The sequence below is a fragment of the Onychomys torridus genome, chromosome 5 (genome assembly GCF_903995425.1).
Source record: "Onychomys torridus chromosome 5, mOncTor1.1, whole genome shotgun sequence".
In the NCBI taxonomy this organism is placed as follows: Eukaryota; Metazoa; Chordata; class Mammalia; order Rodentia; family Cricetidae; genus Onychomys; species Onychomys torridus.
This window is the reverse complement of record NC_050447.1, coordinates 47,604,139-47,667,601: the sequence shown is the minus strand read 5'-3', so window position 1 is coordinate 47,667,601 and position 63,463 is coordinate 47,604,139. Positions and strand designations below refer to the sequence as shown.

Sequence of the window (63,463 nt, the reverse complement as noted above, 5' to 3'; positions counted from 1 at the left end):
GATCCCCAAGTCAGAGCCAGCGCTCCGACTTCTCGGCTGGGCTTGCCATGGGTCAGCAGGGATGACTGGCTGGGACCCAGCTGGGGTCTGTGGACACGCAGAAAAAGCAGGCAAGGCTCTCGCCTGACATCAGAGAGGGCTCCTCCTCATAGTAAGAGAATGAGAAAGGGAGAGAGGGTGAGAGAGCCCTAAAGTTCTTAAGGCCTCCGTGCCCGACCCGTTAAGATGACAGATGGGGTATAGGAGGCAGTTTACTTAAATAGGAACCACATACAGGCCATGAGGACCCGCGCTTCCATCGGGTGGTTTGTGTGATCGGCAGGTGCTGTATAATTGCGTTCACTTGCACATGCTGCCTCGCGAGAGCGCTGGTGGGCTTCGAGCCACCTGTAAAGCCGAGTCTCTTTGGACGCTTCTGGCCACATAGTCGCATCCACGGTGGTATGCTACAACCTGTTCTTGGTGGATGTGGGCTGAAGTGTGGTATCGCGTCCTGTGTATAAGCACATGTGTGCAAAAGACATGTATTATGTGGTGTTGATTGTTAGATGTTGTGTGACGTGACCGCGAGGAGGGAGCGGACCCTCGAAAGTGATGTTTCAGGAGCTACTCGCCGTATTTCCGATGAGCACACATAGAGCCAGGTGGAGTTGATAGCATGTTGTTGAGATTCGGTGGGGATGTTAGGGACTAACAAGTGATTATGTCACCACTATGTTCGAACGGTAAACCTGGTGCTGGGTACGCAGAGGGTGGGTCTTCTACGTCAGAGTTTGACTGTAGTCGTAAGCATCGAGGCAGACAGAGGATCGCGAGACACTCTCGCGGGTGTTGCACAGGCAGAGGAGGTGCAGCCTCTCTCGAGTTTGACTACTTATGGAATGTTTATCAGTATACGCAACTCATAACCACTGGAAATCCGAGTAGCATGATAGCTCCAGCGTGAGCACACGATCACGTACATCTGTCCGTAGGTATCTTTTGGGGTGGTTGTAAGCAGGCTGAAGATTGGGGTGTCAATATTACATAGATGGTGGTAGCTGGCCTGTCTGCCCCACAAGAGTCCGCTAAGCGGACTCCGAGATCGTGAGTGAGTCGCGCTGCGATATGTGTTCAGCACCGACGATCCGAGCCTAGTATATGTGTCGAGTGCAGCCTATCGATTGTCCGGACGAGGACGGGGGCAGAGCCACTACTCTCCTTCGGCTTCAATCCACTCAGAGTCTAGTTGAAGATGCAGGCCACAATTTCCCCTGCCCGCCAAGCGTTCCATGGATTGTTCACAACCAGCCCGAGGGCAAATACCCAATCCTGGGCAGTGTGTCCACCACTGAAAAATCAGGAGAACGAGCTGCGAGCATGACTCAGGGTGAAGATCCGGCCGTTGTGAGGCTCAGGTTAAGTCTTTACCTCTCACGTGCCTCGATGCAGGCCCCGCTCCGTCTAGGCTTGCCCACAATGCGTAATTGTCACCTGGCCTCAGTCGGAGGAACGCCAGGTTCAGACATTTGGTGTATTGTGCTTGGCTGAGGAAGCATGGGCGCGAAGCCTACGCAAAGTCTGTTGGCGTAGTCTACTTATTGACTGGCTTGATGTACTGCCTGCCTCAAGCCACTCATGATCCTCAGCCCAGCCAGGCGTCGGTAGATCGTACTGCTCTCCCGGTCGAGACGGTTGGGCGTCCACGGTACAGGTCACCATCTCGTGATGATGAATTGGCCCCTGCAGGTCCGGCATTCCACGTCCCCGGCCTTGTACCAATGGGAAGCCACCTCTGGCCCGTTGTCATGGGAGCACGTGTCGCAGCAGCAGCCTCCTGGCAGCACGTGTTCTGGGCAGTGTTGACGCGCCAGGCCCAGCAAAGAACGCTGTCCCATCAGGGAACGGGGGGGCGCGGAGGTTCCACCCTCGGCCGTGCGTCGGACCGGGCGCACGGTGCGGCAGAGACCATGGGCAGTCCTGCGGATAGATATACGCGCGCGATCGCTCGCGCCTCGCCGAGGTAACAAGTCTTGTAAGCGCGCATACGGGACACCTTTGGCAGGTTTTAAATCTATTACGACTGTGTCACTACCTCGTGGTTGTGTGTTAAGGAAAGAGCAAGGGCACGATATGCACCCGGTAGCGACACAGTGCGGTAGGTCATGCGTTCTGTAGTGAGAACATCCTGACGTGAGGTTCCTGCATGTCTATCCACCAACCCACCCATCTCTCTCGGGTTGGGTCTAGGAACAGAAACTCTGCTTCTGGGTCGGGGTTCGTACGAGTCACGCGGTCTTCAGAGGGGACGCAATGCTCACCATGGCATGCGATCGTATCCGCAAAGTTTCTAACCTGCTGGAGCCACCTCTAGCTCTGAGCGCCGTACACAGGGATTCGGCTCATAGGAATCCGAGTCACATGGACTGTCCATGACAGAGTCACAAGGTGCTTCTCGAGTATGCGCCAGTTGGCCAGCCATGAATATTATCTGTCTTAAGAGTGATGCCACATATATCTCGCTGCGCTTGTCGTGAAACAGGCCAAGAAGCTAGAGAGGTCACTTGGAGTCAGGGTTCTGTAAGGAGAACAGCCAGTGCTAACACCGACACACATTATGACCATTGTGGCTTCCACCAGACTCTTCTCGCTCCCGATGAGTTCGCACCTCTGCGGCCAATTCCTAGGAGAGGCGCCAGTGACAGTCGCACGCGGGGCGTAGTGGGGGTACCTGCAGGTAATAAGGACACCGAGAACCCAGGCGTCGAGGCAGCCTTCAGGCGGGTGTTGTTGGCGCCGTCAACGGGGGAAATACCCCACCACGCACGAAAACCGGCCGTGCACGGGGACTCTCCCTCTCATTAGTTCAGCGGCTCCCTACGCCTGGCTGAGACCGGGATTCTTGCATACAGTCGGGGAAGCTCGGGCCCCCCATCCTGCCGCTCTGTTACTGTGCACCTCGCCGGTCCAGACGCGTCTATCTTCTATCTATGACCAAGCCGGGTCGGTCGGTGCCGAGTGGCCGAGAGTGCCGGCTTGAATTTGATTCTTCGCCCCTAAACATGCTAGGGCATTACAGGCCAATCCATCGAGAGAACTGGCGTGCGCTGGGGCGCATAGAATGGCGGGTAGTGAAGGGGAGTGAGGCGGAAGCTATTTATAAGCTGGTAGCTCGGGCGGTCAAGCCACTATCCAAAACTTCCCGGAAGACTTGAACATCTCAGGACCTAGCTAATCCGCTTTCGCTGGTCCGTCCGAGCTGTTCGCATTCATTGATTCTAGTGAGGGTTACCAGACGTGGCCCTGTACCGTCCCGCCGCCCTCAACACATCTCCACACCTAGCCCTCTCAGGCCACCGCCGAGGTACCACGTTCGAGGATTCCTCACGCGGAGTCCCGGAACCCGGAGGATCTAAGATGGATCGCCAGGTTCCGCTGGGGGTCATGAGGTGAGGCATAGAGGAGGATTGCAGTGGCGCTCTATGGTCGGGCCAACAACATCCGAGACGCCACGAGCAGAGGGTCGCCCAGAGCTGGGAAACACCGCCAAGTGTCACGAGTCTGTGGGTATGCCACAGATTATTCCCAGACGGGGGGGAGAGACTTCAGAGACCGAGCTTATGCAGGCTGACGTCGCCTCTGGGGGGTGGCTCTCGCTCGGGTCCGCGCTCACAGCGACTTTCTTTAGGCCCGCCGTCAGGTTTTCTATCTGTAAATGGGATTTAGGGTGGTAAAGTAGTAGTTACTGCAGGGGCAGTACCGTTCTGAAGCATCAGTGGGTATGTGCCAGCCTGCCAGCTCGTCCACAGATATAGAGGATGTATGTATATATGAGTCGGGACCTGCCACCCACCACCCCAGCATGCCCGCCGGCATGTCACCGCACCCCTCCGCACCGCCCATCTAGACACCGAGGTAGCTTGCAGCACACCTTTTGGTCGGTGAATGCACCTGTGTGTGCCTGCACTGCACATGCCGCATTGCGTGCAGTGCATGCCTCCCCTGCGCCACAGGAACTACCTCCAGCCAGTCCCAGGTGGAAGTAAATTCTTCCCAGACTTGACGCCCCCCCCCCCACACCGCCCTCAGGGCTGTCAGCTATAGAATAATTGGTAGGTAATTATATCTGAGTTTGGAGTCATCGTAAGTCCGTCATCACCTTGCCTTTAGGAGGTAAGAGCTCTCAGCGAGAGAATAAAAACAACATATGTCATGGTAAGACTAAGAAGATACAGTTAAGAACCAAGACAAGTTTTTTTAACTGCGTGTTCAGAAGAATCTCGAGACTACAAGAAAAGCTGCAGGAACGTTCATGGTGGACCCACCTCCAGGCGCCAGCACTAAATTCAAAAAACATTCTTCTCACATAGAAATGGAGCAGTAGCACTTTCTTAGGCCATTTGGGGAATTAATATGCTGGGGGCTGGATAGATGGGCTCGCAGTGCGTAAGAGAGTCCTTGCTGAGCAAGCATGAGGACCTTAAGAGAAAAAAAAAAAGCCAAGTGTGGAACACGGTGTGAAATCCCCCACTGAGGGTGGATCAGAGCAGAATCAAGATTGAGACTGCTGCGCTCAAAAGGGAATAAGGTAGAGACAATGGAATAACAAGTAAACATGAATAAAAATACCCAATCGACCCAATGTTCGTTCTTGGCTCCAAAGCACGACACAAAGGCAGTGTACCCTTGCGACAACGCGTGTGCGATGCTATACACATAACAACACACCACACACACTGTGTAGCAATGCACAGCGACACAGATGAAGATTGCAGCGCTGTGACGCAACTCTAAGAGGTATAGTCTTGCCGCTTACCCATGCCAGGTACCTTGCAACACCTCCTCAGGGCCATCCAGCAGCCAGCCGTTGCCGCCAAGCCATCGGGGTTTGGGCTGCACCAGCCAGTCTAGAACTGACAGAGAACTGGGTGAGACGGAGGCCTTCCTGGGGCAGTTCGATGTGACCAGCCTTGAGGGAGGGGCGTGTCACCCCATGGAAGAGGTGAGGATGGTTCCAGCATGCTGCCCTGTGGGGGCATGCCACAGGCCTGCAGCATCCAGGCACCGTCACCCTCCTGTCCCCCAGTCGCACAGCTGGGGCTGAGAGACCTGGGCCCGATGTCATTGCTGTCATCATCACTAACTGCTGTGACCACTCCTGCTGCCAGGGAATGAACGGATGATGCACCCGTGTTCCCCAAGTACCGTGCATGGGTCCAGAGACCACAGTACTGGGATATGGAAAACAGTGGAGCAGCCCACACTCTGCTCTGCAGGGCTGACCCCAAGTGGCGGACACTAGGTACACAGATCAGTAAACCAGACTTCTGCAGCCTCTAACAGTGGGAAGGGGCAGAGGGAGGACCTGCTGGAGGAAGGGCTGCTGGCAAGGGAGCACCCTCTCAGAGGAGGGTCTGAGGGCTGTGGAGGAATGAGCTTTGTGGGTATCCAGGGGAAATGTTAGGAGTACCAGGCATCAGATCAGGGTTCCACCTCTGCAGCAAGGACTGCCTGGGGAAATCTAGAGGCTCTGGGGCCATGGGCACTGGCCAGGGATTTTTTTGTTTTGTTTTGTTTGTTTTTCGAGACAGGGTTTCTCTATATAGCTTTGCACCTTTCCTGGATCTCGCTCTGTAGACCAGGCTGGCCTCAAACTCACAAAGATCCACCTGCCTCTGCCTCAAGGATTTTAAAGAAAAGTCTCAGTCTCGATTTGATTACTTTTAGTTTTTGAGGCAGGACCCCCTGTAGCTCAGGCAGACTTTGAACTCCTGAGAATGACCTTGAATTTCTGGTCCTCCTGCATGCTGAGATTATAAGTGTGTACCACCACATCTGCTTTACACAGCGGTGGGAACCAAACCCAGGGCTTTGTGCTAGCTAGGCAGGCACTTTACCAGCTGAGCTACATCCCCACCCTGGATATAAAGATATATGTGTATTTAGAATGTTTATTTTTGGGGTGTGTGCATATGTGGAGGCCAGATGACAGCTTGGGTGAGTGTGTTCTCTCTCCTTCCACCATATGGGTTCCAGGGATTGAACTCAGGTCCTCAGGCTTGGTTGCAGGTGCCCTGACCCCTTTATCCCATACACTCTTATAGACTGAGCCATCCCACAGACTGCACCCCTTTTAAAAGGGTGGAATCTCATGGTGTTGACACTGACCCTGGAATGTGTATATTCCATACTGGGGGCTCCATGCATGCAGATGAGGCAGCTGCACCCCACAGATGCTGCAGAGGTGCAGCTGAAGGCTGCAGGTGAGTACCCAGGCTGGGCAGCGGGTAGCTCAGTACACATAGCTCAGTTCCTTCTCTTCCTCAGGCTGGCATTGGATCCACTTGACCCCTAGTCTCCTGACCCCAGCTCAGCTTACCTGGTGGAGGTGGCACAGCCTCCAGGCAGGCGTAGGCACAGCCATTGTAGCAGCAGCGCCTGTGTCGCGGGCACTGGGAGTCGGCCTGGCAGCGTGTGGCCTGGCAGGCACCTGGGGCAGCGTCCGTGGGGGTGGTGGGCAGCGGTCTGCACGGGGTTGCTGGAGGCCTGTTGGTGTACCCTCTTCAGCCTGTGGGACATAGTAGAAGGGCATCGGCCTAGGCTCTCAGCCCAAGCTTCCTCCCTGGGCAGAACCTGCTGCCAGGGTGGGTCGGTGAATGGAGCAGTTCTGGGGTTGACTGGCTGTTTCTCTGTGAGTCCAGAGAGATGGCTATAAGAGGGAAGCAGGAGGGGAAGGAAGAATGAAGGAAGGGGGGTGGGAGGAGGGATGGGAGGAGGGGTGGTAGGAGGAAGAAGCTGTAGAAGGAAGGTATTTTTGGAATACCTTGGAGGAGATAGCTCTTCTCTGTCTACATGTGTTTGCACATACATGGGTGTACATGTAACACACATGCAGATATATACATGTATATTTCTGTATAAACATATATTTTTAGCCAGGTGGTGGCGGCACATGCCTTTAATCCCAGCACTTGGGAGGCAGAGACAAGTGGATCTCTGTGAGTTCAAGGCCAGCCTGGTCTACATAGTGAGATCCAGGACAGGCACCAAAACTAACACCAGAAACCCTGTTTCAAAAAACCAAAAAAAGAAAAAACAAAATGATATATTTTTAACTAATTATCCACATGTCTAGAGCTTTGAGTATTCATGAATCACACATAGAATATAATCACAAACATCTTGGATAAGTCTCACACACTAACACGGAGGTGGGAAGGTCACCTGAGAATATTTGTACGCCCTCTTTTGTGACACTAACCCAAAGTCAGGTAAAGTAGCTGGTATGGGGAGTCAGAGAGGTTGCCGGTGTCACTGACTGGCCAGCCAGGGCAGGTCACTCCAGACAGCCTACCTTGGGTCCCTCTGACAAGACTCCACCTATGCTGGTCACAGTGTCATGAGGGAACTTGAAATGGGATGTGAGGAGGGCAGATCATTAGACATTAACACACACACACACACACACACAACTCACATACACAGGTAGCATACCACATGTACAAATAAACAAAGTGACTTATGTCATCAGGTCTTGACTATGTGTGGATATGCATTAATTAGAACGTACGTGTTTAGTGCATATGCATGGTGTTGCGGGGGGAAGAAGGTGGGAAGGAGATGTTTTCAAAATAGCCGCATTGATCCACAGGTGATTGAATATGAATTTCTTTCACCTTTTTTTATATACAGGGTCTCATGTATCCCAGTTGGCCTCAAACTTGCTATGTAGCTAAGAACAACCTTGAACTTCTGATCCTCCTTTCTCCACCTCCCCAACGTTTCCTTTCTAGTTGAAAATGGCTGCTGGAGTTTGTAGAGGCTTGTGGTGGGCAAGAGGTCCAGGGCAAGCTGTTCAAAAGCATTCTGGCTAAGATAGTGCTTGCTGGAGCCAGAGTTGTGCTTCAGCAGCAAGCAGCTGTGGTTGTCATGCAGTGCCCTCTCTTCAGCAGCATGCAGCTGTGGTTGTGTGCAGTGCCCTCTCTTCAGCAGCATGCAGCTGTGGTTTGTGCAGTGCCCTCTCTTCAGCAGCATGCAGCTGTGGTTGTGCAGTGCCCTCTCTCAACAGCATGCAGCTGTGGTTGTGTGCAGTGCCCTCTCTTCAAGAGCATGCAGCTGTGGTTATGTGCAGTGCCCTCTCTTCAGCAGCATGCAGCTGTGGTTGTGTGCAGTGCCCTCTCTTCAACAGCATGCAGCTGTGGTTGTCATGCAGTGCCTTCTCTTCAGCAGCATGCAGCTGTGGTTGTCATGCAGTGCCTTCTCTTCAGTAGCATGCAGCTGTGGTTGTGTGCAGCGCCCTCTCTTCAGCAGCATGCAGCTGTGGTTGTGTGCAGTGCCCTCAGTTCAGCAACAAGCAGCTGTGGTTGCATGCACATTCTTCATGACATCAGTGGAGTGTTCAAAGCAGCTGGGATGCATGAGAGAAGTCCAGCACAGTGAAGGGTTTAACAACAGGAAGTCAAAAGACTCCAGGGCCAAACATCTTAGCTCATTTAAAGAAAAAAAAAAAAAAAAAAAACAAAAACAAAAAACCAAAGGTTGTTTGCATCAGAACCCATCTTTAATATTAACAGCACTTGCCCTGTGTTTACCATGTTCTGCTCCATCCAGTTCTATCCAGTTCTGCTCATGGTGGCTTCAAATCTGAAGCATTCTGCTGTGTGACCCTTCTCCATATGGGGACAACACAGCACCTCTCTCTTTGGGTTTTCTGATGATCAGACACACAGAGACAGGCACAGCAGTGCCCGGGGTGGTGTTTGTCCCTGGATGGAAGCTAGCTCAGGGTCACCTGTGGCCACTCCTACAAACTGGTCTTTTGCCTGGAAGACTGCTCCACGTCTGTCTTCTGGCTGGATGACCTCCCAGCCCTCAGCATATATATCCTCCTGAAGGTGGTCTCCCTTCACTAGCAGACACATGGATCTTCCTGGCGCAATCCTGACCCACGCACACTTTCGGTGCAGCCATCTCTGAGGCTGCAAACACCATGCAGTACTGCTGATATCCTGCAGGGGGCATCTGGTCACAGGGAATAAATTTTGCTCTGGATGCCCCCAGCTGGCATCAGAGCAGGCAGTGGCTTTCGGTTTCCTGCCCCAAAGCTGATGTGCAGGGTGGGAGCAGCTAAGATGGGGGTGCTCTGGTGACAGCTTGCTTCACCCAGAGAACCTGTTTCTTCTTGCTTGCCCAGATTGCTCATTCAATTTGTGAAAGGTAGGGGGCTCAGTAAAGAGCTTGCCTTGCAAGTTTGAGTACCTGAGCTCGATTCCCAGAACCCTTGTAAAAATCCAGGCTCACTGAAAAGTGCTTGTATCCCGGTACTTGGGAGGCAGAGACAGGCCAGCCTAATCTCTGTGAGCTCCCTGTCCCAAAAAACAAGGTGAAAGCTGGGCAGTGGTGATAGTGCACGCCTTTATTCCTAGGACTCAGGAGGCAGAGGCAGGTGGATCTCTGCATTCGAGGCCAGCCTAGTCTACAGAATGAGTTCCAGGACAGCCAGGACCATTACACAGAGAAACTCTGTCTCAAACATTAAAAAACAAACAAACAAACAAACAAACAAACAACAAACAAACAAACCAAAACCAAAACCAAGGTGAACAGAGCCTGAGGAACACTTGAAGTTGTCTTCTGGTGTCCACACATATGCATACCCCTGTACCCACACCTGCACTGCCTACACACATCCACAATCTACCCACACACGTCCACACAACTATCCTCCACCTATACAAGTCTACCCATAAACACGCATACATACATCTAACCCCCAAACACACACAAAAATAAAGAAATGAAGGAAAAAATGAACGATAAGAGAAAAGCATTGCTAAGTGACTCTTAGTGGATATGGAGAGGAAGGTCTGAGGTTAGAGGTCCCCAGAGACTCAAGGGAGACCTGTAGGGGCTTCTGAGCCCTGCAGTCTACTGTCCTCAGCATCCCGCCCCTCTCTGTCTCACATCCAGACAGCTGTCCCAGTTGCTTGGAAACTGCTGGCAGGGGACATAACCCCTCACCCTCCACTCCACATCCATCATCTACAGGATTAAGTGAACTCTATCGAGTTTAGCCCTCACCAACACTAATCCTGATCCACCCTGACAGCCATGCTGGCCCCCTTTGGAGGGTGACTGAGAGCCACTGGGTACTGGCAGGGGAGGTGGTGGGTTTTCTTCCCAGTAGGTCACATGTGCAGGCACTGTGGTGCCCGAGGTCAGCAGCCTCTTCTCTCCTGGCCCCCTGTCTCATTAGTTGGTCAGGGGCAGCCCGAGTGAGGGGTCTGCGGAGAGACTGGCTTTATACTAGCTGCCACTGTTGTCCCTTGGGAACACAGGCCTGTGTCCCCAGGATGGAGAGAAGCACCCTAGGCTGCTTCCTGACAACAGATGGGGATCAAGAGCTGAGGGGCCCTGGTTAAACAGTTTTGAAGAACATTCCGTGTCCCCTGCAAGGTGACACTTAGAAAGCTCTCACAAAGGTGCTTCCTGAGATCTGAGGAACTCAAAGAAACGCAGGGTGTGCTCTGCAGCCCTCCCGGTACAGATATACCAGGCTTGGCAGCCCAAGGGTCAGCCAGGACTGGCCTCCCCAAGCCCCTCTCCTCCCTCCCCTGTTCCCTCCCAGATGTCCTGGTTGTCCCCCTGCTAGCCATCCACCACCTGCCTGGTGTACTTGTGTACTCTGCTCATGTGGCAACACCCCATCCAGCCATTTGTCCACTCCCGGATGTACTTGTGTGCATGTGTGTGTCTGTGTGTACATCTGTGTATGTATAAGTGTGTCTGTGTCTGTGTGACTGTCTTGTGTGTCCTATCTCACTAGGACTCCACACTCCAAAGACTAGATAGGGCTAGCCCATGAGTCATATTCCAGAGGCTGGCATGGTGTCACCAATACCTAAGATTTGCATCAGTCTTACTCTTCACACGTGCTGTCCCCTCTACCTGCTGCTTTCCGATACCCTTTGCTCATTCTTTATGTTTGAACCCCAGAGCCAGGTCTACCTTTAGGCAGACTCAAGAGGCATGGGACTAAAGGTAGGGACAGGTCAAGGCTGACAGAGTTGCTCAGGTCAAGAATCAGACCAGTCTAGGGTTGAACCTTGGAGCTGTGGGATCGATTCTCCAGGAAAAACCACTAATTTACCTGAGACTCAGTTTTCCTCCTCTTCAAAATGGGCACAATAGCAGTAGTTGCTATGGTTGGGGTAAGGCCTGGCCTGTGAGGTGCCCAGCTCAGAATCCACAATGCTTCACCCCAGTTAGTACTGATCACCACTGTTTCTACCGAGTTTGACTCTGTGAGTTCAGGGGGCTCCGTTCCCATCTCTAAACATTCTGTCCAACCCATACCAATGCCTTTCAGTCGCTTCCTGCCTCCCTCCACACATCACTCACAAGGAGTGATTGGCTGGACACCCCTGACTGCCATGTACTGAGGTCGATGCTAAGACAGGTTCAAAAGAAGCCTGCAGTGCTGGAGAATGGCCCAGTGGTTAGAGCACTGGCTGCTCTTACAGAAGACCAGGGTTCAATTTCCAGAAACCACATGACAGCTTTACAGTTGTCTGTAACTCCAGTTCCAGAGGATACAACAGCTTCTTCTGGCTTCTGTGGGCACTGCATGCACGTGATGCCCAGACATGGCACAAAGGCAAAAACATCCATAGACATAAAGTATTTTTGTTTGTTTGTTTTTGTTTTTCGAGAACAGGGTTTCTCTGTGTAGCTTTTGTGCCTTTCCTAGATCTCACTCTGTAGACCAGGCTGGCCCTCAAACTCACAGAGATCCGCCTGCCTCTGCTCCTGAGTGCTGGGATTACAGGCGTGCGCCACCACCGCCTGGCAACATAAAGTCTTAAAAAAAGAAAAGAAGAAAAAAGAAAAACTTGTCCCCAGCACCAGGAGCTCTGGTCCAGCTGGGCACAGGAGGATGTTCAGAGATAGACCCCACAAACAGTGGTGTAGTGGCAATGTGATAACCTCCACTGTGGCAGAGTTCTTAGGAGCTGTGGGGGTGGGCACGTGGGACAGGGACCTCCAGCACTGAGACAGGCTTCTGCGCTCACACCACTCTCTGACAAACTGCTTGGTGTGGCCTTGTCCCTCTTGCTGGCACTGTCACACAGAGGAAGAGACTGAGGTACATGGTCCACCACCCCAGAAAGCTCCAGACTCAGAACCCTGGGCCATCTGGTTCATGGTTTGTGGCTTGAAGCAGAGCTTGTCAAGTCTTACCCCACTCAGGAGCCTGCAGCATGCCCCACTGAAGGTGTTACTAACCCATTTTACAGATGGGCAAACAGAGGCTCGGGACTAGAAAAGGCATCTTGCTCAAGCCGTGGCTCTCCATAGAGAGCAGCAGATTGGATCACCCTGACTCCTCCGGAGCCTGGCCATGAGGATCCTTCATCTCACACACCCCAGTTTCCACCATCCTGGGGAATAGTCCCAGTTCAGGGCACAGTTAGCTGTTTGTCATCTTCATCCAGGAACATTCTAGAAACAGCTCGTTCCCAACCCTGCTTGTGGCCGTAACCTACCCTTCTCTCCAGCTTATGTTGCTGCCTGGCTGGAAACGAAGCAAGAGCACGTCAAAATCCCTCCCAGAAGCCAGAGTGACAGCATCCTTCATGAGGCCTTGGCACCCCCTTCCCGTGATGTCCAGCCTTCATCTGCACTAAGGACTATCCTAGTGGAGCATCAAACACCAACTCTAGGTAGCACTTAGGTGTGTCTCAGCTCCACACACCAGACCTGAGCAGAGCGATTCCCCTAAGCTCTTCAATAACCCCGTGGCTATATTCAACCTCGAGATTCTGGTACCTGTATAGGTTGACAAAGCCCTTTTGGTCGGTGCCACCCACAGGAAGTGAATCAAGGATATGCCTTCACTGGACCTGAGAGGGAAGCATCAGCGGGTTCAAGTTCAGTGTCCTCGAACAGCCAGAGGCGGCCTGGTGAACAAGTGATGGGTCATCTGCAGGGTGGAACATCACATGGGCCTTGGGGGAAGGACAAGAACCAGCCACATTCACCAATCTGCTGCCTGTTGTCAGATGCAGATCACGTGCAGAGTGAATCTGCCACACACAAGGGGACCCAGAGCAGGGAATCCACAGAGACAGAGCCCTGGGGAGGCTGCTGGAGAATGGAAGTGAGAGCTTATTGGGTATGGGGTTCCTTTAGGGGAGGGAAACACTTTGAGAGCAGAGAGAGCTGATGAGTACACAGTGTTGTGTGTGCACACAAACACATACATATAGATAGACACATACAGATACACACACACATACACAAGACACACATGGATACACACATAGACACACATACACATAAATACACATACACACAAACACACACAGATACACATACAGATGCACACATAGTTACACACACACACACACACACACACACACACACACACACACACACACATTGATAGTTTGTCTTGGTGGATGAAGCTTATTTGGTAGTGCGCTTACCTAGCATGTTTAAAAACCAGGATTCAATCCCCAGCCCCGAATAAACTGGGTGTGGTGCACATGTTTGCAACCTCAGCACTCAGGAGGTGGAGACAGGAAGATGAGAAATGTAAGGTCATCCTCAGCTGCATAGGGAGTTCAAGTCCAGCCTGGGCTACATAGATCCTGTTTCAAAAAAAATAAAAAGTAAAAATAAAAAAGTCTTATGTCATGTGAGGTTCAACTCAACTCAAACATTTTTAAACAATATGAATATAAAGAAATGCATGTGCTGTGGACAGGGCTCACAAAAAAAGCAGAGGTCCACACAGATAAGTGATGTGTGGGGGAAGACAGAGCATGGACTGTCCTCAACCCTCCAGCTCTGGGCTGTCTGGATCTTTTGAGGGTAAGTATCAGTACTGCTGTATTAGAGGGAACTGTGGAGTGACCCCCATCTAGGGAGCTGGCACCCCACCTGCAAAGTTGCCCTCACTCCCAGGCCTCCCTTACACGTTCCACCCCTTCATTCCACAAGAGAGCTTTGCCCTTCTTTGGAATGTTCTAGAGACTTCATAGCTAGACCAATAAAAATGTCCTCCAGGTCTGGTTTGTGGTGGTGGAGGAAGAAAGCCAATTTTCCTCAGAGCCCCACTTGCCCTTCCTCGGGAATTCAGACGTCAGAGATCTAAAAATAAGCACCTTCCCTGGCCCACGGCCCTGGGGCTCAGTGTGAGGATGCACTGGGCCTCCACCGCAGGCCAGGTCCGTGGGCCCTTCCCAGAGGGGTGCTCCGAAGACTTCAGCTGGAGCAGTGTCACCCACTGTCAACTGCACATACCATGCCCTCTAGAACTTTCCATGTCTTCCTTTATGCTCTGGGTGACATGGATATCCTCTGCCTGAGCCTGTATGCATTGGGCTCTCAGTTAGATCTGAGGAGTTCTGGGCTGGACCCCAAGACACCGCCCTGTCTTCTCTTGGCTGAGTTCCAGACATGGGCGGACCCTCCCCCCTGACACTAAGTGAGTGAGACCCACCCTAGAGCAAACCCTCTGCTTCTTTTGTCTCCTACAAAAGCAGCTAGTGAAAAAGTAAACAAATCTTGCTGATAAGAACAACAGGAGCAAAGAGTGCAGCAAGACACCCTGAAAGCAAGCACAGAAGGTGGGCTCCAGGGAGAGAGGAGAGGCTGAGATGACATGAGCGCGTCTGGTGAGGGTCTCTGTGATGGCCATTGCCCACAGTCCCAGCTGCCATGGGCCCCAGGTACCTTCATAGGTTTCACACACACACACACACACACACACACACACTACATACCCCCAAACATACATATGCATATTTGCATATATATGTATACACATGAATGTAAGCACACACCCATAATATTTACACATACATCCCTGTATATACATACACTCAAACGTAATATACACATATGCAAACATGCACAGACATATGCCATGAATGTGTGTGTGTGTGTGTGTGTGTGTGCTCGGAGTGTGTGCTTGGTGCCTGCAGAGGCCAGAAGAGGACGTTGGATCCCCAGGAACTGGAGTCATTCAGTTATGAGGAGCCACCATAATGAGAGTTGCTGGGACTTGAAGCCAGATCCTCTGAAGAGCAGCCAGTGCTCTTAACCTCTGAACCACCTCTCCAGCCCCAACTCTTGTCTTTTCTTGAACCCACAAAGCACCTGCTGTTGGATTCCACACTGTAGATATGGAAACTGAAGTCAGACAGACCACAACCACTAGGCTTGCTTTTTTTTCTTTTTCGAGACAGGGTTCTCTAGAACTTGCTCTAGACCAGGATGGCTTCAAACTCAGAAATCTGCCTGCCTCTGCCTCCCGAGTGCTGGGATTAAAGATGTGCACCACCACTGCCCGGCATCCCTAGGTTTTCTTTAGGGCTTCACATGGGAAGACAGGGTTAGTGTTCCTTTCTCTCCTCCTGGGAGTCACTCAGGAAATGAACAGGCCTTGCTCTGGGGAAATCCAGTCCCCAGGTACAAGCCACTCCACTGAAGGACGTGCTCAGAAGGTGAGAAGAACCAGGGAAGGGATGTGGGCAGCCATGCCTGGCAGGGTTTACAAACCATCTCACTCTGTGGCCTGGGCTGTCCACCCTAGTGTGGCTGACCCAGGCCATGCGGAGAGGGGAAATAAACAATATCACCCCCATTACTCCCCATAAGTCCATAGAGGCAGTGAGGATGATTAAAATAGCCAAGTCCTCTGAGTGCCCCTCCCAGCTGTGACCAAGCAGGCATTCCATTTGGGCACTGTAACCAAACACCTGTACAAATCAACTGGAAGGAGAAGGCTTCCTTTGGGCTCAGGGTTTCCTGAGATCTCTCAGAATGCTGTCTCTTTGTTTGCCCTGAGAAGCAGACCATCGCAGAAAGGGTCAGGAAGTGTGGAGACAGAGGAGAGGAAAGGGCAGGGACAGATTATCCCTTCAAATTCATGACCCCAGTGAGCTACTTCCTCCACCAGACCCCACCCCCTCAAGTTCTCAGGCCATCCTTGAGCCTGACTGTCTATCCAGGTATAAGCCCATTAGGGGAATAACCCATCCAGTCCCCAGAGCGCTGACCTGTCAATCACCTCCCCCAGGCCCTTTCTCTCAATATTACTATGTTAGGGACCAGACCTTCAACACACAAGTCTTTAGAGAACATTCCAGACCAGACTATAATGAATTATCCGTCACTGATATACTGGAGTTAACATTTAACTGTGACTCACTTTCTTCCCAATAAAAATGGCTTCCCTTACGGCTAAGTCTGCTCCAGATACCTGCAGATGGGGTCCCCAGCCCTGACCAGCCCACAGCCATCAAGAGTTTCAGCACCAAGCTGCGTGAGGAGAGTGAGGCCATGGGTGCATCTTGCCTCTAAGCACATGTGGGCCACATCTCTCCTGGTGAAGGATGGCCTGAGACCCAGAGAGGGGGCAGTGCGTGACCTGAGGCTGCATAGCTCTTGAGAGGTCTATGCATGAGGACTTCTAAGCCAAGCCTCTGAGTCACAGCCTGGCCTTTCCCGGGTATATTCTCTCCCCCACTTTTTTTCACTCTGTCACCTATGCCTGTCTGAGCAGCAGGGAAGGGCCGATGTCTGCAGATAATGCAAAGCCCAGGGATTGTGTCCAAGGGCAGCACAAGATATAAAGAGCTTGGTTCTGGGAAGAGGCAGCAAAGCCCTTTTCCTCGGAGCTCGTCCCCTCCCTCTGGCCTTCCTTCCACCCTGACCCCCCTCTGAATGGCCTCTGAGCTTCAGCTCAGGCTGAGCCTTCCAGGAATGCTCCCTTTCTTCCTAATCCTTAATCCTTCCTCAGGCTCCCTTCAGGATATCCACCTCTTCCAGGAAGCCTTTGGTGGTTACATGTCTCATATGAACTTCATCTCCAACTACTTTGCTCCCTGACTCCCTTCCTGTGACTTCCTGTCTCTTGCTAAGAACATCCAGCCAGCCGAGGGTGTTGGTCTTCAGCCCAGGCCAGCCTCAGTACAGACTGACACCTCAGCTCCAGGCTTCTCCATCTGCCAAATTCACATCTACCCTTCAAAGCCAAGGGTGAAATGTCTCCAACCCCAGAACCCTCCTGTTGCTCCTGGGCAGGGCTGAACAAGCTCCCTCTTCTGTTCCCATCGCACTTGTTTGTAAGTCATGCACAAGAATATTCCAGGTGCTGATTTGAAGCTGGCAGGGAGTCCAGCAGCCCCAGCCCCAGGAGCCTGCGTTCCTCCCAGGAGCCACACATTGGTACTTCCCCATTTGATTTGAAGCCTGTGAGTGTGCCAGCATTCTGAGTCCTGAGCGCTTTCTGCACACCAAACCTTCACATATCTGCTCAGGTGTGTGAAGTGCGCTGTCCCCTCGACCCTCTGGAGGGTGCCCCCTTTGCACCCACCCCAGACCTTTCCTTATTGTCTGTCTCCTCAGTGCTCAAAAGCTAACACACCCCAGGGCTTCCTTCCCCTCATTCATGCTCTGCTGACCACACTGCTGTGTAGACACCCCGGGCAGGCAGCAGGCAGACAAGTCCCTCACCCAGGACAGTGCCTGCCAAACAGGGGCCACCAAAACACCAACACTAGAGCTGGGGAGATGTCTCAGTGGATAATGCACCTGCCATGCAAGTATGGGGCTGGAGTTGCAATATCCAGAATGCATGTAAAAGCTGGCAGGAGTGTCAGACACTTGTAGGCCCAAGGGCTCGGGAGGCAGGCGCTAGACTGGACCACCTAGAGCTCTGGCTTCAGTGAGAGACCTTACCTTAGGAAAACAAGATGGAGTAATCGTGACAAACAACTGTCGCCAATTGCCAGCCTCCACAGGCACTTGCATACACACGTATATGCACACACATACATTGCACACACCTGTAAACACACATACATGCATGTTACACACACGTGCACATACACACACACACACACACACACACACACACACACACACACACACAAACACACATCTCTACATATTTACTAAGAGGAACACATCACTCTGTCTTTTGCAGGCGAGATTGTTGGTGTCCAGAGAGGTCAAACAACTTGCCTGAAGTCACACAGTCAAAGACAAGCCCTCACTTGGACTCAGCCTCAGGGCCCCACTGTGCCTGCTTCTTCTCAGAACCTTCCTAGGTATTGCTGTCATTTGTCCCCAAGCTGTCTGCTTCACCCTCAAGGTGAGTGGGTCTCTCCTCATCTTGTACCTGCAGGTTCTCATATAGAGCTGTGCCAGCGTACTTTCCACTAAGTGGTTCCTGCCTGAGTAAGGCTCCATGGCCAGGCTTCAGGCACTGGGGGGTAGAGGGTGGGGGTCTGGGCGAGGGTGGGAGTTGAAGGGGGGAGACACCAAACGCTCAGTTTGTCCTCCAACTCTTTTACTAGAGTCTGCTTTCCAGGAAGAAGGATGCTTCAGTTAAAGCTTCAAAAGTAAAGCCTCCCTATGGGGCAGCCGTGTCTCTTGCCTCCTTGCTGGCAGGAGGGTGTCCTCGGGAGGGCACTGAGTCCCCTCTGCCTACCACTAGCTACAGCTCAGCTGGAGGAGACTCCCACGCTGCTGAGAAACCGCAGTATCTGAAGACCTGTGTCCCCTGGGCCACCTCCCACCCACAGAGGCCCCTCAACCCATCCCGGCACTTACTCGGGACTTCTCGGCCAGCCTGGCGGACAGCATTGCCTCCCAGGTGCCCTGGGCAGAGCTGGTGCCCAGTAGCAACAGGAAACTCACAGCCTGAAGGACCTTCCTGCTGCAGCGACCCATCTTGAGGCTGGTGGCAGAGTTTCCTCCAGGAGGAGTGACCTCCTCAGGCCCGGGAGAGGAGGCAAAAGGGGTAACAGGGAGGAGGGAACGATAGCCTGGGTGGGGCCTCAGGGAGGGACAGAGTGCTTTGCCTGGTCCTCCACACAGGGTCCCTGGGATCCTGTGTCCTCACCCAGCACCTGCACCCTGGATGATGGCTGCTCTTCAGGTTATTTTTCGCCCACCCTGTAGCTCCAGTGATGGGGGTGGCTGCAAGCTGGACAGCTCAGCTCAAATGGCTGGGCAGAGGGAGGGGGGGCACCGGCAGAGACGTGGCTGCCACGGGAGAGGCCTGCCACTCCTTTCTAACCAGCATGCTGTTGCTGCCTCGGGCTGGGCTGGGCTGGGCTGGGCTGGGCTGGGCTGCTGTCAGCACTGCCAGTGACTGTCTGTCCCAGGAACTGCTTTTGGGGTTCCTGCAGGGAGGGGACAGGAGACCACAGGAGCCTGTGGCCCTGGCATAGTGAGGCAAATCATGTTTTTATCTCTGGGATAAGGAGCTCTGATGTGGCTGTGGGACAGAGAGTGGAACCGCACAGGCAAGCGCCTTCATCCCTCTGCACTGAGGGTCCCGATGCACGAACCACTCACGGCACCTAACCCATCACCAACACACCTGCCTGCCTGCCTGTGCATACAGAGGTAGGCACAGTTTGGATGCCTATTTCTCAGATGAGGAACGTGGAGGTGGAAGGAGGTTCCCTGCTTGCTCTGACATCAGGCAACAGTGTGGGGTGCAGGTGTGATCCCAGGCCCAAAGGACCTTCTGAGGGGCTCCACTGAAGAAGGAGGGGTTGGCTCTCCTCGCAGCCCCAGTGGCACTTGCAGGGGGCAGGGGCCCCAGGACACCACACACAAGCCTCAGTTCTGCCACCTATGAGAGGGCTCTGTGGCACAGCCTGTGAAGCAGGGTGACATTGACAGCCTGGGGTGCCCATGAAGGTGGGTCCATCCTCCCACCCACTACCAGAAGCACCTGGGACCTGGGGCCCTTAAAGCAGCTCCCAGCCCCCATTCCCCTTCCTTCTCCACATGTGCCTACACTACATTCTTGGACAGCAGGCTCTTGGCCTAGTTCCTGGGTCTCTCTGTGGGTGGCCTGGCCTCTGCCTGAGCTGGGATGATGCTCTGTGAGGCCCTCCTGACCTCCCCCTGTCTTTGCTGTGCCTGGTCTTCTAGTTTCCCACCAGGAAGGCTTTTCCTCTCAGCAGGGCCCTGTCACAGCTCTCCCTCCGGTCCTACAAGTTCCTCTGCCAGGACCTGCTTTCCCAGCGTGGCTCCCGATAGGGCCTTGCATGCCACCACCATTGGGTGCATCTACGCAGACTGGAGTGCTGACCCTGTCTTCTGAACTAGACAGCCAGCTCCACCTGGTGGGTTTTCCCTGTTCTTCTTGGCCTCTTTGTCTACTCCGGAGTCACAGATAGGTAAGGCTGTGCCCATGAGCAGCAGGTGAATACTGCGGACCCTGCTGTGCCTGACGCAGGTGCAGCTGGGGTCCCCTACCCGTTTTCCTGCCCCTGTGCCATTCAAGACACAGTCACGGGACCACTAAGAATGTGCCATATGGCAGCTCCAAATGAGGACTGTCCTAAGTATAAAGCCGATGACATGTGCCAACAATGTGCGTGTGTGTGTGTGTGTGTGTGTGTGTGTGTGTGTGTGTGTGCGCGCGCGCGCGCGCGTGCAGGCCAGAGGACAACCTCACTCACATTCTTCAGGCACTGACCGTTTACTTCATTTTAGAGTGTTCCTCACTGATTGGGAATTCTCCAAGATGGCTAGGCTGGCCAGGCAGTGAACACTAGGGACCCTTCTGTCTTGGCTTCCTCAGCGCTGGGGTTATGAGCACATACTACCACACCCTCCTCTTTGTATGTGTCCTGGGGATCAAACTCAGGGAAGCGTTTCACCAGCCAAGACATTCACCTCAGCTCCCACAATGGCCCCAAAGCACTTTGAAAACTGGTGGGAAGTGGGTATTTCCTTGGCATTTGACTGTGATTGCACAGAAAATTGTTCCACTGGGTCCAACGGAACCATGACTGTGTCTGATGCCCCCCACCCCGCTACCCCACCCCATCCCATTTCCTTATATGGGCACACACAGCTACTAGGAAATTCAGTCACTCCTCTGTGACATCTCATCTACCTCTAACACTGGCCTTTCCTCACGTAGGCCTGATCAAGACCTTGATCTCACTGTGAGCCCGCCCCTACAACTTCCTCCTCCACATCAGGCCCCAGCTCTGAATTCTAAGAGACTGAATGCATTGGGTCATTTTTCTAATAACCAGCTCTTTGTGTCTAGCCACCAAGCATTTGGAGACTAAACGGGAAGTAAAGAGAAGATTTGGGACCCCTCTACCCACTGCCAACATCTAGAGTTGAGCCCAGCTGTGGTGAGGCAGCTGGATCAGGTTGCCACAAGCTGCTCAACCTGTGGCCATGTGTCACACTGGGGAGAGGAGGTGGGAACCCCACCTGGGCTCACCAAGACCTTGTCTGCATCTCCTCCAGCTGCTCTCAGCACCTGGCCTCTACCCAGCAAGTGCATACTGCTGTTGGGTAAACTGAATCCTCTCAGCCACAAAGATTCTTCCTGTCCCTCAGATAGTTAGTGGTGGGTATCCCCAAACTAGGCCTGCAATCTGAAGTCCCAAGGTGTGACTAAACTAACATTCTGTCCCCTAGCTAACCCCAAAGGGCCAGGCCTATATTATTAGGTGCTCAATAAATGTTCTTGGGTTGAGACACCAGTCCCACAGTGGTATTCAGAGCCTCTAAACTGTGGCTCACAGTTAAGTCTTCACAATGGTAAGTTATAAAAGGATCCTCCAGAGGCTTCAGGACAACAGGGGCCACTGCTCAGGGGACAGAGCCACGCAGACTGCTTTCTGTGGAAGGAAAAAGGCCCAAGAAGCAAACAGAGCAAACCTGCCTAGGGAGCCAGTTTCTCTTTTGATCAGGGATTTGATGTGGCCACAGGATGACAGCCACTGGGTGTTTCCAGAAGGGCCCTGCGTCCCACTGTGAGGTCAGGGCCAGCCCCCTTCCCAGCTTCCTGTCGCGACTCAGAACTTGATGTCCCAAGCTGCAGAGGCCTTTCCAGCTTATGTGACCCAGGCAACCTGAACTTTACCCCAGCCCAGTGGGATGTCCCTCTGTGAAGTCTCTGACCTTTGAGGCACCTTCCTGCAGACTTGGGGGTTAGGCTTCTTCCAGGGAACCCTGGGGGTTGTCTCTACCACAGAAAAAGGAGAAAACTTGCACCTTTAAAACACAGAGCACTGTGCTTGGGGACTCAGGGTCAGGAGGCAGAGGACACAGTGATTGCTAAGGATCAGAGTCCTCTAGGGAGACAGATCAGTTTCAAGCATGCTGATCAGACCAGGCAAAAGTGGTACTGACTCATACCTCGTACCTCAGTGTGAATGACTTCCAGTGCAGAGAACATGGTGTAGGACATGCAGGGATCATTCATTCATTCATTCATTCATTCATTCAAGCCTTTGAATATCTACTGATGTCAGGCCTAAGAACACCAGGGACAGTGAGTGGCCCAAGCCCCACCTCTGTGCCTCTGGGGCTTAAGACCAAGTGGAAGACTCAGATATCAGCCCACAGTTCTGATAAACATATCGATGTCAGGCCCACCTCTGAAGGCTTGGACAATGGCCTCCCATTTGATCAGCCCCCACTCTGCTCACAGGATCAGCATTTTAGGTTAACGCCTGGTGTGTGAAGACGAGTCATTCATTTAAAGTTAGGCAAAGTGGCATACAACTGTCGTCACAGCCTCTAGGAGGCTGAGGCAGGAGGATTGCCAGCTAGAGATCTGCCAGAGCTACAGAATGAGGCTGTGTCTCACAGTCACTGTGGTGATAGTGTCAGGTAGGTGGTCACACTGTCTCCATCCTGCAAAGGAGGTTGGGGGTCAGAAATGAAAAGGACTAGAAAGAGGATGCAGCAGAGAGGCAGAATGGGGATCAGATGGGGACCACAGCCCGTGCTTAAAACTGCTGTGCTGTGTGACCATGGGAGGTCAAGGCACTTGAGGAGATGCTGGGCTGAGGCCAGAGGCCCCAGGAGGCTGGGCTTGTGGGGAGAGACAGGCTGAGGAGACCTCAGCTCCAGATTTCAAGGGCCTGCAGTATGGGGAGGGCGAAGAGGATGCAGGCAGGGGACCACAGCCCTGGCTGGGTGTACCCAAGTGGTTGGGCGGTGCCATCAAGAGCCATTGTTTTGCCAGATCGAGGCTGGCTTGCCGCTGGGAGCCCTTCCTGTATTAAAAATACACTAGCAACATTTTTCCCCTGGTGCATTGGTAAAAGACCAGTTTTAACCAAAGCTAACATCACATTCTTTTTTTCTTTTAAAAAGTAATTCTTTTTGAGAAAGGGTCTCATGCAGCCTCAGGCTAGACTTGAACTCCCTATGTAGCTGAGGATGACCTTTGAACTTTCTTTAAAATTACACTTGTTTATTTTTGGAGAGGGGCACCATGGCATTGGTGTGGAGGTCAAAAGGCAGTCTTTCAAGAGTTCACCATGTGAGTCCCATAGAGTGGACTCAGGTTATCAGACTTGGAAGCAAGTTCTCTTATCCAGAGAGCCATCTCACCAGCCCTGGAATTTCTGATCCTCCTGCTCCCACCTCCTGAGATTATAGATATGTACCACCACGTCTAGGTTCTGTGACACATCCCTAGTCCCTTTCCTTCAGATGTGAAGAGATATTCAAACATATTAGCAGCTGTCAGTTGGGAACTCGAACCTTGGTCTAAGCAAATTTCTGTGTGACCTCTGGCTAGCCTCTAATCTCTCTGAGCTGAGAGCCGAAAGATGGAGCTTCGACACACCAGCCCCACGATGTGCCCTGGAGCAGTGCCTTACCACTGTGGCTCCCTTGCTGTATTCAGCAAAGGCAGCAGGCATGGGGTTGGGGTTGAGGTGCAGGAGGTGGAGGGACTGGGTGGGAAAAGCCTCCCCAGTTGCACAGGGTGGCCTCCCTACTGGCTCCATTCCTGGTTGGGAATGAAAACAGATGTTGCCCTGGACTGCCTTGTCCTGCAAGACCCGTTCGGCCACTGACCTCCACTTAGCATCTTCCCGGTTACAGTTCACTGTCCTCCCAGCCAGGGATCTCCCCACTTCCTCCCTAGCCTGCAGCAGCCTGCCACTCCCTCCTGCTAGCCCAGATTGACCCATCCAGGGCCAGGCTGTGGGAACTGATCCCAGGATCAGCTCTCGGTCTTTGTTTTAGGGATCATTACAGAGAGGCCCCTCTTTTCAGTCAAAGAATATCCCAAGGCCAAAGGCACTGAAGTCCCAAGGTTGGGCTGGGCTGGCTGGGCCCTTGGCCAAGGCCCCTCCACTGCAGACTCAGGCCTCAGCCATGTCCCGCCTTCCTGGACTCATCCCCAAGCTTAGTGGGTGACCTGGCCTTTCTTTGTGTACATTTCCCTCTGGAAGCAAATCTAAGCTAAACCACAAGGAAGGCTGCTCCTTTAATGCCAAGGGCCTTTTGGTGGCTGCCCTCTCTCCCTGGAAGCACTTCAGCGCCCCCTGCAGGGGAGGCTGAGACCATACCACATCTGGGTCCACAATAAACCTGTGGAACCAGAATTCCATCCAGTGAAAACAGACCTGTGTAACTGAGTATGGTTGTACACACATTTAATCCCAGCACTTGGAAGGCAGAGGTAGACAGATCTCTGTGAGTTCCAGGCCAGCCTGGTCTACAGAGGAAGTTCCAGGCCAGCCAGGGCTACACAGTGAGACTCTGTCTCACACAAGGATAAATGTGCCTTCTCCCCACCTGTAACACTGGGTCCCATGTCCTTCCACGCGCCCTCTGTGTCTCCCACCACAGTACTCTCCCCACACCTACTCACCTTTAGTCCCCACGGTTTGTTACAAGCTGGAGAACTGGTACTTAGTGTGGAGATGTCGGGAGGTGGTGGCTCCTTTAAGAGGTAGGGCCTAGGGCTGGAGAGATGGCTCAGAGGTTAAGAGCACTGACTGTTCTTCCAAAGGTCCTGAGTTCAATTCCCAGCAACCACATGTTGGCTCACAACCATCTGTAACGAGATCTGGCGCCCTCTTCTGTATACATAATAAACAATAAACAAACAAACAAACAAATAAATCTTAAAAAAAAAAAAAAGAGGTGGGGCCTAATGAGAGGTCTGGTCTCTGAAGAAAAGCTTATGGGAGGAAGTCCTTAATGTAGTTCTTGTGGGATGCTGAGTCAGTTCTCACAAGAGTTGATTGTCGGAAGCACATGCCTGATCTCTGCATCACCTCTTCCCCATCAGCATTGTGATCTCTCCCAAACACTCCCACGTGACACAGAGTTCTCTCTGTGCATCCCCAACTGACCAGGCTAGCCTTGAACCCATAGAGATTCACCTGCTTCTGTCAGTACACATCCATCACCTGGCTTTAGTGCTGTTTTTTATCCATGGAGTTCTGCCCTTGAGAAGGAGCCTGTAGGCAGCATCCGAGCTTGCTGCTGGAGCAGCGAGTGTGGGAGAGAGAACTCCCATCCAGAGGCTTTGCTTACACAGTGGGCACAAGGAGGCTGGACTGAAGCCTGGGTCACCAGCCATCAGAGCAATATTGCCAGTGAAGTTTCTGGGGTATAGTTATGTTGAATTCCTGGGTGGAAGACAGCAGGACACAGAAACCGGAACCCACAGAGTGGAATCCTTTCCCTTCCCATGTCCACTGTGTTCCTAATCCCACCTGGCAGACCCAGGGTAAGATCCAAGATCCATCCTTGTCTTCAACCAGCCTGACCTGAGGAGAGCAACCCTCCTCCGACTTCCAGAGGTATCTGCTCTCACATACATGATGCCAACCCCAACACATACACACATACAAATATAAATACAATCATTTATAAATTAGATTTAGATAAATAAAATAAACAAAAATAAAATATATTTAAACAACACCCTCACTTTCATACTCACCTGTTTCCTAGTCCTTTTTTTTTTTTTTTTCTTGAGACATATTTTTTCTGTGGGAAGGTCCTGTCTATCCTGAAACTTGCTTTGTAGACCAGATGGCCTCGAACTCACAGAGATTCACCTGCCTCTGCCTCCCATTGTTTCCTACTTTTGTCTCCTCCTTCAGTCCCCAAGTTCTTTCCTCAGCCCCAGGCCCCACTGAGCCCCACATTCAGCCTCCTCTTCAAGTGGCCTCTGGGCAGATGTGAACTTGGAGTTCAGCTGGGGAGTTACACCATCCACCCAGACCCTGTGTCCTGGAGCCAACCTGGCCTGAGGGAAGAAGGAGCTCTCTCTCTGAAGGGCTGGCAGGAGTGCCCACACCCTGGACGATGCCTACATCGTCTGGAGGCACCTGGAGCAGTTTCTTACACATGGATCTAGTTCCCAAGCAGTGCAGGCTCACTGGACACCATAACTTTGTCTACACTCCCCACCCCCAACTCTGCCCCAAACACCCTCCTTGTCCTTTACAAAATTCCACTCAGGTGATAGGGTCCGGGTCCTCTCTGTGCTGGGGAAAGGAGCAGGGGGCAGCTTGGGGGAGCTGAGTAGGCATGGCTCTCCAGCCCTGGAGTCCTGGGTGGCTCCTCCAATCAGTGCAGTCTACACTCCATCCCTGACAGTGTTACTCACTCACTAAGGTCAGGGTTGGGCAGGTGTGCTGGCTAATTTTATGTCAATTTGACACAGACTAGAGTCATCTGAGAGGAGGGAGTCTACATAAGATCTGGCTACAGGCAAGCCTGAAGGACATTTTCTTCATTAGTGATTGATGGGGGAAAGGTCCAGTCCATTGTAGGTGGTCCTATCCCTGGGCCGGTGGTCCTGGGTTCTATAAGAAAGCAGACTTATAGAACAAGCCAGTAAGCAGCACTCCTCCGTGGTTTCTGTCTCCACGTCCCTGCCCTGTTGGAGTTCCTGCCCTGAATTCCTTCAGTGATCAGCAGTGATGTGGCAGTGTAAGCCAAATACACCCTTTCCTCCCCAGGTTGCTTTGGTCCTGGTGTTTCATCGCAGCGATACAGTCACAGGGTGGGGGCAGGGCAGGATGGGCTGGCACAGCAATGTCAACACGACCCTACCTAGAACAGCAGGCACGGGGCAGCTCCCTGCAAAGTGCTTCCCTTCCCGCAGGGGCTCACTTTCTTCTTCCAGGCCTGACATGGGTGACTGGGTCCCTCACTTTCCTTGGTCTTCTTCATAATAACATGCTGCCTGCTAGTGCCTGTGCTATAAGCCACAGTGACATCGTCTTTGTCAGGGTCTCTACTGAAACACCATGAAACACCATGACCAAAGCAAGATGGGGAGAAAAGGGCTTGTTTGGCTTATACTTGTATATCACCGTTCATCGTCAAAGGAAGTCAGGACAGGAACTCAAACAGGGCAGGATCCTGGAGACAGGAGCTGATGCAGAAGCCGTGGAAGGACGCTGCTGACTGGCTTACTCTCCCATGCTTTCTTTCTTTTTTAAAATTTTTAAAAAATGTTTTTTAAAGACTTATTTATTTATTATGTATACAGCATGTATGACTGCATGCCAGAAGAGGGCGCCAGATCTCATTACAGATGGTTGTGAGCCTCCATGTGGTTGCAGGGAATTGAACTCAGGACCTCTGGAAGAGCAGTCAGTGCTCTTAACCTCTGAGCTATCTCTCCGGCCCTCCCATGCTTTCTTATAGAACCCAGGACCACCAGCGCACGGATAGCACCACTCACAACAGGCTTGCCTCCTCTCAGATAACTCTAGCTTGTGTCAAGTTGACACAAAACCATCCAGCACAGACATGAACCCAGTGTCACTGTCTTTTCAGGCTGGTCCCTCCTGTCTGACTCTGTTTCCACCTTAGAGGTGGACAGTGGGTGAAGGAATGACGTCCTCACTTTCCAAAGTTTGGTGCCACCTCTTGTCTCCCTACCTAGGCCCCTTGTGTGTATGATGGTGGTGGTTAAGGTGGGGTGTTAGGTCCCATGAAGAAGCATCACTTGGGGGCTGAGCATGAAACTACAGTGTCCCTTGCTGGCAAGATGGAGGGAGCTGCCCATCCTTTGTTACCCAGGCACACAGATTATGGGGCCCACAGAAGACTGCTGAGGGCAGCAGAACATTCTTTGCACCAAACACAACCAAATAAGCAAATAAACAAACTGCTATACTACTAGCCCAGCCCCACGTTGCTCATAGGATGGCTGTGAGCCCGGGCTGCCTTCATCTGTCACGTGATACTCTGGTGCCCTGGACCTCTGCTTTCTGGTGGTGTGCAGAGCAGAAGTTGTGGAGGGCTGAGCTGAGCTGGAGAAGAGGGTGGAAGCAGAAAGAAAAAAAGGTGTGGGACTGCCCACCTGGGTCTCTGCAGGGCTGGCTCATGACGCCACCTGCTGGACCCAGTTAGTATCTTCTGTTCCTGGGGAAAAGGATCCATTTATTAAAAAAAAAAAAAAAAAAAAATGAAGGCTGTTCACACAGCAGACCAGGAGGTAGGGAACACAACGGGTACCTTTAACCCTCTCCAGCTGGGCTCCACCTCCTAGAGGCTCCTTGGCCTCCCAAAGTAGCATCAGTAGGAGGGTCCACTCTCTAAAGCATATCTGCGAGGGGATAGTTCAGATGCAAGCCACAAGGAGGGTAGGGAAGCTTGCAGGTGTGATTAAGCCCAGACCGAGATGGAGCAGATGGTCCTGCCTGATCCAAGTGGACCCAAGAGTCCCAGGGTGAGGGCGGGATGGGGGGCATAACACAGTTATGTGGAAGCCCGAGAAGCCTACCCAAGACTGGTGGCAGAGGTCAGACACACCGAGAGGAAGACACAGCTTCTGGCTTGGACAATGGAGAGAAGGGCTGTGAATGGAGTCGAGGCAGCCTCCAGGAGCTGGGAGGACCCAGTGGGCCTCCAGTGGGAACCAGCCGATGTCAGCTGTGAGACCCATTTCACACTGAACTCTAGAACTCCAGTGTGATAGCTCCAAGCTGTTTAAGCCTCTACCTTGAGGTGAATTGTTAAAATAATGAGAGAGGAACATGTGGCTTTGGCAAGGAAGCCAGGCCTGGGAGCAGATCAGTTTGGAGATGCTGGAGGGCCACTGCTCCCCTCCAGAGGTACTCCACCTTGAGTCTCCTTGATAGACAAAGTTCCAGGCTTGGCTCACTCTGCCCTCTGACTCACTGCCTCCTCCCCTCAGCCCCGGCCCAGCCCCTCCAAAGGCCCCAGTGCCTCCCTAGACCAGGCCCTTCTAGTTGCTCTAAGACATGAACACTCCCCCGAGGGAATGCTCTCCAGAGTGACTGTTCCACCGAGAGTGACTCCCTCCGCTAGAAAGAAAGTGTCATGCCTGCCTTGCCATCACGGAGGCATTGGCACAAATGCCACCTGCCAGAGGCCTCCCCAGCCACCCAGTCAGTACAGCCCCTGTCACTGCTCAGTTTCAATTCTCTCCACAGCACTCAGGACTCCCGTGTCTGCCTGTCTGCTGCAGGAACGCAGTGACCTTGCCTACCTTGTGCACTAAGGCCCAGGGCAGGATATGGACTAGAGCAGATGTTCAAATATCAGATGATTGGGATAGACGGATTAAAACATGGCTGGATGACAAGATTCAAGGGAGGATAGAAGTATGGAGAAAGGGAGAAACAGGTAGATAGGTGGACCGAAGGATGGGTGGGTAGAAACCTGTTCCCTTAGAACAGAGGTTCTTCCTGATGCTGCGCTGTGGTGACCCCCAACCATGAAATTGTTTCATTGCTAATCCATAACTGAAATTTTGCTACTGTTATGATTCATAATGTAGATATCTGATATGAGGCCCCAAGGGGGTCACAACCTGCAGGTTGAGAACCACTGCCTTAGATAGATGGGAAAATGGAAGGCCTGGTGGAAAGCAAAAGACAGGGCTGGAAGGATAGTTAAGATAATGTGGGTAGGGCTGGAGATGGCTCAGCGGTTAAGCACACTGGCCGCTCTTCAGAGGACCCGGGTTTGATTCCCAGCACCCACATGGCAGCCCACAACTGTCCGCAACTCCAGTGCCAGGGGACCTGACACCCTCACACAGACATAGATGCAGGCAAAACACTAGTGCACATGAAATAAAAACAAATACATTAAAAAAACATAATGTGGGTAGATGTCAGGGAGACGAGAGAGTAGGGAGATAGAAGAATGGGTGGGTGGGAAGACAGTTTACTGGCAGCGTAAAAGGAAAGAGTAGTGGATGACTGGACAGAGAAGGGACAGGTGACTAATGGATGGTGGGGTGTAGACAGGCGAAGGACCAATGGGTGGAGAGTGGGCAGGTGAGAGTGGGGGCAGATGTCGGGAGGATGGGGGCTGGGTAGAGAGAGGGTGGGCAGAGAGAGGGTGGGCAGAGAGAGGGTGGGCAGAGAGAGGGTGGGCAGAGAGAGGGTGGGCAGAGGGAAGGTGGGCAGAGGGAGGGTGGGCAGAGAGTGGGTGGGTAGAGGGAGGGTGGGCAGAGAGAGGGTGGGCAGAGGGAGGGTGGGCAGAGGGAGGGTGGGCAGAGGGAGGGTGGGCAGAGAGTGGGTGGGTAGAGGGAGGGTGGGCAGAGGGAGGGTGGGCAGAGGGAGGGTGGGCAGAAGGAGGGTGGGCAGAGAGAGGGTGGGCAGAGGGAGGGTGAGCACAGGGAGGGTGGGCAGAGGGAGGGTGAGCACAGGGAGGGTGAGCACAGGGAGGGTGAGCACAAGGAGGGTGGGCAGAGGGTGGGTGGGCAGAGGGAGGGTGAACATGGGCTGAAAGAATAAAAGAGAGCAGACAGGCAGACAGCAAAGGTATTTACAAAATTCTCTGTGATTACTGAGCTGACACTGCACACTGTGCATGTGTGTGTGTGTGTGTGTGTGTGTGTGTGTGTGTGTGTGTGTGTGTGTGGCGTCTAGCTGCTCTACCTTCTGATAGACTTTACTGCCAAGTGACAGAAGGCTGTGGCAGTTTGCACCTCCAACCCTCAAAGCTGTACCATAATCGTCTTAACGACATCCATATTTACTGAGCTTCTCTCCTGGGACTGGCTCCCCATGCAGCGGTGACTCAGGCTCTTCATCGCCAGAGCCGGAGAATCCCTGTTCAAAGCGTGAGTGGTGACTTCTGGGCACAGCCCCCCTTCCCAAACACTTGTATGCATGGCTTCCCAGTTTAACACTCCGACGGTTTAACACTCCGACACCTGTGCTTCACGGGCCAGAGCAGGTTCCCAGACACCCAGAGCCCTTCCCTTCCTGGTGCCAGCCCCCCTCATCAGCTTCCTCTCCCACCCCAGTGTTTGCTCTTCATGAAACCCTTCAGAGTACATGAACAACCCCGTGTGTCCCCACTACCCAGCCTCTAAGTATCTGTACATGCTGCTCTCTCATCCTAGATCACTGTTTTTCTCTTCCTCTAGGACAGCGGTTCTCAACCTGTGGGTAGCAACCCCTTTGAGGGAGGCATATTAGATGTCCTGCATGCCAGATATTTACATTATGATTTGTAACGAGCAAAATGACAGTTATGAGGTAGCAACAAAATTATTTTATGGTTGGGGGTATACTGGCTGCTTTTGTGTGTCAACTTGACACAAGCTGGAGTCATTAGAGAGGAAGGAGTCTCAGTTGAGAAAATGTCTCCATGAGACCCAGCTGTAAGACATTTTCTCAATTAGTGATCAATTGGGGAGGGCCCAGCCCACAGTGGGTGGTGCCATCCCTGGGCTGGAGGTCCTGGGTTCTGTAAGAAAGTAAGACTGAACAAGCCATGATGAGCAAGCCGGTAAGCAGCACCCCTTCATGGGCTCTGCATCAGCTCCTGCCTCCAGGTTCCTGCCCTGTTTGGGTCCCTGTCCTGACTTCAGTGATCAGCAGTGATATGGAAGTGTGAGCCAAATAAGTCTTTTCCTCTCCAAGTTGTATTTTGGTCATGGTGTTTCATTGCAGCAATAGAAAACCTAACTAAGACAAATTGGTACCAGTGTAGTTGGGTATTGCTGTGATGGAGCTGACCTTGTTTGGGGAGGATTGTGGAAGGACTTTGGAACTTTGGGTTAGAAGAGCCACTGAGTGTTAAGAGGTCAGGGGGATGTTCTGTGGGAACTTGGAAGATAAGAATGTTAAGAGCCGTGCAGACTATGGAGGCCAGGCTTTCGAAGTTCCTTTTTTTTTTCTTTTTCTTTTTTTTGGTGGGGGGGGGGCTGAGGATCGAACCCTGGGCCTTGCACTTGCTAGGCAAGCTCTCTACCGCTGAACTAAATCCCCAACCCCCGGCTTGTGAAGTTTCAAAGGGAAGTTTAAAGACTCTTATCAGAGCCATTTGTTATTTTGAATAAAGATCCTGTAGCTCTGGTTAGCTGGGGCAGACAAATCAACTATGGTTAACAAGATACCAGAACTACTAAAGCAAAACTTTTCTTTGCTGGATTACTTGATGCTGGTCAGCTGGGGCTAAGAAATTAGTGGTGATTAAGAAGCGACCAGCATCACTGAGGTGAAATCTGGGAAGTGTTTTCTGGAGCACAAAGCAGCTGTGTTCTAGAGTCAGCCAAGGTTGGACTTCATGCTGGCAGCTGGACTTGGCTAGTCACTCACGTGGTACTGGTTTGGAAGGCATGAAGGGGTCATGGAGAGCAGCTGAGGCTTGGCACTGTGAGAGACCGGGAGGGGCCGTTGGTGAAGCTCCAGCCTCAGTGGCAGCTGAAAGCCCAGGACTGAAGGGGTCATGCAGAGAAGTTGAGGCTGGGCACCATGAGGAGAGCCCAGGAGAGGCTATTGGTGAAAGTGAAGTCAGTTGCTGCAGGAGACCCCAGCATTCTGGAGATGCCAGGACCATGGGAGGATCACCAAGGACATCAGCAGCCACAGAGTGGAGTCTGGTGGAGCTTAGAAGACAGGCTGTGTGTGCTGCAGAGGGCGGAGCTGGAGAAGTGATCCAAGCCCTTTGGAGGAGCCCAGAAGATCAGGAGTGGATCCCAGACATTGGATGGTTGGAATTTGGTTCTGCTTTGATCTGACTGTGACCGTGCCCTGATTTTTCCTCTTGAAGTAAGGAAGTATTTTGCTGGTGCCCACAGTTAAGAGACTTTGAATTTCAAAAGACTGGATTTTAATAGAAATTGGCTATTTTAAAGGGACTGAAATTTTAATGTGTTTGAATTTAGAAAGGATGGGGCTTTTAAAGTTATTTTTTTAATGTGATATTGGGTATAAGAAAGGAAGAGTTGTGGCTTAATAGTGATGTTTGTGTGTCAAGTTGACAAGAAGTCAGTTGTATTGGCTGTTTTTGAGTCAACTTGACAGAAGCCAGAGTCACCAGAGAGGAACCTCAGTCAGTCACCAGAGAGGAACCTCAGTCAGTCACCAGAGAGGAACCTCAGTCAGTCACCAGAGAGGAACCTCAGTCAGTCACCAGAGAGGAACCTCAGTCAGTCACCAGAGAGGAACCTCAGTTGAGGACATGCCTCCTTGAGACCCAGCTGTGAGGCATTCTCTCATTTAGTGATTAATGGTGGAGGGCCCAGCCCATGGTAGGTGGTGCCATCCCTGGGCTGGTGGTCCTGGGTTCTATAAGAAAGCAAGCTTTGCAAGTCACGATGAGCAAGCCTGTAAGCAGCACCCCTCCATGGCCTCTGTATCAGCTCCTGTCTCCCGGATCCTGCCCTGTTTGAATTCCTATGTGACTTCCTTCAGTGATGAACAGCAATGTGGAAGTATAAGCCAAATAAACCCTTTCCTCCACAAGTTGCTTTTTGGTCATGGTGTTGCACTGCAGCAATAGAAAACCTAACTAAGACAGGGGACACCACAACATGAGGGACTGTATTAAAGAGTCGCAGCATTAGGAAGGTGGAGAACCGCTGCTCTAGGGAATGTCTCTCACTCTTGAAGCGCAGTTCTGGCTTGTACCAGATTTCACTTCCACAGCTGGAGTCACCTTATCTCCTGCCCAAACCTTATCTCCTTCCACATCATGCATGTTCTTGAAGGGTTTACCCTGCTGCCCAGAGCAGAGACCCAGGGGGAATCCCAGGATGTCTCCATGCCTCAGCTGCACCAAACACCACAGGTCTGCAGCAGTCCTCATGCAGCCTTTGCTCCCCATCTGCCACCACAGAGGCACAGTACCTCCCCCACTGGCTGCCTGTCCCACCCCTGGCCCTTCCAGCCACACCCTGGCAATCTGCAGTAGAGCTTCATCAGGGCCCACCTCTGCGCTGAGAGACTTAGAATGAAACCTCCAGTCCTTTCCTGGTGACAGAGTCTGTCCCCTGGGCCTGGACCACCCAGTTCTATTTCCTGCCCAGGGGCTTCTCTCCAGCCCTCTAAGCAGCAGAGGCTAGAAATCCCTGCCTTAAGCAGAGCCTGGTTCTTCTGCCTGGAGATCCACAGTAATTACCACCATCACAGTGCAAAAATCACAACAGCAACTGCTGTTCTAGAATTTACTATGCTGGACTCAGCACTCAATGCTTTCCAGACAAACTCAATGGGTCCATGCAGGAAGTGAGGCTTACTGATCCATGCCATCCCTGTGTAATCAGTGAGGAGACTGAGGCAAAGAGCATCAGTGACACACACACACACACACACACACACACACACACCCTTAGCAAGTGCAGTCGACACTTGAACCCAGGCTTCCTGGTGTCATAGTCTTAACCGTTCACACACACTGGTGAACACGTGGACATGAGAGCACACACGTACCAATCCTGGCACCAAGCACTAGCCTTGTTTTGCCCCCTCATCCGGGGTTAGCCTTGTGACTTCCTTTGACCAATAGAAAGCCAGGAAGCATGAAGGCCTGGGAAAGCCTGGACATTGGAACTGAGCTGTGTTGGGGCTGAATGCCTAGGACGACCTGCACCCACAGGGCTTTGGCCAGAGAGGTTCAGCGTCTTACCTGTGCTGCTTCCTAGCATGGCAAAGCACAGCTCAGTTCCAGTGTCCAGACTTTCCCACTGAGCCCCAGCAACCCACACATTTGGAAGAACATAGGAAGCCATGGCCAGCCCCAGCCTCTGGCTTGGTTCATCTTTGTTTGGGGATTTTTGTTTAGACAGGGTCTTGTGTAGCCCAGGCTGGTCTGGAAGTCGATACATAGTGGAGGATGGCCTTGAACTTCTAATTCTCCATCTCCACCTACCAAGTGCTGGGATTAAAGGCGGCACCACTACGCCAGGTCCTATTCTGTGCTGAGGATGGAACCCAGGACTTCCCAGTACCAGGTTAGCACAGCCATTGGCTCATCTTTTAACCTCAGTTTTCCCCATTTGAAAAGCAGGAACAGTGCCTCTTGCCTTTCAGGTTTGCTGTGAGGACGAAGTATAGGTGACCTCCCTAGACAAGATGGTCACCAGTGAGTGGGACCAGCATACAACCTTATGCATTGTGACTTAGGTCCAGGCCACCCTCCCATCCCCAGGTGACCCAGGAGCACAGTTTTCTACTACTTCCTAGTATTATCCTCTGTGTCTGTGGCCCATGTGGTGCTGGGCACATGGCACCAGGCAGGATGATGCCTTCCATGCCCTAGAGCAGTAGGCTCTGAGACCCTGAGGTCTCAAGGATTTACCCTATCCAGATGTGAACAAGTTTTCCAGGGCAGCTGTATCATGGGCACAAAGAAGCCTGGTCTGCTCCTATCTGGCTATAAAGCACATCCACATTTGAATTCTCACTGTGCCACGGCTTGGCTCAGGCCTGCTTGAAGCAGGAAACTAAGCAGTGCTGCTATGCTGAAAACATTACAAGGTCACTGTTTTCCAAACCAACAGTGTGTACAAGGTGGGTGAATTCAAGACAGTGGCCTGTGAGCTCAGCCTAAGCTTCTCCCTTGCCATAACTACTCCCTCCCCCCCATACACCATTACACTGTGGATATTTCAATAATGTCTTTTGTTTGGATACAACCACTATTTGTGCATTGTTGTCTAGGGTTAGGGACCAGGGACTATCATTACAAAGTTATTGCAAACAGGTGTAGCAGTAATCTTAACAGGTCTTATTAATAAAATCAAACCTGAGGCCAGTTATTGGGGTGAATGCTGGAAGATCAGAGAAGCAGAACAAGCCACAGCTACCTTGCCAGTTCCTCAGCTGATCCTGTTTCCTCAGACTGGATGCCTCTCAGTCCTCATCCAAATGAATCTCAGTTGAACTGTGCTGCTCCAAAGCCTAAAAGCTTAACCAGCCAAAAGCTTCTAGTTTCTGGTCTTCACACCTTATATATCTTTCTCTTTCTGCCATCACTCCCTGGGATTAAAGGCATGAGTCACCATGCTTGGCTGTATCCTTGAACAGATGGATTTCTGCCTCTGGAATGCTAGGATTAAAGGTGTATGCTACCACTGTCTATCCTCTATGTCTATCTAGTGGCTGTCCCGTCTCTGACGCCAGATAAGTTTATTAGGATGCACAATATTTTGGGGAACACAATACCACCACAAACAGGAGCTTTTTTTGTTTGTTTTTTGAGACAAGGTTTCTCTGTGTAGCTTTGGAGACTATCCTGGAACTCACTCTGTAGCCCAGGCTGTCCTCAAACTCACAGAGATCCGCCTACCTCTGCCTCCCAAGTGCTGGGATTAAAGGCCTGCACTACCACCACCCGGCTCCTGTTTTCTTTTTAACAAGATGGAAATGTCCCCAAATTAGACAGTGGTATTGGCTGCACAACTCAGAATATACTGATGATAAACCACTGAGTCACAGGCTCGCACAGAGTGGATTTGTAGCACATCAACTGTCTAAAGCTGTTCAAACTGTGCTCTTCCAAAGGACCCAGGTTCAGTTCCCAGCATCTACATGGCCGCTTACAACCACCTGTAACTCAGTTCCAGGGAATCTGATGCTGCCTTCTGATCTTTATAGGCTGGTGCACACACTTACAACATATACACATAAAATAATGTGGGTCTGGGGATGTGGCTTTCCTAGCATGCATGAAGCCCTGGGTTCCCAGCGCCGCATCAACGGAATGCAATGGAGCCAGTCCATAATCTCAGCTCTCAGGAGGGAGAGGCAGAAGGATCAGAATGGCAAGGCTATCCTTGGCTCCATAGTGAATTGAGGCCAGCCTGGGCTACAAGAGACCCCAAAGACAAACAAAGCAAATTGGTGGGAATAAGGGGGGAAAGAAAGGTAACAAAGCTTGGGGGATTTTACAATCAAAGGTAAACATGATCCAGGTTAGTTGTGGAGCGATATAGCTTCTGTGGAGCCCTGCTCCAGGCTCCATCTCCATCCCCATTCCTGTCCCCGCCATTGAGAGGTGACTGTGGCCAGGACTTCTGGGGCAGAAGCTAGTTAGAGTCAGCTGGGTACTCACTCTTCCACAGCTGGCTCCTCTCAGCCAGGTTGTGAGATCCACCCAGGCCAGCCATCTTCAGGGCTCTAGCAGACGCGCTGCCACTGATCAGCCCGCTAGTCACAGTGACATGTGCTCAGTTTAGCAGACACCGTTCCAATGTGCTTGTTGCAAACCCACAGTACTCCCACCATATTTCCATCATTTCCAGACCAAATCCAGTCACAGCCACAGGCTGCTTTCTGCCGGGAAGTTGCCAGTATCAAAAATCTAATCTCCATATTTATTTTTCTGCTCTGTCTGAAATTCACCTCCATCCCTCCATTACAGATGGTTGCTATAGCAAGCTGAGAGCCTCAAGCTCTGGAACAAATTCTTGGAGTTGCAGAACTACATCCTCAGCTGAGAAATGGGACGATGCAAGAGATTATTGGCCACTGCTTGCAGGATCCAGAGAAATGGTCCAGGAAATTGTGGTGTCCAGGGTCCATTTAGTGACTGCAGCTTACCCCTCCCCAAAACTCATTCCCTGCTTAAGAAATGAGATCAGCCCTAAGAGGAGCTTCCTCCTTCTTGCCCCCCCTCCCTCCCTCCCTCTCTCTTCCCTCCTTCTTTTGAGAGAACATTTCATGTAGCCAGGCTGGCTCAATCACCATCCTCTTTGCTGGATCACAGCTATGCCCCGTGATCCCCAACGTGTACCAACAGTTTCTTATCCCACCACCCATGTGTCTAAGCAGAAATATCAGTCCTCAAAGGCCAAGCCCTGCCATGTCCCCGCAAAGCCTGAGATCTGACCCTAGATGAGTATGCATTCTGAGATGCGCTCTGGCCCTAATGTCGTGCTGGTCACACACTTCCCGCTTTCCATTCCTGACTGTTTTTGAACCCTATCGTAGTTGAGCTGGTTTAACTTCTGGTTATCTAAGTTTCTCAAGGTCAAGTTTATGTTAAAAGTAAATATGTACTCACATAATTGTGATTTCAACTACCATTAAAATAAGAGCTATTTTAGCTGGGTGGTGGTGGCCATGCCTTTAATCCCAGCACTTAGGAGGCAGACGCAGGTGAATCTATGAGTTTGAGGCCAGCCTGGTCTACAGAGTGGGTTCCAGGACAGCCAGGGCTGCCACACAGAGAAACTCTATCTCCAAAAAAACCAAACAAATAAATATAAGAGCTATCAATGTTATCAAGTCATCGTCAAGCATTTGCTGTCTGGGCTTCAGAAACTTGAATAGCCTAGAAAGGGCTCAGAAGCTGACATTCAAAATCTTATAGCCCTCAGTGTGTTTTGAGATGTCTCAAGCTGCTTCAGTGATCTCATGGAAGCATGGACTTCCTAAGGTACCATTCACCCCATTCTCTAGATGAGGAAACTGAGGCCTGGAGAGTACCATTGGTACATGGTACTCTTTGCAGCTGGTAAGTAAACCAGGTGCTTGCTTCCATCAGAAAGCAAGGAGTGGGGTCTGGGGTTTGGCATCCATCCCAGCTTTGTATAGTTGGAGAACCCGTAAAGTTGGGGGAGGGTGGGAACAGGAAGGCATTGCCTGCTAAGGCTGGGGAGTAAGAGGTCACCATAGAACTTGGGTTTAAGACCCCTGGGAAGACTAGGCTTTAGGGAGGACACCTTTCCACAGCAGGCGACAGCTGAGGCTGGGGGATATTATGCAGCTGTGTTGCAGGTGGTCCGTGGGAACCCCACGAGCTTGCCTTTTATCTCCTGTAATTCTCTTGATGAGGATTTAGCATAATTGAAGTGGTGGCACCTGAGAGATAAATCAGCCAGCGGGAGCTTCTCCTGCACTGTGGGATCAATCAAATCCCCAGCTGAGATATTAGGTCATTAGTGCCTCCCTAATCCAGAGGCACTTAACCCAGCCTGTCTCAATCAGGAGCAGGTGGGGCAAGGCACCAGGAAACCAAGGCTGACACAGGACGCCAGTGGTGGGGATGGACAGAAATGGCAGGTGGGGTTCCGGAGCCAAAGAAGCAACTTGGCAGACAAGCTGCACTCAGCAGCCAATGCTTCTTGCTCCTCAACACACCCCCCCACACACATCTGTCCTGGATTTAAGGGCTGCCTAGCTGTACTGAGAAATGTAGGCCCTCATCCCCTGTTCCCAGTTCTGATGAGGTTGCTGCATAAGTGTCCGAGCTCACTGACCAGCTGCAAACACTAACAGTGGTATCCAGTCTCCCTGGACCTCAGTGTCCTCATCTGGAGAATGGGGTAAATGATAACCTGGCTCCCATAGAATAGGAGGAGTTAAGGAACATTCCAGAAAGCTGCAGGCAGGCCTGATAGCCAGGTGCTGGCCAGCACCTCCTCCCGGGAACAAGTCACTAAGACAGGGTAAAGTGCTAGCCAGGAAATACTTGAAGGGCACATAGGAGAGAAACATATGGGCATTCGTCTCTACAGATAAGTCCTGGTGCTTTGGAGGGATGGTGCAGCGGGTTTGAAAGAGATGGCCCTGGGTTTGAAAGCAGGAGAACTTGAATTTGAGTCCCAGCACCTGGGTAAAGAGCTGGACATAGTTGCAGGTGCCTGTAACCCCAGCACTGGAGGGAGGGTCTGGAGAGCTCTCTGGCTGGCCAACCTAGTGAGAGAACCTGTCCTAAGGCAACAGGGCAGAGAGCAACAGAGGAAGACACCCGACATCCTGCTTTGGCCTCTGCATGGGTATGTAAGGGCATGTGCACAGGTACATTCATATGCATGCTACACACAAACACCATACATACATGTACACCATACACACATATACCATAACATACATTCCACATACACAGACAGCATACACATCATAGACACATACACGCATAACACACCATACACATGCCACCACCTCCTGGTACAGGCTAAGCCTTCAGTGATTTTATAGTGTATTATTAACTCATCTGTGAGGTCCAGCAAAAGTTTCAGGCTCTTAGCTGGATGTGGTGGTACACACACTTTCAATCCCAGTGCTCTGGAGGCAGAGGCAGGCAGATCTCTTTGAGTTTGAAGCCAGACTGGTCTACAGAGTGACATATTCGACACCCAGGGTTACATGGAGAGAGATCATCTAAAAAGAAAAAGTTGCAGGCTTTTAGGATGTAAGAGGTATTTCATAAAAATGTAGCACCATGCCACATTCCACTCAAGGCTATTTGCTGTTGGAAGGAACCTTGAAGACTCAAAGATGTTTGGTGACGTAAGCCCACAGAGAGTGGAACGGGGGTCCTCCCAGGGGACAGATGCGATCAGTCACCACTCATGACAAGCAGCTTCAGTTTCACAATCGAGGAAAGTCCTAGAGTTGAGCAGTGGCTATCTATGGCTTGCAGTGGCTATGGTTTGCACATGAAATGAACCCCACAGACTCATTTTTGAATACTACACTTCGGTGGTGACGCTGTTGTGGGGAGGTTGTAGCACCTTTAGGACCGGAGGATGTGGGCTGCTGGTGATGGGCCTTGAGGTCTTGCAGCCTCATCCCATTTCCTGTCTTCTCTGTGCTTCCTGTTCTACCAAGATCAGAGGAGATGAGGAGGCTAAGTGGCGCACTTCCATGCCATGGCTCTATGTCTTCCCTCCATGATGGACCATATTCCTTCAAACTATGAACCCAAACAAGCCCTGTTGTAAAACATTATTTCAAGGTGGGTTACTTTTGTTTATGCTCTGGAATATTTGTTTAATGATGCAAAGATGTGTTTGATTAAATAAAATTCACCTGTGGTCAGGAGGCTGAGCCAGCAACTAGCTGACAGGAAGTGGTAGGAGCCAGGGAAGAAAGGGTTTATAAGGAGGGCGAGGAGAAGCATGAGGGATTTTTGGAAGACATGAGCAAGGAGAGGAGGTGAGCTACTTGCTATTCAGCCTCCCTGAAGAGCAGAATTCCACCTTAACCTTTGAATCTTGAGCTCTTTAGAGGGACAGAGATCTAGTTAAGTTCCCTTCCTAGCTTTGCAAGAGTTGGAGCCTGAGGGAACAGAATTTCCCCGGCTATGGCCCTTGTGGCCTAACCACTGCTGGTGGAGGCAGAGTTGCAGTTGCTGCTTCCGACAGCTGTGGCTTAAAAGGCAGAAACAATGTAAGAAAGAACAATTGGTGCCCAACACGGGGCACCAAAATGTTCTTATTCTTAGTTTTGGGCTCTTTTTGGGGGGCCCACCAACCAGCTCCCAAATCAATCAATCTCTCTCTCTCTCTCTCTCTCTCTCTCTCTCTCTCTCTCTCTCACACACACACACACACACACACACACACACACACACACACACACACACACACAGAACTCACCTGAATGTGAGATGTTGCACAAACCCAAACACAATGCCAGCCTGCACAGTGGGTGTTTGGGGTGCTGGCCACTCTGGAAGAATACTCAACCACAGGGTTTCTGTATTATTCAACCCCCTGCTAAGCCTTTGGCCTGGAAGAGTTGACCTCAGCTAGTATGACAGCTGGCTGGAGCCTGGGGAGCTTGGGGTGGGCAAGCAGTGCCCCCAGGGGGGATCCCTGATTCTCTCTTTTAAGGCATCATGACATCATCAAGGGTCTGAAAAAGAAATGAAAGGACTATTATAGGAAGGATGACCCCCAAACTCAGAAGACCTGGTCTGAGGTGGTGCTGGATATGTGTGGAGGGGGGGTCTTCTGGGGCCATGCCTGTGGCCAGGCCTGAATTTGATGTTACAAATATTTTGTCTGGGCAGTCAGGTAAATGGGCACTGTCATGCATGCTATAGCACATGTGTGGAGGCCAGGAGACAGTTTTTGCTACAGCAAGGCACAAACCTCCACTGAGTTGAAGGTTATCATGTTATATGTAGTATTCTACCACAAGCAGCTAATTTCTTTTGGCAACTTGATTGGACCACTAGGTACCCAGAGGGTTGGTCAAATGTCGTTTGAGGTATTTTCTGGAAGAGATGAACACACTAAGGTTCTAGGTGAGTGCATTATTTGGGGACTGCCTTTCAACCCACTGCCCTCGGTGACAATTCTAATACTACATACAAGCTTACTGGATGTCTGCCGCTGCCCTGGGAGGTGTCAACAAGCTGTTCTCTCCACAGTGACAGACAGGAAGTACCATGAAAGTCTTGGATAAGAAGAGGGGCTCCATAGAGAAGCTCCTTGCCACTAGGAAGCAGAAGAGCTGGGCTGCGCAGCGCATGGGTTTGTGCAGTCACTCAATGCTTAAATGTGCTTGCAGATGCTCACCATTAAGCCACAGTTACTGTTTTGTCCTCAAAAAAAAAAAAAAAAAAAAAAGAATCGCATCAACACTGAGTGTTTAATAACATTGAGAGGATAATGAGACTTGGTGATGCTGTGTCCAGATGGAAATACATGCTCCACTGAGTGAAGCCCAGCATGATGCTGGAAGGAGAGGCATCAAATTGGCTCCTCCTGGCACCTTCCCCACCAATTGATTCCATGACTAATGTACTAGAGCTATAGTGAGCCGTTCCTGTGATATCTGATAGCTTAAGTGTCCTCACTGATACCACGAAACCTGTGTTTCTTTCTCATCATATCTACCAATAGTTATTTCTCAGCCCCAAATAGATGCAGCAGGCATAGGAACATTGATCCATAGACAGCCCTGGGGACTGATTTATCTAGGAATGAAATACATCTTTCTACCCCAATAGTCCCCTAAGGAAAAGGACAGAGATACAGGTTCAAATCTCTGTTCTTGCCTTTTGAAACTGTGTTACCCTAGGGGAGGTGCCCAACCTCTCTGTGCCTAGGTTTCCTTATGCACAGGACTGGAATGACACTCCCAAGTCAAGGCCTGTCAGAATGTCTGAAGTAGACATCAGTCCCTGCTCATTTGCCACATAAGAAGAGCTTGCTACTGGTAATTGGCAATTTAGACCTCCTGTTTTTAAATCTAAGTTCAGTTTGCCCCACTTCAAATGTGTGTCTTTAAATAATTAACTTCTTTCCATAGTTTAATCTTCAAAGCCCTCAGTGCCTGCAGACTTAGCAAGCGGCTGACTATGAAAGCAATTAAATTCTCCCCCAGAGCTGATGGTGGTGGATGGCTGGGGGGGGGGGTGCAGCCTGGAGGTCAGAATCATGGAGAACTGTGCCGACTAGTTTTATGTCAGCTTGACACAAGCCTGAGTCATTTTGGAAGAGCAAACCTCAACTGAGAAAATGCCCCCACCAGACTGGCTAGTAGGTAAGCCTGTGGTGCATTTTTCTTGATTGATCGTTGATGTGGAAAGGCCCAGCTCACTGTGAGCAGTGGCCCAGCCTGGGCTGGTAATCCTGGGTGCTGTAAGAAAGCAGGTCTGCCGGGCATGGTTGCCCACGCCTTTTAATCCCAGCACTCAGGAGGCAGAGGCAGGAGGATCTCTGTGGGTTTGAGGCCAGCCTGGTCTACAGAGTGAGTTCCAGGACAGGCTCCAAAGCTACACAGAGAAACCCTGTCTTGCGGGGTGGTGGGGGGGGGGGGGGGGGGGGGGGGGGGGGGGGGGGGTAGGAAGAAAGCAGGCTGACTAAGCCAGTGAGCAGCACTCCTCCATGGCCTCTGCTTCAGTCCCCTGTTTCCCGACTTCCCTGGATAATGGACTACAAGCTACAAGATGTAATAAACCCTTCCCTGAAGATGCTTTTGGTCATGGTGGTTTACCACAGCAGCAGAAAGCAAACATGGCCAGGTGCCAAACAGCCTCTGGCACAGGAATTCCAAAGGACAGAGACAAGTTTTGGGGAACCAGAGCTGAACAGTGGCCATGGACCTCAGGGTTAGGCAGGGTCTTACTAAGTAGACAGCTGGCCTTGAACATATTCTGTAGACCAGGATGACCTTGAACTCACAGAGATTCACCTGCTTCTACTCTTTAGTGCTGGGAGTAAAGGCATGTGCTAGCACACCAGCCCTGATCTCTGTACTTTGTGAAGACTCTATGTAGAGGGATCTTTTGGATGGACCACAGCACACTGCTGCGGTAACCCTAGAAGTCTCCCTTCCTGGGTGTCCAGAAGGCCAGACAGGGTTATCACCCCTTCATCTTCCCAGATACCAGGAGTAAGCCAGCCAGGAGTCACAAGCCAGTGGACACCTGTCAGTAAGCTGCCATCTCTACCTTGAAAAGGGAGTCCACTTTGCAAATCAGCAAACATATTCACAAATTCTTCTCTCATGAAAGGGTGGGATGGCACAGTGGGTCTTTCTAGCTACTATCTCAGGATGCCTGTATTCAGACTCAAGACTGATCCCAGCTGCTTTGTGACTGTTAAGGCTTGGAGATGAAGTGCTCCCCCCACCCCCACCCCCTCCAAAAAGACTCAAATGGCAGAGTTTGGTCCTCACCTGGTAGGTCAATCATCATTACCAAGGGAGTAGAGACTCAGACCTAACCAATGGGTTTACAAGTTGGTGATGTTACTGGAAGGTGACAAGGATCTTAAAAGGTGAGGTCCGGTTGGAAGCACCTGAACAGCGAGTGAGTGAGTGGGTAGGTGGGAGCATTTCTTTGAAGGATGTGTCTGTCCATGATCTCTCTCTCTCTCTCTCCTCACACTTGCCACTGTGAGGCTCTGTCTTCCCACAGCCTGGAAATCAATCCTTGAAAAGTTCTCTTGGGGATCTGTCACAGTGAAAGGAAGTCAAGTGACATGATGACAGTGTTCTCTAGGCTGCGGCTCTTGTCTGTGGAAAGACAATACATAGTCTCTCATTTGCTGTCTTAGGGTTCTATCGCTGTGATGAGGCACCATAACCAAAAGCAACCTGGGGAGGAAAGGGTTTATTTTACTTCCAATTTCACATTACAGTTCATCATTAAAGGAAGTCAGGGCAGGAACTCAAACAGGGCAGGAACCTGGAGGCAGGAGCTGATGCAGAGGCCATGGAGGGGTGCTGCTTGCTGGTTTGCTCCCCACAGCTTGCTCAGCCTGCTTTCATATAGCATCCAGGACCACCAGCCCAGGGATGGCACCACCCACTCACAATGGGCTGAACCTCCCCCATCAATCACTAATTAAGAAAATGCCCTACAGGTTTGTGTATAGCCCAGTCTTAGGGAGACATTTTCTCCATTAAGGTTCCCTTTCTCTGACGACTCTAGCTGGTGTCCAGTGGACATAAAATTAACTGCCACTCTGTCTCTCTGTCTCTGTCTCTGCATTCCTGGGATAACTGAGCTTGTGATGGAGAGCTGGCCATAAGCTCTCAATCATTTGTCACTAAACGGATCAAAAGTGTGTTCACCAAATTATTACACATTTGTTATGTGTCGAGTTGAAGCTTACCTTTAGATTTATATAGAGAGGTGCATAAAGTTTGTTCAGCTCTATGAAGATAATTGTTTGAACTCAATGCTTGTGTACCCTCCCTCCCCCCTTCAAAATGCAGAGGTTGTCACCCTAAGCTCCAGGAGGATGGAGTTAAGGTGATGATGCAGTCACATGGATTGATTAGTGCCTCCATGAAAGGGCCCCCAGTTCTCCAGGGCTCTCTTTGTCACACAAGGGACGAAGGCCACAGTCTAGAGAGAGCTCTCCCCAGAAGCCAACCATGCTGGGGTCTTGTTCTTGGATTTCCAGCCTCCAGAGTGGTGATAAATAAATCCCTGCTGTTTCCACATTAACCAGTCTATGGTACTTTGTCCTGTCAACCCAAGCTAAGACAATTCACACGTGTTACAGAAAACATGGGACATTATTTGCAAGAAAATTAACTCAGTTTTCCTTTCTCAGTAGCTTACTTAGGCCGTATTTTTAAAAGTAACATTTCTATTTGTGCAGAGACATATTTTTGAAGCCAAACAAGATTCTATTATAAATTCAGTGCTTTTTAAAATTTTTGATTCGGTGAGTCCCTGCTTTCACCTTTCCACAAGCTTTCCTCTTGTCTGATATCAAGACTGTATTCAAGTTACCTTGGCCTTGACCCAAAGTGTCTCACAGCAAATTGATAAGACCCTCAAAACCCAAGACTTCAAGCACCTTGGGACATCAGAAAAAAAAAAAAAGGCTAGATATGAGTATGCCCATCCACCCACCACCCCTTCATCCATCTTCTCCATTCTCCCATCCCTCTATCTACCCCTCAATCCTTTCCTTCATCAATGTCAACATGCCCATGCGTTGGCAGCTCTAGTGCTAAGTGTATGAAGACAAAATTCGGGCTCTAGTTCAAACCTACCTTTTGCAGCGAAGCTGGATCAGACCCAACACACCCATGCTTGAGTGTCTTGGCCTGCTAGTCCTGTAGGAACTACTTCCTCCAGCAATGGATTCTGAGTCAGACTTGCTTTAAATTTATACCAGACTGTCCCTGTGTGTCCTTCCAAGATATTTCACTAGGAGAGACATTGGGTGCAAAAGCCAACGTCCCTATTACCAGCAAAACAAGTGAGCCAAGGCTTTGCCTTTTATGAGGAGGAGCCTCACGTCTCAGCAAAGCACAAGGCTTTTGCATTCAAAAGAGAATCAGGTCAATTATTTTATTGCTCTGGTGTTTCAGTCTTGTCCGAGTAAGTCCTCGATCTAGAACGCTGAGGACAAGGACAGCAGATGTTCCCTGTGACCTTGCCCCTCCCTCTGAGGAAAAGCTCTGTCCTAGATTTTAAACCTCCAAGAAGGCAGAGTGTGTCCAGAGCAAACAGCTCTCAAAAAAAAGTGTGAAAGCAAGTCAGGTTTTTCCAGCAAGAAAATGGGATTTGTGCTCTTGGGGAGGCAGACACACACACACACACACACACACGATGCTGTGATCAGATATCAGGAACACCTAACATGCATTTATCTCCTTTAAGAGTTATTAATAAAATAACTAAAAATGATCCTCAGGCTGCTTATCTCAAGCCCAGTACAATACTTTGCTTACATGCATATCTTCATCTTTACAACAGCTCCCTGATACTGTGCCTATCACTTTACAGATGAGGAAACGGCTCCAGAGAAGTGAAGGGACTTGGCTCAGGCCGCAAAGAGAGAAGTTACAACCTGGACATTGACCCAGGGTAGGATGGGTCCAGAGCTGAGCACTTAATCCTCCAGGAGATACCTGAGCTATAAAAAGGAAAGGTGGCTTCCCAGAGAAAGCCACCCAGCACCCAGCTCACCTTCTTCCTGTTTTCTTTGATTACCAGATGCAGTATGGACATTCTCTTGTGGCTCTAAGTACTGACTTGGGTTATATTTTGAATTGTCTCAGCATAAGTTTGGTGCAAAAGCCAATGTTCCTGTTGTAGCAAATCAAGCCAGGCAGAGCGCTGTATTTTCCAACGGAGTTCCCAGTCATCTGGCCTCAGGTATCCCAGCAGGGGCCTCAGACACCACAGAGCTGAGCCAAAGCACCTTGAATCCCCGAGTCCTGACCCCAGAACCCAAAGTCTTCTCTTCCTAATCCATGTGGAATGGTGTTGGGTGACATTGCTGGGGACATGTAAGCAAAGATTTATTCATCCCAGATAGAGTACTGACAACAAAGAAATGATTTTACTAAGTCCAACTTAGGTGAGGGGCTATTTACAGGACACAGGGACTCAAAGCCCACTACATCACTGAAAAGCCCTCTGCACCATGAAGGAGTGAGACAGAGCCTGGCCATGGAAACAGGGATCACATGACACAAACTGACTGCTCAGGGTTGCCACGTCCACCTCCCAGGCACCATCTGCACCAGGAAGCCATGAGTCCCCTAGCATCCCATAGTCCCATTGGTTTCCACTTGCCCTCTCTCCATCCCCAGGAGGCATCTGTAGCTGACAGTGGACATCTAGCTGGTATGGTAGTGTACACATATAATTTCAGCACCCGAGGGGTGGAGGCAGGACAATTGGGAATTTCAAGCCAGCTTTGACCACATAGCAAGTTGAAGGCCACCCTGGGCTATGTGAGGCCAGATCTCAAAAATTCAATAAATATTTTCAAAAAGCCTTTTAAATGCTTCTCATAAAAAAATAGAGCCTAGCCGGGCAATGGTGGTGCACGCCTTTAATCCCAGCACTCAGGAGGCAGAGCCAGGTGGATCTTTGTGTGTTTGAGGCCAGCTTGGGCTACAGAGTGAGTTCCAGGAAAGGCGCAAAGCTACACAGAGAAACCCTGTCTCGAAAAACCAAACCAAACAAACAAAAATTAAAATTAAAAAAAAAAAAAGCCTAAGCACATGTCAAAACTCCGTTGCACTCCTCACTGAGGGAACTCAGGGTGGTAAACTGCTTCCAGAAGCAATTATGGATTGGAGCATTGACAGGCAGAACCACACTTTGGGGAGGGAGACAAATCTGGGCAGTGACATGTGACTTTGGGCAGCTTTGCTGGCAACAAAAAACAAAACAAAACCACCCAGCTTTATCTCTACCAAGAAGAGTCTGCAAAGAACTTGCTAACTGTGGAACCCAGGACCATTGAGCTACAGAAAGAACACTGGATAACCACCATGTCCAGAGAACCTCCCAAGCCAGCCCGCTGTGGAAGCAGTAGGGGAACTATGGTCGTTTGATTGAAAATGGCCGCCATAGGCTCATAGAAAGTGGCACTATTAGGAGGTGTGGCCTTGTTAGAATAGTGTGGTCTTATTGGAGGCAGTGTGTCACTGGGGGCCGGCTTTGAAGTTTCTGAAGCTCATGGTAGGCACAGTGGCTTTCTCCTTTCCTGCTGCCTGCTGATCTGGATGTAGAACTCTCGGCTCCTTCTCCAGCACCGTGTCTACTTACTTGCCATCATGCTTTCCCCCCGTGATGACAATGGACTAAACCTCTGAACTGTAAGCCAGCCCCGATTAGATGTTTTCCTTTAGAAGAGTTGCCATGGTCAAAGAAAATAGACACCCTAACGAAGACAGGAATGCTAGGAGGTGGAGACACGTAGACACTGCCCACCTCAGTCCTGGTTTATAGTACCTTTTCTTGGGAGAGCTCTAGAAGCAAACACCCACTGTTTCATCCACACTGGTCAGACACACGTGAGCTATGAGTTCCCCAAGCCATTCTGTTCCCTTCCAGTAGGCTGAATGTGGACACCAGGCTTTGGCCATCCTGCTTCTCATTCTCCACCCTTGTTGCCCCCTGTAGACCTTAGGCTCTGCCCCTTATAGCTCTCAAGTCCCCCTCCCCCTCGTCTGCCTGCTTCTCTCAGGCATTTATGACCCCAAACCAGGACTGAGTATTAATAGAATATAGACAAAGCTGGGTGCGGTGGCGACGCCTTTCATCCCCATGCTCAGGAGGCAGAGGTAGGTAGATCTCTGAGTTTGAGGTCAGTCTGGTCTACAGAACAAGTTCCAAGACAGCCAGGGCTACACAGAGAGAACCTTTCTTGAAAAACCAAACCAAAACAAAAGATGATGATTCTGTAAGCCCCCCAAGGGTTCCAAACAATGAGAAGAAAAACAAGTGGACGGGTGTTTAACGTGCCCAGCTTCTCTCAGGCACGGTTCGTTCGCATGGAGGTCATCAACTGCATTGTGTCACTCTGCAGCTGTCCAAGGGGACAGGCGCTGCGTCTGCTCCAGAGATGATGCCAATTGCAGATTAAATGAACACCTCATGGCCAAGATTCCCAAGGCAAGGTGATAAATATGTCCCCACCGCTTTACAAAGCAAAATACTTCTGGGCGCGCTGTTGCAGGGTACAGGAAAAGTTGAACGGGGTATGAGAAATGCCCAGACTCAAACCCTACAGGGGTCTGCTGAGTCTCTTGTCTCTGTGTCCTTCAGCACTGGCCATCCTGGTGTGACAGTTCTCACCCCTGCTGTCTACACCCCACCCCCACACTACCACCATCAATACCTCCTATCCTGAGCCAACTCCTCTCCTGGAGACTGACACTGACCCAAAATTTCCTGCCACCATGTTAAGTGCACCCCTGAGACTCTAGTTCATCCCCTGGTGAGGCAGGTGCTGCCTGGTAGTCTGTGTTCCGTAACCTGCTAAAGCCCAGAGCCGCCTAGGTGACAGTGCCTGATACAGAACCCAGCTGGACTGCTGGTGGGGGGGGCACAGTGAACCCTCCCGCTGTGGCCTGGGAGCAGCACTTGGTGTATCAGCTGCTGAAAGGGACAGCCATTCCATGGAGGGAGCCTGCCGGGCTATGCTCACCCCAAACCTATGGCAGTGGTATCCTTTCAGGCCTACAAACACTGAGGGCAGCCATGAGAGGGTCACTGGGTCCTGGGGAGAAGGGGAGGTGTAGAGAGAGAACGCTAAGTACGCTAAGTGTGGTTAAACACCACCAACCCTTCTCTGAATACTGCTCTCAGGGTTTTGCCTTTTCTGGACCATACCATCGCCCCAGCTGCCCATTAGAATTCCAGGGAGACCCCACAGCTGGGCACTGCCCATTACACGAGTATACAATCAAAGTTTGAGAGCTGTTGCTCGGCCAGGGCTTAACCAAGAATCCTGCCCTGTGGAGCCTTTTGTTGGCCATGCAGGAAAGCCACAAGTTCGGTGATGTCCCAGAACCCATTGTCACAGGTGTGCAAGTCTAAACCCTTCACCTGCTTCCCCAGCCCTTCACAAAGCAATGCTGTTCACTTGATACTGGCCAGAGTATTCACACCATTGTAATTGGCAAGTGCCATATTTGAGGAAGTTTTCTCCCTACAAAGCTAGCCATTGTCAGGGCATCACATACCACCCATCAACAGCAGCCTCAGCCTGGGTGCCCCTGTCGGCTCATGCTCTGTTAACGATCTTGCACTGCTGTGAGAAGAGACAGAGATGAGGCTAAGAGAGGAAATGGAGCATGCCAGGTGCTGTGCCCTGTACTGTGACAAATAATTCACTCACTACTCACAAGGACCAGAGAGCTTAAAAGCGAAGTCACCCAGCTGCCCTGATGCACAGAGAGGGAAGAAAACCTGCCTTGGGGTCACATAGTCATGGCACAGCAGGCCTGGCTGGACAGTCAGGGCAGAACCTAGTCCTAGCCCTGAAGGGGGAACCCCATGGGACACCCCTCCACCTCACCCCATGTCTTCTCACTACCCTGGACCTCCCCAAGTAAGTCAGGCTGGTTGGCCAGCAAGACTCAGGGACCTCCGTCTCTGCCTCCCCAGTACAGGGATATCAGGCATGTATTACCGTATGGGTTTTAAAGAATCAAATTTAGATCTGCAAGCATCTGCAACCAGTACTTCACTGGCCGAGCCCTGAGTCAGGAGTTGAGATTGGCATCCAGACCTTGCATGCCCAGAGAGAACTAAATAGGAAGATGGACTCCAGGGAGTATGGTTAACCCAAGGAACTTGTGCTGGCTAGTTTTATGTCAACTTGATACAAGTTAGAGTCACCCAAGAAGAGGGAACTTCAGTTGAGTGGAGCTGAGGAGCGAACCCCAAGCCTTGCGCTTGCTAGGCAAGCGCTCTACCACTGAGCTAAATCCTCAACTCCGGGCATTTTCTTAATCAGTGACTGATGGGAGAGGGCCCAACCCATTGTGGGTGGGGCTATCCCCTGCTCTGAACTGGTGGTCCTGGGTTCTATGAGAAAGCAGGCTGAGCAAGCCATGAGGAAGAAGCCAGTAAGCAGCACTCCTCCATGGCCTCTGCATCAGGTCCTGCCTCCAGGTTCCTGCCCTGTCTGAGTTCCTGCCTTGGTTTCCTTCAGTGTTCTGTTACTCCAGATATGTAAGTCAAATAAACCCTTTCCTTCCCAAGTTGCTTTTGGTCATGGTGTTTCATCACAGCAATGGTAACCCTGACCAAGACAGGACTCAGTCAGATGGAGAACAGAGAGCCCGCTCTGGGGAGAGAGAATTCTGGATGCTGACTTAGAGGAGCTGAGAACTGGAGAGTCAGAGTCAGAGAAGAGGCAGCCTCAGCACCCCTCCCCCCAAAGATGCTAGGTCTCTGTCTCAGCTGTGACTGGTGCAGGCAGCAGGGAGGGGAGTGGGAAGGCCGAGAAAACAGGCTAAGTTTCTAGTTCCTGCCATCGGCCAGGCCCCTCACCATTTCTGCAGAGCCCTGGGGTTCCCATAATACCCTTTGAGGACCCCTGGCCCTGCCAGCTTCTCTCTCCTGCATTTTCTTCCTGCACCTCTCTGCCAGGACACAGAGAACTGAGGACCACCAGGCTCTAACCCCCCTTGCTCCTGGACCCCCACACCAGCTCCTGTCTGAATTCAGTGATGGTCCTAAACTGGCGCAGCTGCTAATTAGCATGGTGACCTTGAACAAGCCTCTGGGGCCCTCACAGACAGAACAGAGTCGGGAAGGTCACCTGGCTGCAAAACCTTTTAAGAAAATGAAGGACCCGAGAACAGCAAGCCCTACATTAACATGCTTTTGCAATTTCAGCCTTTGCTGCTCCTACTGTCCTCATGTGATGGGTGAAGAAATGGAGGCCCAGAGAGGTGAAGTGACTCACCAAGGACACACAGCAAGAAACTCCCTTGTGGTGTCGTGCCACCTGCACCCGGGGCCAAGTTCACAGGAGAAGCTTGTGGCTTGGATTTTATATCCTGGGAGCCCAGCCCCTCTGCCCCCTCCCCCAACTCATACACCTTTCACAGATAAGGAAATTGAGTATGAAGACACTAACCCACCTGCCTAAGGGGACTCACCTTGGAGGCTGGAATCTGGCTCCAAGCCGCTTCATTCCTAACCCCTTAAGCCATCTCCCCGATACCCACCCTAGGCTCTGAGGCTGGGTCAGTCTGTCCTACAAACTTCCCTGCAACTGTTACTGAGGCATCTCCCCACCTTAGTGCACCATGAGGTTGCAATAGCCTGGTCCGCAAGTCCCTAGCTGCCCCAGCATCTCCTGAGCTCAGCTCCTCCTCACAGAGGAGAGAGGGCAGACACTCTCCTTGCCTCCCCGGTGGTTGGCAGAGCAGCCACTGCACCCGCCTGCTGCCTGGCTGATGGAGAGATTAATCCTAAGCCCTTCCCGTCAGCACCCCCACCCCCCACCCCGGGCAGGACCATGCTGGCTGTCCCTGTGGGACTTGGGGCACCAAGTCCGCTGCTGAGACAGGACAGCTGGCCAAGCTCCCTGCAGCATCCGGACCTTCAGCTCTCAGGAGGAAGGAGGACTTTGGGGGTCCGTCTAGAGAGCCACCCTGCACCTCTGCTATTCTGCAGATTCAGAATGAATAAACTTCTGCTCTTTAGAGGAGGCCAGAGAAGGACTGGACACTGACTCTACCAGCGATGCTATGTTGGCAGTTGGTTTGGGTTTGGGTTTCCCCCCCCTACCTCTCTGACACAAACTGCCTCTTTCCTGATCACTGAGCTATGGGCTCCCCATGCCCGACAGAGAACAGGCTGGGAACAGACTTCCTAAGACAAGCGGTGAGTTGAACTTCAGAGGAACTTGTTTGTTCTGGGGTCGGCTGTTCTAGAGCAGTGACTGGGCTAAACAGCTTGGCAGGAGGGATGTTTGGAGTGAATTACTTCCCCCGGGCTCTGGAGGAGTTTTGCTGGCCAGCTGTTAGGCAGAGTCCAGACTGCAAAATCAGATCTGTTCAGTGGAAGGACATGGGGCAAGATTCTGGCTCCGGACAGAACCCTAGGGCAGGCAGCCGAGTCTCGGGCTGGATTCAGATTTGCCGTGTGACCTTGGACGAGTCCCTCCAGCACTCTAGGTCTTACTTAGGTTTTGCTCTGGAAATTGAGAAAGCTTGGAAAGAACTCCCTGGATTTCAACACACTCCTCTCTCTGTGGGCTGCACTCCTCCCACTGGCTGTGTGCTGCTGTGAACCAAGTAATGTGCAAAATAACGGTGCACTGCAGCGCAAGTGTGGAACCCAGCAGGCCTGACTCGCTCCTCACGGTGGAAAGGCACTTTCATTCCCATTGGCTCCTGATTGGAGTGCCTCTCTCAATGGAAGGTTGTAGGTGCCTGGAGACAGCTCTGGCTGGAATGAATAGTCGAGGAAATAGTCACACAATAGGGATGGTGAGACATATTATAGAAATAATTTTTTTAAAAATGTGAGTGAGCTGAAATAAAAAAAAAAAACGCTTGTCTTAAGCAGAGCCCCTAAATAGGTCTGTGGTGTAGAGAGCGTTTAGAAGCCTCTGTGCTCTGCAGATTTAAAAGAAACTACAGCCCAGTGACGAAAGTAACCACCTCAAGGTCACACAGCAAGGGTGGCTGAGGCAAACACAAGATGCATGTCTGAATAGGAAAGAGTTGTCCAAAGTGGGAAGTGTCCTCCACCCTCCTAGCAGGATCCTCTGAGAGAGAAAACCAAGGGATGAAGCTTTCATGGGAGCTCCTGAGAGCCAGGTGACTGACAGACTGTCCGTGGTCCCTGGCTCCTGAGCATTTGGGGGCTGACCCTCATTGAGTCTTATTGAACTGTGTTTGCTAAACAGCAGGCAAGATGCTGGGTTCAGTTTCCTCATCCGCAAAGGTGAGCTGTGCCTGTCTGCCTCATGGGATGGTTGGCATGAGTCTGTTAAAGGAACTGAGTGTGCTGGAACTCCTAGAAGTGACCATTATGGGCGCTGCATGTGTGTTGTTCCCTGTCCTGACCCGGTTCTGTGCTCAACAGTGTGGGAACTCAAGCTTCCCCACTCACACAGGCCAAGCAGAGGGTCCAGAGAGACTGAGTCATTCCTCTGTGGTTCTCTGCAGAGAACACGGCCACACTGCCCCTCCTCTGCAGGGTTGACACAAGCTTTATCATTTGAGAAGAGAGAGGGGAAGCTCAAGACCACACAGTCTGGGATGGCACTGTTCAGGACCCATTACTCACATCTCTGTCCACAGGATGTCTGTCAGGGAGACAGATGTGCATGAAGTACCTCCTTAGTGTAGTGGGCAGCACATCTGTATCCTAGATGTACATGTTTCCACAGGGGTAGGGATGGGTCCAAAGGCATGGCCCAAGCATCTAGTAGCTGCCCAGTAAACAAGAAGTAAATACAAGGTTCAGAGATGGCTGGAGCAGCTTCAGCTATAATACACAAATGCAACAATGTTTGTACTACTGAAATTCATCCTCTCTTCCTTCTCTTGTTCTTCTTCCTCTGGAGGCAGGCAAGTGAGCACACTGCTCCCTGGCCCTGCAGTCTGTGGCAATGCCGGTATCTTCCAGAGACAGGCACCTGCATCCTGGACATCATCACTTTGGCTCCTGCAGCCCCTTGAGCCAACTCTGGCCTGGTCCAGAGCCTCAGTCAGTCAAGGGCCTTTACTACCGCAGGGCCCGAAAGGTGGGGACCCTGGACACCTCTCCAGAGGCCGACTTGAAGAAGGAGATCCTGGTGAACGTGGGTGGCCGGCGGTACCTGCTGCCCTGGAGCACCCTGGATGCCTTCCCTCTGAGCCGCCTGAGCAGGCTCCGTCTGTGTCGTAGCCATGAGGAGATCACACAGCTCTGTGATGACTATGATGAGAACAGCCAGGAGTTCTTCTTTGACAGGAGCCCCAGCGCTTTCGGGGTGATCGTGAGCTTCTTGGCTGCAGGAAAGCTGGTGCTTCTGCGGGAGATGTGCGCACTGTCCTTCCGGGAGGAGCTGAGCTACTGGGGCATCGAGGAAGCCAACCTGGAACGCTGCTGCCTGCGCAAGCTCATGAAGAAGCTGGAGGAGGTGGCCGAGCTGCGGCGGGAGGAGGAGGCTATGCAGCGCCAGCAGCAGCACCAGACCTGCCATTCTGAAGTGCACACTTCACGATGGGCCCGCAGCATGAACCAGCTGCGAGAGATGGTGGAGGACCCACAGTCAGGGCTGCCTGGGAAAGTCTTTTGCCTGCCTCTCCATTCTCTTTGTGGCCACCACGGCTGTCAGTCTGTGTGTGAGCACTATGCCCGACTTCAGAGCTGAGGAGGACAAGGTGAGTGGGTGCCCATCAGGGACCATGGGGCAGTCCAGGGACACTTAGGAAACCATGGAAATTGTTTCCTTTTGCGGGGGTTGGGGGGACAGGGTCTCATGTAGTCCAGGCTGGCCTCAAGGAAGCCTTAAACCTCAGATCTTCCTGCCTATACTGGCTGACTGCTGGAATTGCAGGTGTGCAACACCAAACCCTGTTTTATGTAGGGCTGGGAATTGAATCCGGGGCTTCCTATATGCTAGGCAACCTCTCTAACCACTGAGCTATAGCTCCAGCCCTTTTGTTGTTGTTTTAAGTAGAGGGCTAGAGAGTTCTGCTGGCGCCTGGCATCCTCTCCTTCTCCTTTTCTTTCTCCCTCCAGCCTCTCAGCCACACTAGCAGCCATGGAGTAAGAAGGAGAAAGGAATATAGCATAGAGAAAGATAAAAGCCCAGAGGCAAAAGGTAGATGGGATAATTTAAGAAAATTGTCTAGAAATAAGCCAAGCTAAGGCCAGTCATTCATATGTAAGAATAAGTCTCCAAGTATTTGTTTGCAAAGGTGGGAGCTGGATGGCAGGCCCCACAAAGAGCAAGGAGTTTAAAAAACAAAACAAAACAAAAACCTACCAACTACACACAGATAGAATGTTTCCTCTGGGTCAAGGTCACTTTAGTTTAAGATGGTTTAATAAAGAAGGAGGAAAAAAGAGAGAAGGAAGATCAAGGAACAAGAGAGGAAGGAGAGGGACCAGCCACCTCTCTTTCTCCTTCTATTTATTCTCTCTGCCTGCCAGCCCCGCCAATCTTTCTCCTGCCTAGCTATTGGCCATTCAGCTCTTTATTGAACCAATCAGGTGTTTTAGATAGGCACAGTAACACAGCTTCACAGAGTTATGCAACATAAAAGAATGCAACACATCTTTGCATCATTAAAAAAACATAGCACATCTTAAATTAATATTCCACAACACCTGTACACTCCCACATTCTCTCTACAGAGAGCCGTGAGACACCAAGGACCCCAGGAGCCCTATGGGCCATATTCTACTCTACTTCTGTGGCTGGGATAAACATCCTGATTGAACACAGTTGGAGAGGAAAGGCTTGATTTGGCTCCCTCTTCCAGATCACAGGCCATCAGTGAGAGAAGTTAGGGCAGTAACTCAGCAGGAACCTGAAGCAGGAACCACAGAGGAGGAGGAAGGCTACTTACTGGCTGGCTACTGTTTAGCCAGCTTTATATATATTTATTTATTTATTAAAATTTCTTTCATTTTACATACCAATCCCAGTACCCCCTCCCTACCCTTCCCCCACCTCCTCACCTCCCTCCCACTCTGCCCCCATCCACTCCTCAGAGTGGGTAAGGCCTCCCATGGTAGTCAACAAAGTCTCAGCCAGCTTTTTTACACAGCCCAGGGCCCCCTGTCTAGGGATGATGCCACCCACAGTAGGCTGGGCCCTCCTACATACAAGAGCAATGCCACTAGGGCAATCTGATCAAGGCAACTCCTCAACTGAAACTCTCTGAGAGTCTCTCGGCTTTGTAAAGTTGACAGCTGAAGCTAATTTCAGAAAAAGAAATAGGAGCCTGCATTTGTTAGGAGGGTGGCGGAAGGGCTTGAAACTAGAGCTAGATAGATTCCTAAGGTAGAACATTGCTTCTTTCCAACTTTACAGTACAGCCCTTATCACTCGACCCTCCATCTATATTAGATTATAATGGATAAAGAAGGCAGATTTAAAAGACACACACATCTCTCACCATACGCATACACATGTATACACACACACACACATACACACACACACACAAACACATAATCTCACCACATGCATATACATGTATACACACACACACACACACACACACACAAACACACATTGCTTTCTTACAGATGTGCCCCCACACAATACAGTAGGACCAGAGAACATTCCAGTTAGAGAACCACCATGCGCAAATATTTGTTGAACAAAATATTCACCTGACTGACCAAAGTTTTCTCTGAAAGAAAAAGATATATAACATTCAAATTCTCAACCTTTCAAACAGCTGATCCCTGCCCAGAGGCTGTAGTCACAATCAGAAGCACCCTCTACCCCCACCAGTCTTTAGCACAAAACATGTGATGGACAAGCCTGCTTGCCCATGAGAATATCTACATGTGGATTTTGCTTCTGAAAATTAGGGCAGAGTAAGCCATGTCCTTACCCCAGTCAAGGACATGGAGTCGCAGCTGCTGAAGAATCACACCTGGTCTCCACACATGTGTCCTTTAGGGAGAGGAGACAGTGTGGGGGAGCCCAGAGTTTCCCTGTGCAGAGAGATGAGGATGCTGCAGGGCCTAATGCTTTGAAAATTACTGAACCATAAACCCAAGCTGGGCTCAACACGACTGGAGAAATCAAGTTAGGGGCAGGTCACCAGTTTGCAGTCCTGAGCAGCCCAGAGCTGTCCCTGAGAAACTGGCGGCCGTGTTGCATGGGATAAGAGGGATTCAGTCCAGAGACAGTCACAGTGTCCTTGTGCTTACTCCCTGGTGGAGCCACCTTTGATAGGTTGCCCTAATACACCCTGAGAATCACAGCCTCTGGAGAGTCTATCCTCTTGTTAGGGATTATAATTCAGAAAGGCTGAAGCCAGGCAATCTTAGGATCTTTGTTCTTTTGAGACAGTGCCCCGACATTTACATAAAAAGCGATGTTCTCTCTAATATATGCCTTGTATTTCTTATTTGTCCTCAGGGGACAGAAGGCAGGCAGAGAGTGGCTCTATTTATCCAGCCAGCTGTTAAGGCTGGCCAGCTTCTCCTGAGGAGAGCCAAAGAGCATGTTGATTCAATGACACCCTGAGGAACTCAGACCCTGGGGATGTGACCCATGGAAACCCAGATTCCTTTGCTTTATGCGGCGCTTGCTGGGTCATAGGTACATTGGTTGATGATCTATGTGATGTTTCCACTTGTTGGCTGGGGGCTGGAGCTCAGTTGGTAGAGTGCTTGCCCGGCTTGTGTGGAGCTTTGATCCCTAGCGGTGCCTAAGCCTAGCATGGTAACACACACCTGTAATCCCAGCCCCAGGGAGGTGGAGGCAGGAGGATCAGGAGTTCAAGGTCATCTTTGGCTTCAGAGAAATTATGGAATGCTGTGTCCATTCCTGTACCTGTATTTTCATTCCTCTTGGGTGTGTGTACATAGGTGTGACCTTGCTGAGTCTTGAGTGTGAGTTTAACCCCTGGAGAAGCTGCTAGGTTGTTCCCTAAATTCAAGTTCCCTGCAACTCAGTCCAGCAGGGTGTGTGTGTGTGTGTGTGTGTGTGTGTGTGTGTGTGTGTGTGTGTGTAGGTCAAAGGACAACTTTCCATAGCTGTTTTTCCCCTTCTACCATGTGGGTCTGAGCAGGTTGTCAAGCTTGGCTTGGCAGCAAGAGCTTTAACTTGCTGAGCCATCTTGCCAGCCCTTCTTTTAATCACAGTTTTCAGGTACATACATCGAAACTTCTTAAAAAAAAAAAAAAAAGACACCCCCCCCCCAACCCTACTCCTGTCCATCTAGATTATTTCCCTCACCCTAGAAGTTCCCCTGGGCCCCTTCCCAGTCAACCCAGGGTTCCCTGAGCAGCTCTTTTGATGGTTGCAGTCCTGGAGGTGAGCCTCACCTAGTTCCCAGTGTTGCCTGTCTGTGGCCTCTGGCTTGCTAGGCCCTATGTGCCTGTGTGGTCCTTACGTTTCTATGGAAACCTCCTCAGGCCTGGCTCACTTGACTCTAGGAATGGGCAGCTCTTTCCTCACTACCACCAGGAACAAGGCACACAGCACGGAGCCTAATTCCCACCCTTTTGCCTGGGATCGGGGAAATCCCCAAACCAGATTTTTCTGTGCCCAAATCCAGAAGGATGAGAACAATGTCAATCAAAGTGCCCCAGTCTCAATGGCCAGTCTTCCTCAGAAAAGAAGAAGTATTTTGTTTTTGATATTTGTCCTTCTCCCTTTCCTTCAAATATTGGCAGGGCTGGATTGGACATCACATCCTCAGCTGGAGCCCCTACATCTGTCCTTTGTATCCCAGCATGGCTGCAGAGATGCAATCTCTTGAAGGCAGGTACCAGGCTGGTTAGGATGCAGGGCAGAGCAGGATGCAGATGGAGTGATTAGGCAGAGCCAGCCTGCTGCAGTGCAGGGAGGCCAGCAGCCCAGACCAGGGGAGGGAGGACAGGGTGTACATGGCTGGAATACCCAAACACCAACACCAGAGGCAGAAGCTCAGTCTGCTGGGCCCTACTGAGCCCTCCAGAGTCACCTTCCCCAGCTGCTGGTCACTGATCTGGAGATGGTATTCCCAGGTCTTAAGAGCCTCTAAAGCTAAGGAAAATTCCCGATGTCTGCAAGAAACAGGCCTTGTAGGAAAGGCATCCCAGAATCCAAGTCTTCTGAGGATTCCAAAGACAAGGGGGAGACAACCCCAAGATCCCATGTCTGATCTTGGCTCCAAGCCTTTGGGTTCGTGATGGACCCAAGAATCTGTATTTGTAGCTGGCAGTCTGGTTGTGTTCCATTCTCTTCATCAAAAGATGAAGACCAGAGACAGACAGGGACCTCCTCTAGATTGCACAGCATGTTTGTAGAAAGCCTGGAGAATCCAGCCCCAAAGCTCTGAAGTATCCAGGGTCCTGATGCAAATGTCTGAGAAAGCCCTCTCAGTGGTTTGGAAAACATTTTCTACTTCCTTTAGAATGCCAGCCTCCTGCTGGCCAAGCAGGCTGCCATCTGTGACAATGTGTCACATATGTATCTGCTGCCTTCAGCATCTTCATAGCTGCTGTAGACGTGATTCCATCCTTTACAGCAGTCCCTTAGGGCAATGACTTCTGGAAGCCCAAGGAGGACCAGTAACTTCCTGAGTGAGTGAGAGTATTGACGGGGATGTGACCCTGGGCCACACACACTCAGGACTTCATCTCAATGGCATCCTTATGCTCTGACCCTGGAAGGGACCAGATGAAAGTCAGCGAGAAAGCTTCCCAGCCCTGGGCAGGCCAACAGGGCTTGGAGTGGTTTGGCCATTTTCCAGAAGCAATTTCTTTTTTCACTTCAGAACCTTTAAATCTTAAACCCCCACAGTTGTCAACATTTTGCTTTGTCCATAGGCACGTGGCTCAGCCATATATTTGCTCATGGGCTTGCTGGCCAGCTAGCCTAGCCTACTTGGCAAGCCCCAGGCCAGTAAGAGACCCTGTCTCAAAAGAAAAAAGCAAAAATCCCATAAAACAAGGCAGACAGAGTCTGAAGAATGACAGCCCCGATTATTTTCTGGCCATCACAGTACACACACAGTACACCTAGGAAGGCTTTTCAGAGGGAAGCCATTTCCTCACACTCCGCATAGCCACCATGGAGCTACTTCACCATGTCTTCACCAGGGCCGGCTGTCCCTCTGAAGCCACGAGCCCAGATGAATCCTTCCTCCCTTGAGCTGCTGCGCTGTTGTTGTGCCAGGGCTTGAGGAAAGCTGACTAACCCATTGCTTCTGTGGTACTCTCACCCCAGGGAGAATGCACGAGAAAGTGCTATTACATCTTCGTGGTGGAGACCATCTGTGTGGCCTGGTTCTCCCTGGAGTTCTGTCTGCGTTTTGCCCAGGCCCGGAACAAATGTCAGTTCTTCCGTGGGCCCCTGAATGTCATCGACATTCTGGCCATCTCTCCATACTACGTATCTCTTGTTGTATCCGAGGAGTCCCCGGAGGCAGGCGAGAGGCTGAGTGGCAACTCCTACCTGGAGAAAGTGGGGCTGGTCCTGCGTGTTTTGCGGGCACTCCGCATCCTTTATGTGATGCGTCTGGCCCGCCACTCGCTGGGGCTGCAGACACTGGGCCTCACGGTGCGCCGCTGTGCCAGGGAGTTTGGCCTTCTGCTGCTCTTCCTGGGTGTGGCAGTCACCCTCTTCTCCCCTTTAGTCTACGTGGCTGAGAACGAGTCCGGAAGGGTCCTAGAGTTCACCAGCATCCCTGCATCCTACTGGTGGGCCATCATCTCCATGACCACGGTGGGCTACGGGGACATGGTCCCTCGCAGTGTGCCGGGCCAGATGGTGGCTCTGAGCAGCATCCTTAGTGGTATCCTCATCATGGCCTTCCCAGCCACATCCATCTTTCACACCTTCTCCCACTCCTACTTGGAGCTGAAGCGGGAGCAGGAGCAGGTCCAGGCCCGCCTCCGGCGTCTTCAGAACACAAACTCGGCCAGCGAGAGGGAGCTTCTGAGCGACGTGGATGATCTGGTCCCTGAGGGTCTGGCCTCCCCTGTACACTACGTGTAATGCCTACCATCTTAGGAATGTACAATAATATCAACCCATCCCATGGCTGAGACAAGCTCCCGCACCTCTCCTCTACCGTGGACCATCTGGGGGTGTGTCCTCAGAATACTGACTTCCAAAGCAGGAAAGGTGCCAGGCCACAACACCATTGGTGTGATCCTGGGCACATCCCTTGTCCTTCCCCAGATCCCTGCCAGCCACTGGGCACAGCCCATCTTGGCAGGCTAGGTCAGTGTCCCTGTGTTCTTTTCCCTTCCTTGCATACTCTGTGGTATTCTACCCTGGGTTCTGGATGCTCATTGAACTGACCACCACTAGTAGCCAAATTTGGAGTCTGCGGATTTCCATCTTCTCCCCTAGACTCCCTCCCTGTCCTGGTCCATGCTACCCCTGGGAATCAGAGAGCTCGGGCATTGAGACCTACTCAAAGCTCCACATAGCCTTGCCAAGCTTCCAAGAGGATCATGTGTTCTCTTACTTCCTGCCACCGCCAACCAAATAATTTCCAAATGTGGTGGAAGCACCCACTATTCCAGAAGCTCTTAACCAAGAAGGCAGTCCTGGCCATTACAGCAAATCCTGTCAGGGTCTCATGGGGGTAAGCCCGCTGTTACTTATGACATGCCTGGAGACTTGAGCGGCAGGGCCGCCTGCAAGTGCCCAGTTGGCCAGCTGGACTCTTGGTGGACACTCTCTAGTTGTACAGCTCTTAGCCTTGACAAGGAGACTCTAAGAACTTTACAATGTCCTTTCAGAGGACGACAGCACCAGGAGGAACCTCAGCTTTCCATGGTCAACTAAACACCACTGACTGACAGAGCTCAGCAGGACAGCCATAGGCCTGCCTGGTTCTAGCTCCCTGCATCTGACCCCCACTGATGGAGGATGGGCATTCCTGGTGTCTGTGTGCGTCCATGTATCCACGTGCTCATCTGTCAGCAGACTCAGCCCTTGGATCCACAGAGGAGGCAGCTTGCTAGGAACGTGACTTACAGAGACAAACCAGAAAGAAGCTGAGACCTCTGAGCAGCCAGTACCCCCAGAGTTTCCCAAGACACGGGTCTAATGTTGGAGGGGCACTCGGAGCAACAGAGTAGGCTAGGATAAGGAGGTGATGGATCTCAGAGACTTACAGAAGACAGCACTGTGGCTGTACTGGGGGTGAAGACAAGGATGACGGTCCAAGCCGAAGTGGGAGTGTCATCCATCCAGGAATGACCGGTAGGTTCACCTTCTCCATGTCACTACCAGTCTGGCACAGCACACCTGGAGTACACATCTGTGGCACTTCTCAGGAATGGCACAGCTGTACCGTCATTCAGGATTGACTGTAAGGCCATT

General features: G+C 51.3%; 1 protein-coding gene and 1 pseudogene across 1 annotated transcript; one reads left to right on the top strand and one right to left on the bottom strand.

Moving 5' to 3' along the window:
* Positions 1 to 3,584: 3,584 nt before the first annotated feature.
* On the bottom strand, positions 3,585 to 18,790 carry LOC118584570 (annotated as a pseudogene).
* Positions 18,791 to 52,958: 34,168 nt separating this feature from the next.
* Kcng4 (potassium voltage-gated channel modifier subfamily G member 4) lies at positions 52,959 to 62,940 on the top strand. Its single transcript, XM_036188998.1, is given in 4 exon segments — positions 52,959 to 53,331; positions 55,025 to 55,735; positions 55,737 to 55,826; positions 61,352 to 62,940. Coding segments are annotated over 3 exon segments (1,527 nt in total). The 5' UTR covers positions 52,959 to 53,331; positions 55,025 to 55,069; the 3' UTR covers positions 62,123 to 62,940.
* Positions 62,941 to 63,463: the final 523 nt, after the last annotated feature.